The 72089-nt window shown below is 34.0% G+C and overlaps 2 protein-coding genes across 2 annotated transcripts; one reads left to right on the top strand and one right to left on the bottom strand.

Annotated features, from left to right (window-relative positions):
- Positions 1 to 26531: 26531 nt before the first annotated feature.
- LOC137397081 (caldesmon-like) lies at positions 26532 to 36424 on the bottom strand. The gene is made up of 3 exons (XM_068083367.1): positions 36268 to 36424; positions 35303 to 36081; positions 26532 to 26714 (listed from the first exon to the last, which is right to left on the bottom strand). The coding sequence occupies exons 1-3, from the start codon at positions 36422 to 36424 to the stop codon at positions 26532 to 26534; spliced, it is 1119 nt and encodes a 372-aa protein (XP_067939468.1).
- Positions 36425 to 43162: 6738 nt separating this feature from the next.
- On the top strand, positions 43163 to 71549 carry LOC137397080 (uncharacterized). Its single transcript, XM_068083365.1, has 9 exons — positions 43163 to 43265; positions 46886 to 47069; positions 48862 to 49021; positions 59238 to 59430; positions 59650 to 59846; positions 60696 to 60866; positions 63745 to 63853; positions 70905 to 71446; positions 71544 to 71549. The coding sequence occupies exons 2-9, from the start codon at positions 46894 to 46896 to the stop codon at positions 71547 to 71549; spliced, it is 1554 nt and encodes a 517-aa protein (XP_067939466.1). The 5' UTR covers positions 43163 to 43265; positions 46886 to 46893.
- Positions 71550 to 72089: the final 540 nt, after the last annotated feature.

Below are 72089 nucleotides of genomic sequence, written 5' to 3'. Positions count from 1 at the left end.
TTTTATATAGACGATGACAAAGGGTGATTATATACATTTTTAAAATGGATTTAGCAATTTTTAATGGTTAAATTAATTTTTAGTAGTTTTGCCAAAGGTATAATACATCAATATGAAAGGTTAGCTACTGGTGTATGAAATTTTGACAAGGAAAAAGTAAATTTTCTAGCACATATGGTAAATTATGAAATACGTGGTTGTAATTGTACTTTTATTGGAAGTTCCTATAAAACAGGCAGTAAATTATATTATTTCTCAGCAGACTTACGTTTTTCTCTCAATTTACTGACTGAAGGTACTTGCACTGATGGCATGACTTCATCAATCAACCGCTGTATGTCATTCTTTGTGTCGCTGTAGCTGGCGACTACCTCACACTGAAATAATAGTATAAAACAGTTGAAGTATTCAAACTGAAAGTCTGTGAAGCAACTAAGCAATGAAAGATATCGATTCGTTAAAATTTTAATTTTTCACATAATTTCTGTGCATTTTATAAGCTGCGATTGAAGTGACACACTTTATCTATTTCTGTTGAGTAGCGTAAGATTTGAACAAATCTAAAAATACTCTGCCTCAACCTTTCTTAAGGATGTTAAAATATTGTGTTTGTTACTATAACTACCAGTATACTGACAACATCCATTACATAAACATTATCTTCAATTGTCTCTGTTTATAAAGTAACGTAGCAAAACTAAACTATACAGGACAGATATTCACTAGGTCTCATTGTATGTTCAAGAATCTTGATAATTAGCATTACACTATCATTAAGAGCTTGTAGTCACATTTCGACATATTTTAACCCACACTGCAGTAATGAAATAAGCTATGCAGTTTTAAATAGCAGTAATTTGAATTATGATGCAAATCTATCGCATGGCATTATTAATTACCTACACACATGCTGAGTTTGGATGATCCATCAAAGTAACAATAATTTTTGGGTGATTCAACAAGGAAAGTCACTAACGCTATATTAAATACTATTTAGGCTAAAAAACAGTTCTTTGACCAGCAATCAACTAAGGATCTTTGCTATCACTACAAGGAAAGACAATTCTTAAGAACCACCATGCTTTCTGTAGTTGAATGACCAAGTACCGTGGCACTGTATCAATGAACCGATGTACCAAGGGTCTAAATGTACACCATCTGTATAGTTGCGCATTGGAAGATCAGAGGGCTATGATAATATTTTAATGCTGGAAGGGAGAGTTGAACTGAAATACGTTCTAATAAATTCCAAGTATATAAGTATAAGTGAATGAACAGAATAATTTTCTAGAAATGGATAGAAAGCTTTGATGCAAACTTGAAACTTAAGTGGAAGGTCTGTGTAAGTTTGTTGGAAAAACTGGGAAGCCTATTGTAGTCTTTAAAGTTCAAGGCCAACAGTTTTAGGAAAAATACATGTTGACAATATGTCGAGATATGAAAGATCTCAACTTTGCTTCCTATGCAAATTGAACTTTACTTCATAAGCTAGACCGCCTTAAATCAGGTTCACAAAGAGAAAAACATTGTCAACTTGCGCCATTCTTTAACATGACAATTCCCATTGTACTGCCAAATTCACTATAGAAAAATTCATCTAGTATTAACTGGCAGACTTTCAGACATTAGGTTTATAGTTTGGCTCATCTTCATATGTTGGGTTCAATATAAGATGCTTTGCATAAAATTTATTTGACTACAGTAAATGATGATGAAATACTCGCACAAAACTGGCAGCACAGTGAATAGGAAACATTTCATTCTAGTAACACAGTTAACTCTTCGACTTCCGCAATAAAATCTTACCGAATGAATATTCTGCCCAAATTAATTATCACGAGCTATTTGAAAAACCGATACACCGCTAGTATTTAGGCAATATCTCGAGAATACAAGTAGATATCACTTTTCTTTAAATTTAATCTCATTCAAAACCAAAGTTCCTACAAGATAAATTTAAAGTGAACACCATTCTTGAACAATCTCTAACGCTTGACATGCATTGAACAAATGCTCTGTTTTTCCTTGCCATGACGAAAACGACCTGGTTTTTCCGTTTTGCAAAATATTTAAAAATGGAATCAATGAACCAAAATCTTTTGTTTTAAGTGCACGAGATTGGCAACAAGGTCGTTTCACTTGAGAGAAAAATTTGATTGGTCTAGCTGGTGTGAGGGTTTCATAATGAAAAAAAGTGAAACCCTATCGATAAGCTGATATATCGTTTCACTGTTGGTATTTTATCACCGCCAATTGTTGAGATTTTCAGCCAAAAATGTTTCTATTAATAGCGCGTGACCGGCAAAAAAGTCGTTTCACTAGAGACAAAATGTTATAAGTCTAGCTTATGTGTGGGCTTGGGGATGAAAACAAAAGTGAAGCTATTTTGATAAGCCGATATATTGGCTTACGGCCTGTACTTCTGTAACCGCGAAAGTCAATACATCAGCTTACGATAGCAAAAGATTTCATGAACCACCCTTGTACCTGATGAGCATGCTTGGCTCTAGACTCTGTTTTGCGCATTATATTTCTTATTTGGCTCCATTTCTTGAGTATCTCATCTTCAAGAAAGTCTGTGATGAGAGTTTTGGTTTTTAGTCTATCCTCTGCATATTCATCCTCTAGCTGTTTGTACTTAGACTCTAAAGCCTTGATCTTAAACAAGTGAGATGTCTGATGACAATGTTAAAGTTGAAAACACTAGTATTGTCATATGCAGCAATGCTCTGCTAACTGTGACAAAGTTTTTTGTAGTTTACAATCTCTGGTAATCACTACTATTAGTTTGTATAACTTGTATGCAAAAAAGTCAATTGACCAATATATCAGATTAAACTCGTAACTCCACAATTGATAGTTTAAAAAAAAAAAAGCTTTTTGTGAAGGTTACACAGTTATAGGTTTTAATAACTGAATAAAATTATTACAAATCTATAGTCTTTTAGATCTCGTATTATTATCTGAGTTGATAACCAATCATTTTTGTTTGTTTGTTTCGCATTATTGCATAACGTTATAGTGATTACTATGACAAGTTATTCAGTTTTGTTTACAACTTTTAACATTTTAACAAAGTTTCTCTTGTTACACTAACAATAACGTCCTGAGAAAAAAGATGCTTTGTTAAGCAGTTGTCAATGACATTCCAACCTGTTCATCTCTTTTATGCTGAATCTTTTGCACTGTCTCAAATGTTTCTTTGTCATACTCAGCAAGTGTTTGAGAGGTGAACTTGAAGATTTGTTCCAAACTCTCTTCCTTCTCGATCATTCCTTTCTTTAGCTTGTTGATCTTATCATTAAGTTGCTCTACAAGCTGATTTAAAGTCATCATCTGATGAGTCTCTCCTAAAACATACCAAATGTTTTAATAGTCTAACTTAACCTGTTGACAGATTTGTTGAAATATTGAACTCGACATGACGAAAATTGAAAAAAAAATGTCTAAGAAATATAAAGAAAAACTGACATTTTACTTTTTGCAACAATTTTGACAGAGGTCAATTTACAAATTTGTTTTTTTTTACACTATGGACAATGCTGTTTTCACTGTTACCAATTACCGTTATCACAAAATCTGGCTGAGCAGACACATTCATTGCAGATCATCTTCAAACATTTATCACATCCAAAACTGACTGGCTTGTCAGTATGATCAGCACAGACTCTGCTCTGCTGACTTTTCAGTAGTTCATACTCTTCCATGTTTATGGTTGGATGAACTTTACCAAACTCTTCATTATATTCCTGATGGATCTATAACATGATTTTTTTAAACAAACTTAACCAAAATGCGATGAAAACTAACATGATGACATGCTATTTATATTGTCACAAAGTTAATATAAGGGTGAGAAGTAGAATTACTAGAGTGGCGTAACTGCAATTTCCCAAGTTCTTTTTGGTAAACCAATGAAAATTGAGCAACTAAAGTTATTTATGAAAGAAGGTACACCATTTATCGCTGCTTCCACTTAAAAAATGGTGAGTGTATTTTAAATTAATTTTGGCTAATTGATAGTCATTAATATTCATTGATAAAATTAGGAGAACCACAAACAAGATAAAATAATTGTTTTTCATGATTTATTACAGATGTTATGAAAATGATTAAGGTCATACAAATCAGAAAACTACTTTACCCCCTAATATTATGTGTCATTACTCAAAATAAAATCTGTGAATTGATCCGAATTTTGGCCCAAATAATTTTTAACAGTCTGTTATGACGATGAACAATTTTTTTGAGATAAAATGTCAATAGTTTATTCAATGCTAAAAATATTATGTAAAACCCTGCAAAACTTAACAATGTAATTTCAGCAACATCTTTATAAAACCAAGCAATTTATGTTGGTCATGAAGTTAATAAGTGTTGTAAATGGTTTATTATAATAGGTTAAACTATTAATATTGCATGAGCTATTTATCCAAACACTTTGAAGCACCAAAGTATGTGAAAGGCCCATTTGAACTTTTTATTAAAACCTAAAGTAAAATTTGTGTCAATAAATATATGAAACTTTGCATACCTCGTGGTGCTTCAAACAATAAATTGTATCACAAAGTGTGCAATAGAAAAGTGCTTGCTGGTCATTCTTTCCTTTTTTTGCACAAACATCACAGAGTCTTGGTTTGTCCCTTGAAATGTCGTACGCTGGCAGCTTGTTGAGTGGCATCTCACAAACTTGACTACAACAAAATAATCGTCAAGTATTCGTGTTCATGTGTCAAAGGCAAAATTTTTGTGAAATACATTATTTATACCTGAAATTAATGTTTAGAACAATCATAAGTTTAACAATTCTTACTATAACTTTTTTAATAATTCATAATGCTAAATAATTACTGTATGTACCATTATTCAAAACAAATTTTATAAAAAGTCTTATTGTTTTGCATATTATCAAAGGCTTCAGTTGAGAACCAAAATGTTCCAATGTTTGGCTCTACATGATGGGGTTCAAAAATTTATTTCCAATATATATGCAAAATGGTTATTGTCTTGCCACCTGATGTTTTCATGTAAATTTAAAGGCTAATCAAAGGCTCAATATAAAACCTCTTGTAGCACTAGTTTATGAAAAAAGACTTCGGGTTTTACCAAAGACTCTGTATCAAATATAGAAGCTCTCTACTTTACAGTTTTGTTTCGGGTTGATCTAATCATCCAGTCATAATCTGATCATGTGACCCATGCTTCCTGCCAAACAGTGCAAATAATTTTGGCAGCAATTTTCGAGTATCACAGGTAATCACAGGCTCGTCAAATTTGTCAGACAATGATATGTACTCCTTCGAGCTAAGGTTAGAAAAATAAATGACCAGAACACCTGGAGGTCCCATTCTCAGTCATTTGTATGCACACCACTTTTCACTGCATTATATATTTATTATATAATAAAGAGTGTTAAAGGTTGACTTACAACAAAGTTCACATTACAGTTATTTGGTATCAAAAGATTCGCCATGTCTTGCTCTGTGGTGTTGTAGGTGCAAAAAGTATGGAAACGTCATTAAAAGCTCCTAAAAGCTCAAAACGAACATTTAATCGCAGTAATCGCAAAATTGCCGTAGATTGGAATTCATTTCAAAGACGGCTCAAACAGGATGTAGTTGAACATGTTGCTTCTGTTTAACTTTTTATGCAACCCCAGTCGTCAGAACATGTTTACAAATATACTTCATGCATTCCATAAAGCCATGCCTATTGTCCTTACGCGCCAATTTCATCATCGTTGTAATGCTGTCAATTTGAGCCCTCACATCTCAAAACCTACTTCAAAATAGGTTTTAATTTGTTAACCTTAGCTAGAAAGAGTGCATATCATCATTTGTTAAAGATGGCAACTCTGTTGGTCATCTTTGATAGTCCAAAAATGCTGCAGAAATTGACAGCGCTATTTGGCAGGAAGTATGAGTTACCTAATCCGATTACGACTAGATGGTTAGACCAAGCTAAAACAAAATTGTATAGTAGTGTGCATCTATATTTAATACAGGCTTTCCGGTAGAACCCGAAGTGTTTGTCATTAACTAGTGCTACAAGACGTTTTACTCTGAGCCATTTATTGGCCTTTAACTTCAAGCGATAACATCGCATGTCAAAACAATTACTACATTGTTTGAGTTGTCATCGAAATAAAGAAATTCTAAACTATGGCTTCTTTGGTGATGGCTGCGATTAACTGTTCGTTATTGAGATTTTAAGAGGTTGTAATCACATTGTCCCATATATTCCAGCAAAAACACATCATAGTAAAACATGGTGAATCTTTTGATACCAAACAACTGTTATTTGAACTTGCTTGCCAGTCAATCTTTAAGAATTTTTGTAAAGCCAGGAGTCCTAATTACTACACAAGGCTTTTAGCAGGGTGTTTACTGTGTATACTGCTTCTTCAAAAGGGAAAATATTTGTATTTAGCATTTAGTATTTGTAATTATGGCTGGTTTTAAACCTTTTACGAACATTCAGCAGATATAGCAAAATGATTCCTTTGAAGTACAATAGATAATTTATTGCTGTTTGCTAATTTTCTCACAAAACATTGTATTTAAGCCGAATAAGTTGCTATTTTTTGTTTGAAGGAAATAATATGCTTATTGTTTAACCAAAAGTATCAACTTAATTACAGCTTAAATTATCAGCTTCAAAGGTGTTTTCTGTCCAATTAAATTATGTTCCTTATTTTCCTATTTTTGTGTTGCCTAAAATAAAACTTGCACTTAGTTTTAAGATTTCTTACCCCAAATTTTTGGTATTTTTTATAATTTGCTCTGTTTTTGAAGTTTGAAGTAATCTGACAGTCAGAATGTTTTAATATTAAAATTAACGAATCTTGAATGAAGACAACAAATTCAAACAAACATATGAGTGAAATTACATCACTAGTTGATGCCGTTGCAATAGTTGATATTGCTATTGAGTTTAAGTTGCAAGTTTAGAAAGAAATCTACTAAGATATTGCGCAAGCTCACATTTGGGAATAGAAATCGAGAACACATTTATTTATTAACACTTGAGGGAAATATGTGAAACAAAAATGTTGATGAGTTGCTTTCTTACTAGTTTGTCTTCAACTAATTATGTTTTGAAAACATGATAGATCACATAATCTGACAATCATTGACCAACTATCATTTTTGCCCTCTAGATGGTTCTTTAAATTGATTTCAACAAACTAACTCATTGTAATACTCTTCTGAAATTACTAGTATGGTGGTACACAAACTCATATGTACAACGGCAAAACTTGAAGTGATCTATTTAAGATAATAATCTTAAGGTCATTTAGGTCATGTCCTTGTATTTGCATTTTTACACTATCAAGCATCAGGTCTGTTTCTATAACCAGACACCTTGATCAATGAACAGATAAGTGTAAGGCAGAAAGCTCATACATCCTATTACTCCAACCACTGTTTTGATGTCATCATCAACAATCAGGTATACACTCTATGAGTGATTTACTGTTGGCAATTGCTAACATACCAACTATAGTAAATTTGAAGCAGCATTCCCGCTACGGTGGGTGCTTTGGTTTTTTTTTATTGATTTTGATTTTGGGTGATTTTGAAATTACGTGTGAATGTAGTCGATTGCCGTTCCTTTCAAATGATATCCACATCGATCGTAATAACTGTTGAAATTGGATCCAATGCCACCCACAAACAGCCAATCAAGATGCTGATAGTAGTGATCATTTGTGTCAAAGTTCAACATGGTAAAAGTCCATCGCAGCATCGCTAGCAACAATTACACTGGCCGTTCATTGATTATTCAATTTATTATTCTGTTCAAAGTCGTAAAGTAAACAAATTAAATATTTTTATTTGTTTTTCATGGACTAGATACTGGTTGTAGCGAAAGTTATGCCGGTTTCACAACAAGAAACATTTTCTATCATCTCGCTAGTGTGAGTCAGTTTTTACACCCTACCAGACCCATTTTAACAATGAGTTTACACATCATTTTTAACTTGTCAGGATACTCAAGTGCTTGTAAGCCTTTGAAAAACACAGACTTGGTTTCTTCTGCTTCAATCGTACCTGTAATTATACCCCTATTTTTAAAACTTTCTCTACACCACTGATGGCTTGTACACTATCGCTCAAATCAAGGTTTAGCTCTACGATGGAGTACCACAATTAGCTATTTTAATGCCATCACCAACGATAAGGTGTACACACTATGAACGATTAACTGTAGGTGATCAACAACCATGTAGAAATTACGAAACCAAAATCGCATTGTTGATATCATGGTCCTTTTGTTATCATTTAGTTATCTGATTATGCAATTCATCAGCTGAGCATAGTTCTTCGCCATGCTTGCAAATATGAATTGACACCAATCATCATAACTGTTGAAATGGGATCCGATGCGATCAACAAACAGCAAATCAATATGTTAACAGTTTTGATCATCTGTATCAAAATTCAACATGTTAAAAGTCCATAACATCTTCGCTAGCAGCGATTACGTGGGCCGCTCATCGCATAATGACATCATAGCAGTCTACTATTGGGTCAATTGCACAGCTAGTCATTGATTTGAGTGATAGTGTGTACGGCCTTTAGACAATGTTGCTGTGTTTGACTGTATACATGAGCTGGGATGAAGCCTGCTGCGTCAGCCAGATGTCCTGAACAAAAACCGGACCGCAAAAACTTGTGCAACGGTTCTTTGCACTTTTTTTACACACATTTCACTTTTTACTTGTCACTGCAAACCTTGAAATTTTAGTGCTTGTTAATTTCTGAAACATTGACAATTGGCTTCTTTACCTCAGTGAAACTTGTGATTATACCCCTATTATTTGTGCATTGTCTAAGTGGGTAAGGCTGTGTCACTGTATTTAATTGTTTACACTACCAGGCAATAGGCCTGCTTCTAATAATAGCGAGGAGTCCTAATCATTGAACTGAAAAGTTTGTACAAGGACCCGAGCAGTGTGTTTACTTTATAGCTTGCGGCTCCCAGTAAATATTTGAAGTCGTTCTATTTAGCCTGTCGGCTAGCTCCTAGCCAATCAAATTTGGGCAGATTAATATTCTGAAACTATAGTTCAAGAGAATACCCATATTCTGAGTTATTGTTAAACACCTAATGTAGGCAAACTTGGCATGCCTTACAACCTGAAACAAATATTAAAAAGCTGTCACTTAGCAACCTACCTGCAGTCTTCCCATGGACAAATCAGAATGTTATTCTCATCATAGAAGCCAGTCAGACATTCAAGGCAGTGCACATGGTTGCAGGTAAGTTGACAAGGATTGGGTAGAGCTACTCCTTGTCTCAAACAAAACCCACATTCTATGGCAGGTGGCACAATCTCTTCCATGTTAGCCATAGCAAGAACTACAAATACTACCAATACAAAATGACATGATGTTTAAGTCACAGACTCTATCTATCACAGACCACGTCACCATTTGTTATATGAACAATATGTTAAACTGAATAATAGCTAATGAGCCTTATGATGTCAAACTTCAACAACAAATTGTCTAGACCTTAGAAAAGTTCTAAAACTGTTTAGTACCGACATAATCAATGATTGGCTCTACCAAAATAGTGTAAATAAACGTAACCAGCAACAAATAGCGATCTAATGATGTTTATTCTGATACATGTAGACATGTCTATCTTGTGCAGGACAAAGCAAACAAGCCTTTAGTATGGATTACAATGTGTGCACAACTCTAACGGTTCACTATTACTGACTGTTTTGTCGCTCAAAAACTCATAGCATCATGTTGCTAAGAAAATTTATGAGATAGATTGCAGAAAATGCAGCTCATTTTGTTTAACCATTAGGAACCAAGCAGCAAGTAACAAGGCTAGGTATATCATATATAGTAATAATTTACTATATTCAAAAGAGCCAAGTAATAAATTTCACAAAAAATTAAATGACTAACAGATAATATAAAACAACTTGTATTTTTTTGTTTTCTATCAACATGCTGATGGATTAACTAATGAGTATTCAAACTAATAATTTATATGATGTACAATTGTAATAAAAATTTGGTTCGAATTTAAAAGTCTCTCTATTTTGAGATTTTTAAAGAATTCATAAATTTAAAAAGTTTAAAAAGAGCAAAGACAGTATTTTAAATAGAAAAATTTGCAAAAAACAACATACTAAACAAAACAGAGCTTGTTTTCTCTCTCCCTCCACAATTTCTGAAACATGCATTTCAGATATTAAAATGGTCTTCCAATAGATTTACAAAAAAGTTCAGCCACTAATAGCTTTGAAGAAAACATTAAAAGCCACTTGTTATTTCTAAATTGGTCAAGACATACTAATCTAAGTTCGATTAAATATACCAAAAATCTTAACTTATAAGTCAAAATATTGAAGCTTCGGTCGCCCAGCACCTCAACTAGATGCAGTGCTTCTACAGGTGTGAACCAGTTCATACCTTAATCTTCAGGGATTATATTTCAAAGGAGAAGTTTCAAAGTATGGTGTAAATGTCATAATCACCAAAATCTCAAGTGTATGTTTGAGCTAATATGAGTGTACATTGCGCATGAGAACCTTTATATGACATCCATACAAGTGATATTAAACATGCTACATTACAGCAATATTAGTAGTGAATACAAACTACTTCTAGCCAGCTCTAACACTCTCAAAGTCATGCAGTCATTTACCTATGTTACTTCAATAAAGTACTAGCCCTGAAAAGGTTCGCACAGCTTATCATTGTTAATTGTTACCAAACACTAAGTTAGTTTAGTGAGCTTTAAGTTCTTCCTCATATTTACTAATAATTATTTTCAGACTTAAGGTATGTTATATGATACTTGTAGAAGTAAGAAATATCCTCACCCACCAGTCAAAGTATACTAGTATTAGCTTCCTCCTTGGGCACGACGGAACATACGTATGAAATGAAACTGCTCACACAATGCATTCCTAGCCTACAATGCTTAGCCTAAGAAACCTGAGATGATAAGCATAATCAATTATGTTACCGGATGTGATGCAAATTGTGCATACCGTCCCGTATGGAATTGCGCTAGGCAGTAAAATAATAAAGCTTTGTGTGGTGGTCTGTGTCTACCATTAGTTCATCAAACTCTCTTTGTTTTAGTAAAGTTGTTAGGCTTGAATGACCTAGTAATACAGTCAATGTAGTTACTATCAGGTCTATACTAATATAATTACTGAAACTCACAAGTGAATAGATTACTAGTTGTTATACTGACTACCACAAAGACCATGAGCTAGCAATGGATAATTCACTAAGCCTTTCATTGAGATGGGAAGGAGTAAAAGGTCAAGCAGGATACTACAGCAACTTCTTTATATTTTAAATTCACAATTTATGTCTTTTATTCTTATAATAAAGGTAGATTGTATCTGTATGATATCCTAACTATTATTATCTATGAAACTACTTTACAGGAAGTGGGTGGTAACTTTGTCATAACTCGTGTCTGTGTATCTAGTTATTACAAAATATCATAAAATTAAAAGATTTAAAATGACATTTGTATCATTTTGCCTCATATTGATTCATATCAAATTGGCAATCATAATAAACTTTTGATAAAGTTCATGGTATTTTTATGTAATCATGCTCACCATGCTTTATGTTAATAAATGTAACCAATAACAAATACCATTCTAATGATGTTTATTATTATAGTCACGCCTAAATTGTGCAGGGCAAAGTAAACAAGCCTTTAGTATGGATTACAATGTGTGCACAACTCTAACGGTTCACTATTAGTGACTGTTTTGTCACTCGAAAGCTCATAGCCTCATGTTGCTAAGAAAATTTGTGAGGTAGATTGCGTAAACCGCAGCTCAAGTTGTTTAACAATTAGGAACCAAGCAGCAAGTAGCAAGGCTAGGCATATCAAATATACTAATAATTTACTACTTTTAGAAATGCCAAATAGTAATTTTCACCCAAAAAAATTAAATGACCTTAAAAGATAATATAAAACAACTTGTATTTTCCTTACTTCTATCAACACGCTGATGGATTAACTAATAAGTAATCAAACTAATAAGTCATACGATGTGCAATAATAATATAGATTTGGTTCGAATTTGAAAGTCTTTCTATTTTGAGACTTTTAAAGAATTCCAAACCTTAACAAGTTTAATAAAGAGCAAAGACAGTATTTTAAATAGAAAGCATTGCAAAAAATTAATTACTAAACAAAACCGAGCTTGTTTTCTCTCTCCCTCCACAATTTCTGAAACATCCATTTCAGATATTAAAATGGTCTTCCAATAGATTTACAAAAAAGTTCAGCAACTAATAGCTTTGAAGAAAACATAAAAAGCCACTTGTTATTTCTAAATTGGTCAAAACCTACTAATCTAAGTTCGATTAAATATACCAAATATCGTGACTTATAAGTCAAAATATTGAAGAATCGGTCGCCCAGCACCTCAACTAGATGCAGTGCTACTACAGGTGTGAACCATTTCATACCTTAATCCTGAGGGATTAATTTTCAAAGGAGAAGTTTCAAAGTATGGTGTAAATGTCATAATCACCAAAATCCCAAATGTATGTTTGAGCTAATATGAGTGTACATTGCGCATGAGAATCTTTATATGACATTCATACAAGTGATCTTAAACATGCTACATTGCAGCAATATTGATGGTGGATACAAACTACTACTAGCCAGCTCTAACACTCTCAAAGTCATGCAGTCATTTACTTAAGTCACTTCAATACAGTACTAGCACTGAAGATGTTCGCACAACTTATCATTGTTAATTGTTACCAAACAATAAATTAGTTGAATGAGCTTTAAGTGCTTCCTCATATTTAATAATTATTATTTTCAGACTTAAGGTATGGGATATGATATGTGTAGAAGTAATAAATATTCTCACCCACCAGTCAAAGTGTACTAGTGTTAGCTTCCTCCTTGGGCGCGACGGAACATACGTATGAAATGGAACTGCTCACATAATGCATTCCTAGCCTACAACGCTTAGCCTAAGAGACCTGAGATTATTATCATAATCAATAATGTTAGCGGACACAAAGCAAACTGTGCATACCTTTCGTCTCAGTCTGGCATTGCGCTAGGCAGTAAAATAATAAACCTTTGTGTGTAAAGTGGCCTGCGTCTACCATTAGTTCATTAAACTTTATTTGTTTTAGTCCGGTTGTTAGGCTATTACTAGGCTTGAATGGCCTAGTAATACAGTCGATGTAGTTACTATCAGGTCTATACTAATATAGTTACTGAAACTCACTAGTGAATAGATTACTAGTTGTTATACTGACTACCACAAAGACCATGAGCTAGCAATGGATAATTCACTAAGCCTTTCATTGAGATGAGAGGGAGTGAAAGGTCAAGCAGGGTGCTACATCAACTTCTTTATATTTTTAAATTCACAAATTATGTATTTTATTCCTATAATAGAGGTAGATCGTATCTGTATGATACCCTAACTATTATTATCTATGAAACTATTTTACTGGAAGTGGCTGGTAACTTTGTCATAACTCGTGTCTGTGTATCTAGTTATTGCAAAATAACATAAAATTAAAAGATTTAAAATGATATTTGTATCATTTTGCCTCATATTGTTCCATATCAAATTGGCAATCATTATAAACTTTTGATAAAGTTCATTGCATTCTTATGTAATCATGCTCTCATATGACAATGCTATTTTTTACAACTTGAGCAAACATTTTAATTTATAGTTATTCTCTAGAATAATGATATGACTTTTACCTTAATATATATTAAAATTAGGCCTAATAAGTAAGTAAGTATTATATCACATTAATATTAAAATAATAATGAGCTGCAGTAGAAAATAAGTCCCAGTTATTGCTCAGCCTCCTCACTGATTAGACTTGACAATTACAAACTAAGGAAGATAACAACCCTTAATCAATTTAGAATATTTACAAACTGATAAGTACTTAACATCAGTGATTTAATATTTTGAATCTTCTGGTCTTGAAAATACAGATTGGATTTGCTCCATTCAAGTAGCCTATGAGACCATGCCCCTATTATTTGTATGTTGTTTATCAGTTGCCTAGTTACTAGTAGACTGCAGTTCTTAATAAACATGTTATGTGCTTGTATTTAGTTGTAGCAGGTGACAGTTTTTACTCAAGTTGTAGAAAGTATTGTATAAAATGACAATATTTACTTGCTAGTCTCATGGAAATGTTGACAACAATAATATTATTTCTCACAAAATAAGATATTTTATATTCAGTTTCAAGGCAACATTCATATACACAATTTACAAACCGAAAATTCTCAGAGTTTTCAATTAATTCTAAGTTTTTCTTGATTTAGTAGTCTTAAGGAAATTCAAAACAGATGTATTTCAAAAAATCATGGCAACCAAAGCAAAGATAAACGGCAGATTAGATAAATTGATTGTGCTGATATAATCCAGGAGTGTTTAACAGCATTCCTTCTAAAGAGCAGTAAGCTTAAATCTTGACACATTAGCGAGATTTACTTTTAATAGCCAAGAATTAGCTGGGGCTCAGTGGTTAGTACACTGACTTATGTGTAATGTGTGATGACAAACATGTGTAACTAATTATAGTCAGGACATTATAAGGAGCTAAAAGAAGGAATTTTTTGTTGGCAGAACTTGGTTCAGGTAAAAATACTTGTGTAATATGGTCATATAAGGTCATATATGATAACAAGTAGGTGAAGGTGCTAAACAGCATAATTTAATTCTTCAGTAATCTTGGTCAAGTCTATATAAGGTGGCTAATGGGTCTACTGCTTTATTGTTAACTTTCAACCTTGGCCTATCATTAATAATAGACATCAAATACAGAAGTAGTTAACCTTTTGAGTGCTTTTTCGCACTTCTACACACAAACTTACTTGACCCAAAGGCCATTTTCACGTTTCTTCAAACCCACGATGGCTCAAGACCTACGAAACAGAACAACTGTCAAATGAGTCTGTTATTTTTACAAAAGATTTACAAACCGGACATATTCACAGTAAAACGTGTTTAAATTGCCTATGAAGATGTTTTTAACAGTTACAATGACTATTTAATTCCTAGCTATAATAAAAATAGATTGCTGTGAAATATTATGGATGATTGTGATTTTTCAAACCATGTTTAAATATTTATAAAAGCTTTCAAAACTTCGTGATAACTACTTTAATCTAAAATTCAGCACACTAAAAACCTCTGCAAAACGATTAAAATGTAAAACAAAATTTTATATTTCTTGATGTTTACTTATCTAAGCAATGTAACCAACAAAGTCTTGTGAGTGTCAATAAACCAATTATTTTTTTCGTAAAAAATTCTAGCATTTTTGTACAATGTTGATTTGTCTACAGTGCATGGTCATAATGTCTGCTTGTTGCATTTCAAAACCTGTTTAGTTGAAGCACTCAGTCATTTTTGGAAGCTTCCACCATTGATTTGTTCTGTGATATTTTTGATGTTACAAATTAATTTGTTAGTTGATCTCGTTTGTTATTATTATCGTTGATTGATTTTCAGAAAACAAGTTTTGGTTTTTAAATTCATATTGTATTATTTAACTCTGCATGGATTTATTTCAGTTATTTTTAACCGATTTTATGTTACTTTAAAACTTTTAAAGACAAAATAGAAGAGCTAGTATTATGCTATATAAAAATAAGCTATAGGTTAAAGGTCACATGTGTGTTAAGTACCCTTGATTCTATTTTTTGTTGTTGGAAGTGATTAAAAAATGTGTGGTGAGTTTGCGCTAGCTATAACCACTGATAACAAAGCAAGAGCTAACACAAAAAACAACATATTTGAGTCAGGAAATGCTTTGCTGAGATACTTAACACAACAAGTAATTCAGCAGGCAAAAAGCTAATATATTATGTTACAATGACCGATTTTCAAAAAAAGTGATAACTAATTTTTTTTAAATGTCACCTGAAACCTAACAAAATCGAATTGATAAAACCAAAGAGACCGGAGCAACTCAAATGTTTGCATTTTCATGCACACCGATTATAAAGGTAAGGTAGACAACTCCTATTAACATACTTTCCAAAAACAGGATAGTACAGAATGACCTCCTAAAATAGCTGTTGAAATATATCGCGTGATTGTGTAGCTGTTTTTTCTGAGTACTCTGGAAATATATAGGTCAAAGTAGCAGAGAAGCTAATGATCTTTTTAATTATTATTTATTTCAGCAATTTTAGTTTAAGAAAATACAATCATGTATGGGAATATGTCTATAATACATATGCATGTATATATATACATTTATATGTATATTTATATATTCACATTTTATTTATTTTAAAATGATAATTATATACACTAAGTGAATACCACGCGTTGGTCAGGAAACCAAATATTTTGCACAGAACGTTAGTCTCATGTAACGCATACAAAATTTAGTATTAGTAACTTTTAGACGAACCTGTTTATTTATAAATTTGAATACTTGTCGACTTAAACCATTTCTGCACTTCCCAACAGGTAGACAAATGAGGCATTACTCTTCTTTTAAAAGAGCGGGTTCCCCAGTAGGCCTTTAACCCTTTAGCGACGGTCGGCTTACGGCTTGGAAAGTACCAGCGGACGGGGGCAATTACTAGGGCGATTTGACCCTTCGACATGACTGCATAAAAACTGCAGTAACTTACATCACAACTGCGGTAGTGGCATAAATCAACATGCATGAGAAAGCTGTGAAATTATTCTACAAGCTCATTGATTTTGCATGCAAATAGCTTGCAAATGCTTTCCAGCAAACGTGTCAATTTGTTGAAGAGATGATTTTTTTATTTTCATGTGCCAACTTCCATTGCGTTTTCCAAATTGATACGAATAATCGAGAATGTTGTACAAATACTACTTGCAAGGATTCATAGGTTCACAACAGTTTGCACTAAAAATTGGTCGTCTAAGGGCTTTGAAAGTAAAGTTATGAGCTCCGATACATTACGGGAGCGCCCCTCGAAATTCTCAGTGCGCGACCTATAAGACAAGCAAAAATTGAAGGCCTGACATGGCCGCCTAAAAATCGCAATAACTTGCATGCAAATTGACATGGAGCTATAAATTAATATGCATTGGACAGCTTAGAAATTTCTCAACAGGCAGCCAATAATTTCCTGGAAATAGTCTGGGATTATCTTTGACAAATTATTAATTTGTCCATGTTTTCACTTCTTTTTCCATAAAATATCGATAACAAATACATTTTTAAAAGCAATAACTCTGTGAAAATGATTTATAATAAGCATCTGCACAGTGTCATATGTTTGCAAGAGTTTGCAAAAAAAAAATTGTTTAAGTGCATTAAAAGTAGAATTAGGAGCTTCGGTGCATTGCGGGTGAAGACCTTCAAAATGCTCATGACGCCATGTCGATAACCCTGCAACAGTCGCCCGACAAGGCAGCTCAAACCTTGCTATAACTCTTGTGCAATTTGGCATAAAGCTGCAAATGAATATGCATCTGAAAGCTGAGATATTTTTCTACAGACTGAGATTGTTTTCTCCAGACAGCTCGTGAAAACTTAGCATCTTGAGATCTATATGTTTGCAGTTATGATTTTTTGCATTCAAATTATTATTATGTATTTCTTGAAGCTACATATGTATCAATTTTGTATATCAACTCATTGCACAGACTCATATGCGCTGCAGCAAAGATTAACTGTTTGTGTACAAGAAGAATGGAGTGGTGGGCATGTATTCACACATTTGGTGAAACAGCAACAGACAAGAAGCAACATTTATTATGAACAGACACAGCAAATCATGGAGAAATCAATCTGCTACATTGCAGAATATGTGAACTGAACTCTTTTGATTAGTTGGCTGCCCTGAAAGGGGAAATGGACAACAAATACAACATATCAATGCAATGCAGAACAAATACAACATATCAATGCAATGCAGAACAAATACAATAGACTAGATGACATTTCAGCAAATGTATGTACAAAAGCTAAAAATACAAAGCAATGAAACAGTTGCCAAAACTAAATAAATTACAATTTGTAAATAAATTTATCTAGCATGGTAAGGAATAAAACATGACTCGCACAAAGATACTCCACATGCTAGGCATCTAAATTTAGTTTCGCTTCATTTACGGGTGCCGTCATCATTTCGCCTTGAGCAGCACTTACAAACTCTATATTTTGGTTTTCTATTTTTTCCTGGACTATTTAGCACTAGTCGATGAGGGGAAGAAGTTGAAGCGCAGGAACTAGTGTATTTGCGGCAAGATCCAGTGTATTCAAATATCTGTTCAATTAATTTATTTCGAAACTCTAAGTCAGTTATTTTACAGCCGCTATGTACTCTATAAACTATGACTGCATTATACACACAAATATCTAATAAGTGAAAAAATAATTTTTTGTACCATTTCATGGTTTTACGCGCAGCGTTATAATAATGCAAGTTTTGATCTGATTTGTCAACTCCCCCCATGTATTTGTTGTAATCCAAAATAGCAGCTGGTTTGCAAATTTTACCCCCTTTATGGTTTACTTTGCCTGTATCTACGACTTCCAAGTTTTTATGCATAGTTGAAATTACACAAATACATTTTTTATCTCTCCAACAGCCAACCATACTATCACCATTAGAAAAACTCGTTGTTTCACCTTTTTAATAGTTTTTCCATTACACAATTTTAAATCTTTAGGAACACCTTTTCTGCTTGGACGCAAAGTTCCGCAAACATGAGTGTTATTTTTTATAAGTTCAGCAGCTAACTCTGGCGAATTATAATAATTGTCCATATATAAGCAACAACCTGTATTCAGCAAACCATTCATTAATTTCATTACTATATTGTGGGTGACTCCTCTGCCGGTACCTTCAGCTTGCTCTCGCTCATCACCTATGTACACAGACAGCTTGTGCACGTAGCCAGAGACAGCATCGCAGAGAGCAAATATCTTAATTCCAAATCTGGATCTTTAGATGGAATATACTGTTTGAAGCTAAGCCGTCCTTTCCAAGCCAGCAAGCTTTCATCTAAAGATATAAATTTACCTGGCAGTAAAACAGAAGATAACCGCTCACATATCATGGATAACACATTGCCCAGCTTGAACAATTTATTGCCAGCAGGGTTTTCTGAGTTGTCAGTGAAATGTAAACAGTTTAAAATCGTTAAAAACCTGTCTCTTGAAATTATTTTCACAAATATTGACGTAGATAAATGGGGACGGGTAGACCAGTAAGATTTTAGAGTAGGCTTTTGGACAATACCCATGAGCACAACTAAACCAAAAACTCGCCAAATATCTTTGTCATCGACATGCTCCCAGGCATCGCGATGTTTTTGAAGGCCATATCTATTTGTTTCGTTCACTATTACATTCATGATGGCCGATGTGATAAAAAGTTTTAAATAATCAAGAATACTTATCTGTCCAGGAATTCGACTTTTTACTCCTGCCAAGCTTTCATCAAAATGCAAATCTTTGGGTTTTAAGTCGGCTCCTCTTTGAAAGCCGTAAATACTCCCTGTTTCATTGCCGTCCGTTTCACTCTCATTTTCGCTATCAGATTCACTCTGTTGATCTTCTATTTCACATTCATCGTCTTCCCCACTTTCTTCTGACCTGATATCCTCTTCCTCACTTTCGAACCAGTTGATGTCTTCATCTAAACGTACTTTTTTGGCTGAGCTGGAGCAATCACGTCCGTCCATGTTGACTAGCTTTTCAAAAAGGAAGAGCAATTTTTTGCAACGTGTTCTTCTTGCACATGCGTATTAGGGATTACTTTTCAGTCTCAAAACATTACTACAAAACCTACTGAAATTGATGAAATAATTAATTTTATTTTTAAACGCTATTTTCTTAAAAAATAAAATATTTTAAAAAAGGTCTATCGTAGACTGATTTCTAACGCGCTTTCACGTGATTCGGCCTCTGAGACATTGCCCGTTTGACGGGCTTTCACATGATTCGTCCCCAAAGAGTTAAACCACCAAAATTCATGAAACATTAATATCTCAAGACTTTGATTGCTGTACATAAAGTTTATTACATGACAATGAAAATGAAAATCATCTAAAGCATTTCGAGAGAAGAGCAGTTTGCATAGATCGAAAGATTTTACTGAAAATATAAAACACAAGGAAAAATGTTTAAAAGTGAAATAGTTACTAAGCAACAGTTAAATAAAGTCGGTTATCCTGCAGTGATTGCAAAAATATCCTGATTACATAGAAATATGTTATACAAAGCGGAATAAAACCAAAATATCATGAAAATATCAAATGAATAATAACAATGACAGGTTATTGTTGCTGTAGAAAACATATTTGAAAATTTGCCGGGCTTGGTGCTATTATATCCCTTAAGCACACAAGGTTAAGCGATGTTATTTACCGAATGGCGCGATAATTTATAAGCAACTTTAATGCTCTTTTGAGATTGTGCAACATACAACTGTCCATGCAAAAAATATACATGTGTAGGTGTTATGAGTTGAATTATGATAGTTTTTAATGTTTGATCTTAGGAATGATTGATTGTCAAAGCAAAAGAAAGTCAAACTATGAATTGAATTCGTTTAAATTAAAACAGCACATTTGTGGGAATGAGTGGTATTCTAAGAACAAGAAAATATTCACTTATTGCAACTCCGACAAGCACTGTAACACAAATAACATTTAGTGATAGATTATTGTGATCAATCTTGTTCCATACAAAGTTTAGGTAAATTCAATTTTTGAAGAAGTATGACTTTGGCCCCATCGCATAGTTGAAGATTAAAGAGGAGCACACTGGCCCTCTGTAAAGAAGTCAAGAATTCTCTCTGAAAATTGACAGAATCATTCTCTTCAACAACACGGTCTATGATAAATAATGAAGTCGTAGTTCTATAAATATTTACAATAAGTAATTTATTTATGAGGTCAACGGTATCATTTTTAGGTGCCAGAATTACCTTTTGTTCAGCCATTGGTGCTAAAGATAGTTATCCTGAATATTGGGGTACACTTTTTGTAGTAAATCATGTTCTGTGTCTCAAAGAAATCTACAATTTTCAGGGAGAGAGATTAGCCCATTGTAAACCGGCAGCTTTGTATTACCAAAGTTTAAAAGCTGTGCAGAAAACACCCCTAAAGCGTCATCCCCTTGCAGATGCCCTCTCATACTTGTTGTTAGTTTACGCACTTATACATGATGCCATATATAAGAATCATTTAAGCAAGCTTTGAGTTCATCTGCTGGAGTTACTCTAGGTATGACCGGTAGGGTTTGACAAAAATTTCCAGCAAGCATTACACATATACTACCCACAAGTTTGTCACTGTTATAGAAGATTTTACTTGTGTGATATATAGCTTCCAATGTAGCTTTATGTGCTATTGTGCATTCATCCCATACAATTAGTTACCCAGGCTGTGGTATTTGCGCCAATCTCTTACCAATATGATTGTTGCAAACAAAAGCTTTCAGGCAACCTATTTACAATTTTAGCTTAAACGTGTGATAAGGCATTCCTCCACCTTTCTGCGATGTAGCGGCTATGCCTGAATATGCAACTGCCAGTGCAATTTGTCAGTCAGATCTGATTTTACCAGGCAAAATATTGAGCAGGAAAGTTGTACCAGTTTTACTGGGAGCATCCAAGAGAAAGTTTACTTCACGCTCACCTTTTACAGCTTCTAAAACAATTTCATAGACTAAAGTCTGAACAAATGTAAAGTTTGGTTCTGCGCTGCTAACAAATCTATCAGTATTTGCTGTTTCATAGTTGGTTTCTCCTAGCAATTCTGTCTGTAGAAGCAGGTCTTAATATTTGGATGGCGAGGTGAATCTGTGTCGCTCTAGTTTCTTACCGGAGGTGTTAATGACTTAGTCTTCGAACAAAACCAGAGCTTTGTTGAAAATTTGGACTGTAAACACTAAACAGCTATGCTGTTGAAGTTGATTGTATTTTTTGATGAATATCTTGACTCATGCTGTCTCTATAATCTAGCCATAACTGTTTAGGATCAGGCAGATTGCAGATTAATAGGAATAGTATCAAAAAAATTAAGCAACCGAGAAGGTGAATCTGAAACTGAAACCTCTGCCATTTTTCTAATCACCACTCTCTTTCATCTTCTAGTAAGCCTTGTTTAAGACATGTCTTCTTAAATGTTGAGCAAACGATTCCATCAAGAGTTCAAAACTGATGAAATTAAGTAGTTCCATAGATTGTTGTATTAAAATGCACAAGTGAAAACATTCAACGTTTGTTGGATGAATGGTATATGCTCCTCACAGTGCATCTGATGCACATACGTGAAGCCAGTTTTCAACAACTTTCCCTTGTTTTCTAGATTGCCACTTTTTCTGTGCTGTCCACAAATAGTAAATAGGCATTTGATGATGTAGTAGAGTTTGAGCAACCTCATCGTTTTTGATTTCTGTAAAAAATTCTGGTAAAGTAGTCATTGGTTGTTCCTGTGCATGTTGTTCAATGTTGCCTGATTGAAGTATACTCTATTTTCCAGCGGTACACTAAGGTGTTACTGCTAGATGTCTCCGATGAATTGGCAAACAAGTCTCTAAACAACCTCATTGCTTGAAATATATCTATCAGTTTAGAAGGTAGTCACATCATCCTTGTCCTTTTCTATTGCTATTAAAGCCGCTTGATCACTACCTTTGTGGATGTATTTTCAAAGGTACTTTACTGATTTAACCAAAGGACAATTATATTCCACACTCAGATGGGTGTTGAAAATTATTGATTGAAGAGGGCAAAATGGCACAATACATCTCTTTTCAATATCTGCTTCTGTGCTACAGAGTGGAATTCTTGCCAAATTTCCTTCCATCCCTGGCATTCATCTTATATAATGGAAAAGTCCATAATCAGCAGTCAGAGTGTCATAGATAAGTTTTCACGGGTAGTTTGGTGAATTTTCGCTCTTTCAAACCGGGAGAATCAACAACACAATCTATACTAAGAAATGAAGTCGTCGTTCTATGCATTTTTTAAACAAGTAGTGGATTTATGTGGCCAACAGTGTCATGTTTAGGTGACGGAACTACATGTACCAATTTTACAGCTATTGGTGCTGAAAATAGTTTTCGTGATTATTTGGGTACACTTTTTGTAGTAAATTGTCTTCTGTGTCTACAATAATTCCGCAATTGTCAGGTAGAGAGATTAGCCCATTGTTAACGGGTAGCTTTCCCTCACCGATATCTAAAGTTGTGCAGAAAACTCCCTGAAAGCGTCATCCCTTCCCATATGCACTTTCATATTTGTCGTTAGTTTACAAACTTGTACACAGTGCCATATATAAGAATCCTTTAGGCAAGCCTTGAGTTCATCAGCTGGAGTTCCTCTAGGTATGACCGATAGAATTTGATGAAAATCGCCAGCAAGAAGTACACATACACCACCCATAAGTTTGTCACTGTTGTGAAGGTCTTTAAGCGTGCAATCCAGAGCTTCCAATGTTGCTTTATGTGCCATTGTGCTTTCATCCCAAACAATTAATTTTGTGGTCTGTAACAATTGAGCCAATCCAGTACCTTTACGGATGTTGCAAACAGGAGTCTTCAGGCGTCCTATATCTAATGGTAGTTTAAACATGGAATGAGACGTTCTTCCACCTTCCAGCAACGTAGCGGCTATACCTGAAGATGTGACTGCCAGTGTGACTTGTCGGTTAGATCTGATTTTAGCAAGCAAAATATTACGCAAGAAAGTTTTACCAGTTCCACCAGGAGCGTTAAAAAAAAGATCGCTTCACGGTCATGATCCACAGCTTTTAAAATATTTCCATAAACTAAGTTCTGATCAAATGTGAGGTTTGGCTCGGTGCTGCTAACAATTCTATCTAACTTTGCCATGTCATAGTTGGTTTCTCATAGCAATTCTGTCTGTGGAAGCAGGTCAAAATCTCTGCATGGCGATGTGAATCCGAGTTGCTCTAGTCTCTTACCAAAAATATTAATGACTTTGTCTTCTAATAAAATCAAAGCTTTGTTGAAAATTACAGCTGTGAAATCTAAAGAGATTTGCGGTTGAAGTTGATTCAATTGTCTGCGTACATCATCACTCATGCTTTCTCTATGATCTAGCCATGATTGTTTAGGATCAAAAGGATTGCAGCTAATAAGAATAACAGCAAACAGATTACACAACTGAGAAGGTGAATCTGAAACTGAAGCTTCCTGAAGAGTGTTGTGCCACTGTCTGTCATATTCAAGTAATCCTCGTTTGAGACATGCCTCCTTAAATGTTGAGCAAACGATTCCGTCAACTGTTTGAAGCTGTTGAAACGAAGTAGGTCCTGTAACTTTGTTTAGTAAAATGTGCAAGTGAAAACATTCTACATTTGTTGGATGAACGGTATATACTGTTCCCAGCGCATCTGATGCACGTATGTGAGGCCAGTTTTCAACAACTTTTCCTTGTTTTCTAGATTGCCACTTTTTTATGCTATCCATGTGTCATAAGTAGGCATTTGATGATATAGTAGAGTTTGAGCAAACTCATCGTTTTGGCATGCTTTAAGAAATTGTGTTAAAGTAGTCCTTGTTGGTTCCTGTGCACGTTGTTCGATGTTCTCCTCATTGAAGTATACTCGCTGCCCATTTTCCAGATGTACACTAAGGGGTGTTACTGCAGGATGTCTCTGATGAACTGGCAAGCCTAAAATCCTCCAAACAGCCTCATTGCTGGAAATATGTCTACCAGTTTAAAAAGTAGTAACTTCATCCCTTTTTTTGCTATAACAAAAGCTACTTGATCACTACCTTTGTGAATGTAATTGCAAATGTATGTTACGAATTTAACTGAATGACAATATTCCACATTGAGATGGGTGTTGAAAATCTTTGTTAGAAGAGGGCAGTATGGCACAGTCCATCTGTTGTCAATTTCTATTTTTGTACCACCACATTGAATTATTGCAAAATGTCCTCCTATCTCTGGCATTTGTCTTCCATACTGTGGATACCCATCATCAGCAGTCAGAGTGTCATGAATTAGTGCTCACGGGTATTGTTTGGTGCATTTTCCATCTTTCATACAGGGAGAAAGGCGATTAAGGTTGCCACATGGTCCATGTATCATTTGCTTGGTAACGATGCTGTAAAGAGTTGGGTCCTCCTCGTTATTTGGAATTTCTGCAGCAAATATTGAGTCGACCTGAAATGAGCGTACTTTTTCTACCTGCCATAGAAGAAGATGACAATAAGACAGACCTCGTTTTTGCCATACAATTGATTAAATGCATATATCCTATGATGGCGCATCATATGATATATGCGTTTCAGAAACTCTTGTAAGTCCTGATTGTCGTTTGTGCAACAAGATATCTCTCTTATCAAAGTCCTGTCCTACAATAACAATCACTGGTTCGTCTAATTCAGGTGCATTATATCTTTGTTCATGTTCTCCAGCTGGCCGCCTATCTGCACGAATTACCATTTTCAAACTGTCATCTGTTAGATTTTCCATGGATTTTTTAAATTCCTGAACGTAGTTGTTGTAGCGGTGAAAAAAGTCTTGCAAATCATGGACGATGCTACGCCTGACACTTGAGACATTTTCACATCTTTGATTTACTTCGTCATCAGAATGGCCCATGAAGAAAATTTGCAAAAACTTGTTGTTTTCGTTTTCAGTTGGCAAAAGCGATCCGTACAAATGATAAATCTGGCCTTGCAATTTGAAAGTGGGCATTAAACCTTGCTCGTGAATTTCTCTTGAAGCTCCAAAATATGTCATCTGAAAACAATTGTTATATTTGCAAATGTTAGATAGAAAGTGGCGAGAATATGCATTATCTCCAATCATTAAACTTTGCAATGGTTCAGGGGGTGCAGTAATGACTGGTATTTTGACTTTTTTCATTAGCGCAACACATGCCTGGAGCTTCATCCTTCCACTTTAGTGCTTGACAATGGTGACAAATTTTATTCATATTTCATATTAAACAAAAAGAATCACTCTCATAATTAGAAGAGCAGTCGTACAAAAATGTTGCATTAAACTTTTCTCTCCAAGATGTGCATCTTCTTGCAGCAATCCTCTCTCGATCACACGCTTGTCTTTGAGCCTGTTGTTCGTCAGTCTCTAAGGATCTTACAGTTTCAATCCGCCCTCGATTACACACTTTGGCTTTGTGCACGTTGTTTGTCAGTCTCCAAAGATCTTACAGCTGCAATTCTCTCTCGATCACATGCTTGTGTTTGTGCACGTTGTTTTTCAGTCTCCAAAGATCTTACAGTTTCAATCCTCCCTTGATTACACGCTTGTCTTTGTGCACATTGTTTGTCAGTCTCCAATGATCTTACATTTGAAATCCCTTCTCGATCACACGCTTGTCTTTTTGCATGTTGTTCGTTGATCTCCAAAGATCTTACAGTTGCAATCCTATCTCGATCACACGCTTGTCTTTTTGCATGTTGTTCGTCAGTCTCCAACGATCTTACAGTTTCAATCTTCTCTCGATCACACGCTTGTTTTTTTGCATGTTGTTCGTCGGTCTCCAAAGATCTTACAGTTGCAATTCGGTCTCAATCATACGCTTGTATTATTGCGCGTTGTTCTTCAGCTTGTGATGCTCTCTTTTCTCTAGCCTTTGCTAAGCGTTCATTTATTTGCTGCTCAGTTTCCAAGGCTTTAGCAGCCGCTTTCCTCAGTCTGTCTTTTCTAAGTCTTTTTTCTCCTTCCTGGGATGACTCGCTGCAGGTTCTTTTCTTTGGAGGCATTAGACAATTTGTAACTTTTGAGAAAACATGTAATGAACAGATTATTAAAAAAACGTAAAAAATGTAATAGGAGAATGTGAATCTAGATATAAATTTCTCAAAATATATATCTAGATATACAAACGCGTGTGTAAATATAAAATAGTGAGGAATAACTGATACTTATAATGTTACTTGATAAATTTTACAGTAAATCTTAGAGATAATCTAACAGATAATCTTACAGTAATCTTACGAGTGTTTGTTGTAAAAATTATTACGAATTACTAATGTTAATAATAAAGATTTGAAACTGACTAAGTAATAATAGCAATGTTTGAAAATGAATAATGTTAAAACTTCAAACACGATACTCAATATAAGTTTAAAAAAATGCAAGGTGAAATAATAACAATATTGAAACAAACTTTAAAAACTATTATTATTAACTTCAAAAGTTGTAAGAAGTTTAAGAATGTAATAGGCGAATGTAAATCTATAAATATATTCTTCAAAATATGTGAATGATAAATCTTACAGATAATCTAACAGATAATCTAACATATAATCTTACAAATGTTTCTTGTAAAATGTAAAATTAATTACGAATCACTAATATTAATAATAAAGATTGGAAACTGGCTAAGTGATAACAGCGGTATTTGAAAATGAATAATGTTAAAACTTGAAACACGATACTCAATATAAACGTTTAAAAATGCAAGGTGAAATAATAACAATAATGAAACAATCTTTAAAAACTAATATTATAAACTTCAAAAGTTATAAGAAATTTAAGAATGTAACAGGAGAAGGTAAATCTAGATATATATTCCTCAACAAATGTGAATGATAAACCTTAAAGATAATCTAACAGATAATCTAACAGATAATCTAACAGATAATCATACAAATGTTTCTTGTAAAATGTAAAATTAATTACGAATTACTAATATTAATAATAAATATTGGAAACTGACTAAGTAACAATAGCGGTGTCTGAAAATGAATAATGTTAAAACTTCAAACACTTTACTCAATATATACGTTTAAAAAAATACAAAGTGAAATAATAACAATAATGAAACAAACTTTAAGAAATAATATTAGAAACTTCAAAAGTTATAAGAAGTTTAAGAATGTAATAGGGGAATGTAAATCTAGATATATATTCCTCAAAACATGTAAAGGATACATCTTACAGATAATCTAACAGATAATCTAACAGATAATCTTACAAATGTTTCTTGTAAAATGTAAAATTAATTACGAATCACTAATATTAAAAATAAAGATTGGAAACTGACTAAGTAATAATAGCAGTGTTTGAAAATGAATAATGTTAAAACTTCAAACACGATACTTAATGTATATGTTTAAAAAATACAAGGTGTAATAATAACAATAATGAAACAAACTTTAAAAACTAATATTATAAACTTCAAAAGTTATAAGAAATTTAAGAATGTAACAGGAGAAGGTAAATCTAGATATATATTCCTCAACAAATGTGAATGATAAACCTTAAAGATAATCTAACAGATAATCTAACAGATAATCTAACAGATAATCATACAAATGTTTCTTGTAAAATGTAAAATTAATTACGAATTACTAATATTAATAATAAATATTGGAAACTGACTAAGTAACAATAGCGGTGTCTGAAAATGAATAATGTTAAAACTTCAAACACTTTACTCAATATATACGTTTAAAAAATACAAAGTGAAATAATAACAATAATGAAACAAACTTTAAGAAATAATATTAGAAACTTCAAAAGTTATAAGAAGTTTAAGAATGTAATAGGGGAATGTAAATCTAGATATATATTCCTCAAAACATGTAAAGGATACATCTTACAGATAATCTAACAGATAATCTAACAGATAATCTTACAAATGTTTCTTGTAAAATGTAAAATTATTTATGAATTACTAATATTAATAATAAAGATTGGAAACTGACTAAGTAATAATAGCACTGTTTGAAACTGAATAATGTTAAAACTTCAAACACGATACTCAATATATAGGCCTACGTTTAAAAAAATGCAAGGTGAAATAATAACAATAATGAAACAAACTTTAAAAAACTAATATTAGAAACTTCAAAAGTTATAAGAGGTTTAAGAATGTAATGGGAGAATGTAAATCTAGATATATATTCCTCAAAATATGTAAAGGATACATCTTACAGATAATCTAACAGATAATCTAACAAATAATATTACAAATGTTTGTTGTAAAATGTAAAATTATTTATGAATTACTAATATTAATAATAAATATTGGAAACTGACTAAGTAATAATAGCGGTGTTTGAAAATGAATAATGTTAAAACTTCAAACACGATACTCAATATATAGGCCTACGTTTAAAAAAATGCAAGGTGAAATAATAACAATAATGAAACAAACTTTAAAAAATAATATTAGAAACTTCAAAAGTTATAAGAAGTTTAAGAATGTAATAGGGGAATGTAAATCTAGATATATATTCCTCAAAACATGTAAAGGATACATCTTACAGATAATCTAACAGATAATCTAACAGATAATCTTACAAATGTTTCTTGTAAAATGTAAAATTAATTACGAATCACTAGTATTAAGAATAAAGATTGGAAACTGACTAAGTAATAATAGCGGTGTTTGAAAATGAATAATGTTAAAACTTCAAACACGATACTCAATATATATGTTTAAAAAATACAAGGTTTAAATAATAACAATAATGAAACAAACTTTAAAAAACTAATATTAGAAATTTCAAAAGTTATAAGAGGTTTAAGAATGTAATAGGAGAATGTAAATCTAGATATATATTTCTCAAAGGATGTAAATGTGTGTAAATATAAGATAGCGAGGAATAACTAATACTTGTAACGTTACACGATAAATCTTACAGATAATCTAATAAATAACCTTACAAACGTTTGTTGTAAAATGTAAAATAAATTACGAATTACTAAATGGTTAGGTTTAGAAGAAAACATGTGTAAGTTAGTACACAAAGCGAGCACTGATAGGAACTTTTGTGATTTTTGTGTGCGTTTGCGAACTTCGTATTATCCGTCTGTTGAGAAAAGAAAATTGCGCTTGGTAATTTACTATATCGCTATTAAAATAAAGGTTTAATCACAAACTGGAAAATATTCATCCAAACAAAGATGTTTTAATTTAAACTAAAAGAAATAAAATAAAATATTTTTTAAACAAACAATAATTTATTTCGTATTTAATGATTGTAGAACGCAAGGTACCAAATGAGAAGTCAAAAAACATAAGTCTCCTAAGCAGCGGAAATAAATTACTAACTAAATGTAGATGTAAAATAAATAGCAGGTATGTAAGGTACGAAATGTCGACGAAACGTATATACCCAGTTTGGTAACATATATTATCTGTACAAAAATCATCAAAATTATAGTTCGAGATAATTTACCAAAAAGACTTTTAAAAAAAGACGAAGAAGCATCGTGTTGCATATACTTAGATCCCAGAATATTTCTGAATAGTAGCATCCTAATTCGTGGACGCAAGGCTAAAATAAATAGCTTGTGTGTATCCGTTAAATTTGTCGTGAGTTAAAATGCAGTTTTAATGGCAATGTTTAAATAGCTTTTTTAGAATGGCTAATTTATAGTTTGCACGCGCATAGCGTATCTGTTATATGAGAATGTATATAAAAACACACAGGTTTACTAAGGCGTTATATAGCTCAGTGGTAAAGCATACGGAAATGGTATACCGAATAGCCTGAAAAAACCGTTGTGAGTTCGAATCCATCAGATGGCATAAAATCAAGATTTTAAGATCTATAGCCGGATTTCTGATGAACGAACACACGACACACGGACTTTGAGAAATATATATATATAAATATATATATATAAATAACAACCATTCATGCTAACGGCAAACGGTAAGAACGCCGACTAACCAGGTGAATAAATAGGACCGCTAGGGTGTTGGTATGACAACAATATAAGTTACGATAAGTGATAGTGTTATGACAGGATATCAGATATAACAATAGCATTACAAGCGAAACAACAATATAATAAGAGGACAGCACATACAGAAAAATTAGACAATAATGATTAAAACAATGATATGATAAAAAGGACAACACATGCAATAAGTAAGAAATGCAGTTTTAGGGCCCGGCGTACATCACAGTACTCCCTCCATTTGATTAAATATTTTTTCAGTACAAACCAATACAGGTTACTTATACAAGCCTTAAACATACTTATATAAACTTTCAATATACTTATATAGGCCTTAAAAATAAATTATAATACAAAATATAGCACTTACGCAACTTACGAATGAATTCACTTTACGAACGATCGTTCGAAACGTAACTCGTTCGTAAGTTGGGAGCGTTAGTAATAACTACATTAAAGGTTGACTTGCTACAAAATTCACATTACCAGTTTTCGATATGAAAAGCTTATCTATGTCTTACTCTTGTGTTGTAGCTGCAAAATATGTGGAAAGGTGATTAAAAGCTCTTAAAAGCTCAAAAATGAACAGAAACTCGCAGCCACACGAGAACTCCGTAGTTTGGATTCCCTTTCCAAAAGGACTCAAAGGTGATGTAGTTGTGAGAGATGGTTTCTGTTTACAATTTTATGCAACATTATTCATCGAAATATTTTCACAAATATACTTCACTCATTCAATAAAATTATGTCTCTTGTTCTCACGCGTCTGTTTTATCGTCATTCTGATGCTGTCACTTTTAGCACTGATATTTTATAACTTACCGCGAAAAACCGTTAAACTTTTTAACCTTAGCTCGAAGGAGTACATAAAATTGTCTGATAATCATAACGAGCCTGTTGGTCACCTGTGATAATCGAAAAGAGCTGCAAAAAATATTTGTGAGGTATTGGGTCACATCATCAGAGAACGACTTGACGATTGAAAAATGCCGAAGCAAAACTGTAAAGTAGTGAGCATCTGTATTTAATACGGGGTCTTCAGCGAAACCCGAGCTGTTTGTCATAAACTAGTAATACGATAAGTTTTATATTGAGCTTTGTATTGGCCTTTCAATTCACGTGAGAACATACGTGACAAGACGATGACCAAATATCGTGGCTTTGTCATCGAAATAAAGAGATTCTAATCTACGACCGCTTTTCATTTTGAGCTTTTAAGAGCTTGTAATCACATTTCCACATATTTGGCACATACAACCCAACAGAGTAAGACATGGTGAATCTTTTGATACCAAATAACTGTAATGTGAATTTTGTTGCAAGTAAACCCTTAAGTATTTTGTAGATGGAACTACTATCTTTAAAATACAAGCAACTTGAGGATGATTTCACACGTCGCAGAACTACTGAGCAACAGAGACAGCGGCATAAAGAGCAGAAGTTGAAGAGGGAATCGGTAAGGTTTACTTTCTTTCGCAGTGGCTCAGATTCATACTCTTGAAAAGGTTGAGTAACGAATTGACGCACTGCTGAAGTAAGTCAACAGTTAGATAGGCAGATGAAGATAGGATTGGTAAGGTTGACTTTTTTTTGCAGTTGGTTGTAAACATTCTCTAGAAAGAGTTGAGAAACTTCGCTTGCATGCCTGAAATCAGTACCTTTTTTGATATTCTGTAAATCATCTGTCGCAGTTATGTCATATCGATCTGTATAAATTTTTTTGCTCAAAAAATAGTTTTGTAATCGATATCAAAATTCTGTTTTGATGACTTTTAGAAACACATTCTGAGCTTCAATTTGAGCCCAGGAACAAGCATTTTGGTGTACATGTAGCAGCTGTTTAGCAGTTTTAGATTGGATGACCGACTTGCAAAGTCGTTTTTCTCAGAATGGCTTTTTCTGGGATTCCAGGTGCTACACAAGAATATTAAAAGAAGAATTGATATATTGTCATGAAATTTTGCTTGTATATTCAGAATTTTGTGTAGAAAAAATTCGTAGAAACAGATTTTGGCTAAAACCATTACCCTTCATTGAGAGTGAGAAGGAGTATAGAGAGGCTCTGTTGCACTTGGCTGCTGTAAAGCAAAAGAGGGCTCAGAGGAGGGGTGCAAGGAGCGCGAGTTCCGTAACGACTACTAGTACAGTGCACCCTCGAGATACGATTACCCTGATATACGATTTTTTTACCTTACGAAGTCAAACATTGTGATATCTTCACCTCGCTATACGAATTTTATTTCACCATACGAATTTGAGAAAAGTTTCGCCCGAGTTAAAATTTGGCCGTCGGTGTGCTCATAACACACGTCGAAATAAAAAGACACCGAAATATAGTTTGCCGAAAACATTCTTAGAACGTTTAGAAGAGACACGTTGATCGACTTCTCTCATATCCGCGTGGAAATTTTCGTGTAAAATGCACAAGCGAGAGCAAATATTCATTTGTAGCGTTATTATAGCTTTTACTATAAACTTTTATGTCAGCATACGTATATAACTACAAGTATCTACATTTAATTCGTTATCTATGGAATCTGAGACCGATAGAAACATTACAAAACGAAGGAAAATTGATTTCTATGGCAACAAAGTTGGATGTCGTAAATAAGAAAGGACTCGTATTATCAACATTGTCAAGGAATATGATCGCAACCAATCAGCATTTGCAATTATTATTAAAACAAGAACTCCATTAAAGCAAGCACAAGAAAGAGCTTCCGACTGAAGATTTGAATGAGCTAGGTCATGCACGCGATCAGCATTCAAAAGGAGCAACCATTTAGTAAAGGCGAGGATGTAGAAGTTACAAAATACCCCATATTCGCAGAAATATTTCAAGTGTTTAATTTACTGATGTGGACTGGTACATTAAAACAATGCATGTATAGTATATATTATTTATCTCTTGTGTGGCTTGTTTTTCATATTTTATTCATTTTATTTGTTTCCTTTTGATTTTATGTTTTATTCTCTTGTTTAACTATGTCTTTGCATATGGGCTTGTTATCTTCTACGTGAATACAATTCATCGTATGTATGTATGTAACTCATATAACTAGCTACTCAGGATAGTTGACGCATCCACATTACTTTCTGAAACTTGCTAAAGCGCTGTCCCCCCCTAGGGTATAAATACGTACAAACTTTGTATGTATGGTTACATTGATTCTTGTGCACATTTCATACAAGACAAACTACTGTACCACATTCTCTGGAACCCTTTACAAGCGCTAGCTAGCAATTTTCTGCATTGCACCATCAATTTTTTCGTAGAAAAGGTAAAAGAATTGGACAGGAATGGACAACTTTTTTAGCCTGGTAAAAAATTCCAATTCATTACGTTTTAAATTTATTTTCAAGTGTACAGCAGCATAATTAGCATTAATACGCTTTTGCCTCATCTCTGCTTTACCCGCTACATGTACCAGCTAAAGCCACGTTACTCCAAAGGTATGTACGTCCTGTATAGAAAATAAAATTTTATTTTTCTTTTCGGTAGCCATTAAATGGTCAAGTGTACGAGGGGCCGCTTTCTATAACTGCATCGCTCGGCCTTATTGATGGTCTTATTGATTTAGGTTGCAAAAGGTTTTAAACAGATAGGCTAAAGTTTATAGTGAAAGTGAAGATAGGAACTGCTGAATGATAAAATTTCGTGATAAAAAGTTGATACATACTAAAACTTAGTTTTAAGTGTAGGTTTAGCAAGCTAAACTTGCTTGAAGTGAATTCAAAGTTTATGTTATGCGTACCTTTTGAAGGCAAGAACTCCTTACCGTACGTACTGCATTTGGTACACACATTATAATTTTGCGTTTTATTGCAGATCATAACCATTAAATTACACTAAATACAATACAGTTACTGTAGGTAACTATAATTACTAAAGTTAACATACTATTTTGTTGCTAATTGTCAATATGTACACATTTTTATAAAAAAAATTGACGATTTTCACCAGGGGGTGTTTGCATTGTTCAATTACAATGGTCTCTATACCCCGATATACGAATTTTTCACCATACGATGCCAACCCTGGAACGAATTAACATCGTATCTCGAGGGTGCACTGTATATTGTTATATTGCTGGGGGAGCAATAAAGCACTCACCGTGAACTCCTGATCACAAGAGGCCGTCAGCTTGGTCTCCAGTCACTATATAGCGATGGGGGGTCACGTGTCTCCTAGACGTCTAAGCCGTAGCCTAATAGCCGTCTAAGCCGTAGCTTCCAGTAGCTATAACTTCTAGTAGTCTATTTAGCCTGTGGTTCTTTATTCCTGAACGTGTTACAATATGAATATATAACATGCCCTTTTTTTTCAAGACTACACCGCTTAATCTAAAATCCAAATACGAACTCTAATTCCAATATACTCAAATTTGCCCAAGTGCAACCACTGTTAGCAGAACACAATCTCTCAAGAGGAGCGTTAAATTCAATGAAGCAGGGTTATCAAGCCAAGCAGGTTAGATAATCACAAAAGCTTCAAATCATAGTTACCGTTTCGAAGATGAGATAAATATCTCTCTACTCACCCAATATTCTATTTACTTACTCGTCTTTCTTCAGTCATCAGTTATCAGTTATCGCAAATTTAACAGTTTTAATCGCACCCAAATCCATCTCAATCTACCTCATCTCCATTTAGCAAATCACCTTCCTCCATACTGGCAGTATCCCCATACCAATCGGCCTTCTCATGTTCCTCCTCCATTGCCTCCAGGTTATCTGAAACTTTTGGCTCAGAACCAGCAAGCTGGTCGTCATTGCCACTCTGAACTTTTGGCTCAGAACCAGCAAGCTGGTCGTCGTTGCCACTATGAACTTTTGGCTCAGAACCAGCAAGCTGGTCGTCATTGCCACTCTTTTCGGAACTTTCAGGTTGGACCTCCTCTTTGGGTTCCTCAACCTTACTCTCCTCACAACTAGCATCTCTGCTAGGGACTACTCTCACAACGGAGGTTTCAGGTTGGATCTCCTCTTTGGATTCCTCAACCTTACTCTCCTTACTAGTAGTCGTTACGGAACTCGCGCTCCTTGCACCCCTCCTCTGAGCCCTCTTTTGCTTTACAGCAGCCAAGTGCAACAGAGCCTCTCTATACTCCTTCTCACTCTCAATCTCCTCCTCCAACTCTCTCTCGTCCTTTTCTGTAGCAGACAATGCGCGCTTGTACTGCTCCTCTACTTGTCTCCTCCTATGCAAGAGCATAGCTTTCCTCTGCTCGATGGCAGCCTCGGTCGAAATAGACTCCGACTCCATCTCTTCTACAAAACTATCCATCTTAGCAACAAAGGGTAAACTTGAACTAGGCTTCTTCAACTTAGAATCCGGTCCCCTATTGTTACTCTCCTCTACCCTACGCTTAATACCCGCTGCAATATCTCTATAGGAAGACCCACCAAGAGTACATCCTTCAAGTCCATGGTCTAACTACCCACAAAATCTACACAATGTCTTCTTGCAATCTACCGCAAAATGTCCTTGACCTTTACAATTATAACAAATAAATCCAGGACACTGAGCAGCATAATGGTCTCTAAAGCTTTTGCAGACAACACACTTAATGTTACCTGGCTTACCGTACACTTCTTTCTTACCTTCGCTCTCGTTCTTACCAGACTCACTCCCCTTCTGCTTACTAAACACTGTGTTACCTTCTGAATCCCTCGTCACCTTCACACCTCCACCCCTGTTTCTACCTGCACCGCCGCTCTCGGCACCACCACCTCCCGGCGAATCGCCAGCACTCTTCATAAGTGATAGAGAAGTAAGATTGGTCTGATATCAATCTGAAACTATAAACAAGGTCATTTATAATATTCCATACCATATTTCTTAGGTGGTTTACTAACTCGACCTGAGCTAGTGACAACAGGTTCTCTACTAAGAGGCACAAATTTACTTCTAGAATTTCTTCTAGGCAAATCATTACTATTTCCTGGAACGAGTCTATTCTCAACAACAGAGGTTTCCTCCTCGTGTTCACTGATGCCAGGAGTTTCCTCCACGTGCTCAGCCACACCAGGAGTTTCCGCCCCTTGTTCAAGGATCTCTAAATCAGGGATCATGTTCTCCTGACTTTCAGATAAACCGTTGGCATTTTTTACTATTTCAGAGTTGCCCTCTTTTGAGGAGTAGCTATCCAAGGAAAGACAATTTTCCTCAGAAGAGTCAGACGATGTGTTCTCGTCATCAGAATTCAACAAAAACAAATGTTTTCTATTTCTGCGTATTTCACTCATGCCTACATTGACCCAGTAACTTTCAGGGAATTTATCCTTTCTCAAAACTATACCTCTTGAAACTACATCAGTAGGAGCTTTTACATAAACCATTTGGCCAGGTTTTAACTCGTCTAACTTTGAAACTCTATACTTTTTATCCCACCGTTTCTTAATTTTCTTTTTACGTCTAATTTCATTTTCTTCAAATAGTTTATAGTCTACATCACTTTCATAAGGGAAGCCCAAGTTTGATCTAATAGCTCGACCAAAAATCAGATCACTTGGCGTATATCCTGAAGCCAAAGGTGTAGTCCTATACGCAGACAAAGCCACATCTTTATCTCGGCTTTTCTCCCATAATCCTTTAACAATTTTTACGGCGCTTTCTGCTAAACCATTAGAACAAGGATACCGGGGGCTACTAGTAGTTAGAATAAAGCCCATTTTCTCTCCAAAGTTTCTAAATTCTTTACTAGCATAACAAGTTCCATTATCAGACCTGATAACGTTGGGTATACCAAATCGAGAAAACAGATACTTGAGTACTCGAATTATCTCTCTTGCAGTTTGAGATTCTATATGCAGACATTCTATCCACTTCGAATAATAGTCTATAGCTATCAGATAATATTCGTTATCAAACACAAGTATATCCGAACCTATCACCTCCCATGGTTTAGAAGGCATTTCTGCTTCATACATGGGCTGGTGTTTAACTTGACCATGCATAATGCAAACATTACATCTACTTATATAATCTGCAATCTCCTTACTATAACCAGGCCACCAAAAATGACGCTGAGCTCGTCTGCGACATTTCGTTATGCCTTGATGACCTTCATGACAAATTTCCAAATACTGCAGTCTTAATGACTTGGGAATATACAGCCTAGAGTCATGTAACAATATATTATTATAAATACTTAATCTCTCTCTAGATCCATATAAACCTATCAGTTCTTTACTAGAACCATCCATTTCAGATGGCCAACCAGAATATAAATACTCTATACACTTGAGAGCATCTGAATCTTTACTAACCTCTTCTCTTAGTTTCTCTTCTTTAACATCCCCATATGCAGAAGAGGAAACTATCGAGTTAACATAAGCTTCTACCTTATTACAAACAGCTTTACTTACCTCATCACAAACAGCACCACTGTTCGGACGGCTAAGCAAATCAGCAATGAACATATCTTTCCCAGGAGTGTGGAAAATATCATAATCATATCTCATTAGTCTTAACTTAAAACGTTGTACTCTTACAGGTAGTTTAGACAAATCCTTTTCACCTAAAATCGCAATTAAAGGCTTATGGTCCGTCTCTATTTCAAATTTTCTGCCAACTAAATAGTAATCAAACTTCTCACATGCCCATGTCGTAGCTAAAGCTTCCTTTTCGACCATGGCATATCTACCTTCAGTTTCAGTCATTTTTCTAGAAGCGTATTCTACAGGTTGCCACGCACCTTCCTCGTTATACTGCAGCAAAACTGCGCCTAGTGCATTTTTACTAGCATCAGCAGAAACTCTATGTTTAGCATTTATCTCGAAAGTACATAATACTGGACTATTAGAAATTTCTTTCTTAACAGTTTCAAAAGCTTCTTGTTGGTTAGGACCCCAATACCATTCCGATTTACTACCCGTTACTCCATAAATCGCAGTACATAAACCAGCTAACCTTTTATTAAACTTCATCAAATAATTAACCATTCCGGTAAATCTCCTGGCCTCCTTTTTGCTCCTCGGAGGCTTCATTTCAACTATAGCTTTTATCTTACCTGGGTCTGGTTTAATACCAGCACTGCTAACCAAATGTCCTAAAAACTTCACCTCGGTACATCCAAATTCACATTTTTCTTTCCTCAAAGTCATCCCAGACTTCTCAATTCTATTTAAAACTTTATGTAAACGTTGCCAATGTTCGGTTACAGTTTTACCGTAAACTAAAATGTCGTCCATCAAACATTCAATTCCGTCTAAGCCTTTCAATATCTTTTCCATTTCCCTCTGAAAAAATTCAGGGGCTGAAGATATCCCAAAAGGCATTCTCTTAAAGCAAAATCTACCCCATGGGGTTACAAAAGTTGTCAATTCTTTGCATTTCTTATCAAGTCTAACTTGCCAAAATCCAGAGTTAGCATCAAGTTTGGAAAACATAACTCCTTTTGCCAGTTTACTCAACATGTCTGATATCCTAGGTAAAGGATATACTTCCCTTCTAACACATTTATTCAAATTGGTCAAATCTACACACATTCTAATCTTACCACCTTGTTTTGGAGAAATGGTAAGACCAGAACACCAATCAGTTGCTTTTTCTATAGGTTATATAACCTTACTTTCCAACATTTTATCAATTTCTTTTTTAGCTTTTTCACGCAAGCCTGCTGCAATAGGCCTAGGCGCGTACAATCTAACGGGTTCAGCATTCCTATTTATGTCAATACTAAAAATACCAGGCATTGTTCCTAGTCCCTCGAATGTCTTAGGAAATTCCTTCAAAGGGTCAAATTCATTAGCACACAAAGCATTAATAACTGCTAACAAATTCAACTTCTTAATCTCGGGCATACCTAAAAGATTTCTTCTAGAACCTTTAAGTATGTAAACAGAAGTATCAATAGCTCTGTAAGTACTTTTAATAGCTACATCAGCTACTCCTAAAACATTCAATCTATTTCCATCAGCTCCATTCAAAATTTGCTCGGGTTCTTTTAAATTCAAACCAAGCTTTCTACTAGCTTTTTCAGTCATAGTGGACACATCAGCTCCTGTGTCAAAAGTAAATTCCATATCCTTACCATTTACAGATAAATTTCTGACAAATTTCTCGTCTAGTCAGCTGCTATTACTAGACTCAGAAAACCTTACTCTGGGAGTAGGACTTCTTCTACCTTCACTACTTCCACTACTTTTGTACCTATCTCTCCTTTGACTCCTACGTACCTTGCAGTCCTTAATTGTGTGCCCTTTGGCAGCACAAAAAAAGCATCTTACCTCTGGACAAAATCTGATTTCATGTCCTCTCACCCCACAACCATAGCATTTATCTGCCCCTGGGGATGGATACCGTCTAGAATTTTTGCTAGATCTATCATCATATCTCCTCGGGGAATACCTGTCTCTACTTCTCCTACGCCATTCAAGTGGTCTCTCTCTAACATAATCCCTAGATGAACTACTATAGTCTCTAGAGCTTCTAACTTTGCTATAGTCTTTATCGTATTTACTTGACTTCCTATCCTTACCATACCCTCTAGATTTATATTTGTCTCTAGAAGATACTCTATTCATTTCTTTCTCATTATCTGAATCAGAGTCAAATTTAAACTGACTATCTTTGTCCTCTGATTTGTTTTCTACTGCATCTACTTCCAATTTCACATTAAAATTGCCTGCTTTGACGGTTTCCATAGTTCTTTCTGAATCTCTAGCTATTTTTTTAGCTCTCAAGATACCTGAAAACTTAGTCCAATTCAAGTCATTTTGTTGCATCAGCTGGGATCGAAGAGAAGATTCTCTCAACCCATTAACTGCAATAGCTAAAGCAAATTCTTGTCTCAAAGCATCATGTTCAGTTCCAAAAGTCATTTTTCTACTTAAATCTTCAATTCGTAATAAATAGTCATTTTCATTTTCTCCTATAGCCTGACTAGCAGTTACAAATTTCATTGTTTTAACATAAACAGTTTCTTCAGATTCATAAACAGTTTTCAAAAGTTCCATGGCTCCCTCGTATGTAGAAGTTGCACTTTTTTGATCAAAACCTAAAGATGTCAAAGCTGCTCTACCTGCCTTACCCACGGCATTCAACAAAGATACTAATTTCATTCTACCTCTAAATACATCAACAGTTTCTTCCTCGCCATCTATTGTAACTTTTTCTTCCCCTAATCTCAGTGTGATCATTTCAACGCTTAGATCAAACTCATTTAACCAATTTTTCCATGATCCACCAACATCGTCGCTATTAATTACTAGTTTCGGAAAGTCATTAAAATTCAAATTTCTAGCCATATTCAAAAATAGCTTAAACTTACCTCCGAACACCCTTCGAAACCTCTATAACAATGTAATCACCACTCACCTTGTATAGTGTCTCCCACTTATCACAGAAAATACACCATGGAAAATCACTAACCACTGTATCACCACTATCGATGGCCGATATCACCAGTTATTCACCACTACACCACAATATAATAACGTATCACCGATCACAATTCTCCCCGAACAATCCTGCCTACGACGCCATGTTATATTGCTGGGGGAGCAATAAAGCACTCACCGTGAACTCCTGATCACAAGAGGCCGTCAGCTTGGTCTCCAGTCACTATATAGCGATGGGGGGTCACGTGTCTCCTAGACGTCTAAGCCGTAGCCTAATAGCCGTCTAAGCCGTAGCTTCCAGTAGCTATAACTTCTAGTAGTCTATTTAGCCTGTGGTTCTTTATTCCTGAACGTGTTACAATATGAATATATAACAGTGTTATTCTGTAATTCATCGGTCACAGCTCACCGTTGGTCATCGGTTCGTTGTCATATTGATCGGTATCATTTTCTTTGCTCAAAAATTAGTTTTGTAATCGATATCAAAAGTCTGTTTTGATGACTTTTAGAGGCACATTCTGAGCTTCAATTTGACACCAAGAACAAGCATTTTGGTGTAGCAGCTGATTCACAAAATCTAAATGGGTGGAGCTATAAAGTTTTTTATTGATGGCCATATCTCAAAAAATGCTGCAACAAACACTATGATTCTTTGTGTGATTACTGAGTACCTATATTCTAAACAATGTGCGAAGTTTCAGCTCTCTATGTCCATTTTTAGCAAAAAAGGGTCTTAAGGTAGCCAAATGCCATGACATGCCAGGACAAATGCTCATGACATTTACCAGAGGAAAGCAGTTTAATTTCACTGTTAAATTAGTCATACTAGCTATCAAAAGCTGATTTCTTGTTAGTTGTCATTTTTTTCTCTGATGACACAATCTATTGTAAAAGAATAGGCTGTTTAGGCAAAATAACCAAAAAAATACATATTTTAGTACCGAACAATACATAGTTTAGTACTGTAGCATGACATTTATTTTATAAGCCTACCAAAGTTTTCTTCCAGCAGCTTATTTGCGTAATCTTTGTGCAAATAGCCGTGAAGACTAAACCTCTACGGCTATTATTATTCTAAGCAAACAGAGTCCGAAGTGTTATGGTATCTAAGGCTAAAGCGATGAATGATTGCAACGCTTGACTGGAGCAGTTTCATTTCTTACCTGCGTTCCGGTACTACTAGGAGGAAGCTGCCGAGCTAGACTTTGTTGGTGGGTAAATATACTTTTGCATCAGTTTCTATAGATGTATATCATGAATCTCAATTTGAGTGTGACTAATGGAAATCTAAACTATCAATGTTAATATACATGTAGACTGAACGTAATTGAGTGGCTGGACATTGGTCAGTATATCTTCCAGCTCAGCTATTCACTTTGTCCTTGAGCCATGAGCTGATTAGGCTACACAGTATTAAAGGCTATCAGGCTGCTCTAATTTGATATGCTAAACCTAAGTTCTCAACCCTAAGGCTAAGGGTATTATTAGTTATACAGTCTTACTTGTACTCTTGTAGTATCATTTCATCGATGTCTCTTTTTTATTACTAGACAATATCTAACAAAGCTACTACTATTGTTAGACTGATGAGTTAAGTAGATGATCATAACATAGTTATGTTGTACTGCTGTGAAATATTTCTATGTAACCAATAGTTAAACATAGTAAACATCTTTTGAGCAATTCAAGAAAACAAACAATAATGAGCTACTCTTTAGTTTGTCAAAGGCTGCATATTGTATAAGAAACTCCCCCGAAAAAGCCTTTTGGCTTTGGCAGTATATATTGACGAGTACCATCATACTTCAACATACGAGTGCTCCAACATGCGAGAAACGCGATATAGGCGCCAACTTTTGAGCAATTTATTTAATTATTGCAAATCTTAACAGCTAAATGAGTAATTGTTACTTTGGGCGCATGTACAGAATTTCAGCATCTTAAATCACACTTTTACACAAAAATCATATTGTTTCGGTGTTTTTTTTTTAACATGGTATCAGGTTATTTTTGATTAGAGATTTTACACAGGAAATAGTGCCCTGAGATGCCATCAAATTGATGTACATGCTCATTTCCAGAATGCATTAAGCTCGTATGTCAAGATATGATTGTCATAAGCAGAATTGCTTGTTACTTTACATTAGAGAAACACAAACAGAAGAGCAGACACAGCAGCTCACGACCATTGTGATAGAGTGACAGATAGATGCACTCTGAGTAACGTATTGTAATCTACCCTCGTATTAGTTCAGGTAGGTGTAATTTTTGTGTTTGTTTTCCGTGCTGCTGAACCAGTTTGGCCTTCTTTGCAGCACAACTTTGTAGTTGCCATTCTGTGGTAAATAACTTGCATAGCAGGCAGGAACCCATCACCTCTATTATAGCCAAACACTCATCAATTCTTAATCAGTTTTGGGTATAGTAGGCCTTCATGTTATATTAGACATTGAGGGATTTTTATTTTTCACTGCACAGTCTAGGATTGCCTATAAAATAAACATCATTAACACTGCATAGGTTCATTGTTTAGCTTTCTCCTATGAGATTAGCCGAAACGCTCCTAGATTCTGTCAGCAATAAGTCAATTAATATTTGCTGGGATCTAACCAAACTTTGGGTACTACCCTTTATCTCAGAACTACCGATTACATTATGTTCTTGAAAACAGTCATCACATTGGGATACAAAGTTTGTGGTCCTCGAGTCAGATTTTACTTGGTTAGTTTGATTTCACTTGCAGTTTTTGCATCATCCAATGTGGAATATCTACTTGAGGATCACTTCTATGAGCTGAAATTGCTCACTGATATTAAAATCTCAAATTACATGGTAACCTTATTTAAAATCTGGCAACAACTTGTATAAAACAAGCTACAACTCAGAAACCATTTGTGGTAGTATTGTGGAATTTATTTTTCAGTAATCCTAATCCTAAGATCCAATTTTTAATTAAATAATTAAAACAAAAGTATTTGTATTACATGCCATCATTTTCACAGCGATTTTATGAAGCTTTTCTCGTAAAGTAAAATTATGATATGTTTTCCTATTGCTATATAGTATGTATCTCGAATAAAATGATGTTATAAGCTATATAAATAATTTCATAATATAACATACTGTAAATAATTGTCTCATTGATAGCTGATTGGTTATTTGCAGTATATTGACTACCGCAATGCTTCAACAAACTGAAAATCTGGCTGGCTCTTGTAATGTTGGTGACAGCTCTTTGCTTGGCGGGTCACTTTTTAAAGTCCTTTTTACTGAATATTCATTTGTCACTGCTGTATGAGGTTATTCTCTTTCATATGAAGTTGTGATGATGAATAATAATCATGATTTAGTTTAAATTTTATACAGTTTTTCATAAAAAACATTTTCTTCATAGTGTTTAGACAACTCCAAAATTTACTGATATCCCATTTATTCACATAGTATCATTTATGCCAGCTGCACAACTTTCATGCTTGATTCTATCAGCATTTCAATCACCCTGGATTTTTATGTTTAGTTTTTGATGTATTGCTGTGTTTCTGCAATCTTTATTCACTGTTGTTATATTTACGATGCAACAATTTATTATTTATCACGACTTTTGTTGTTATAAACCATGAAAAAGCAGATGTAAGTTCGAGCAATAGACATCAGCTTCACGGCTGTCTATATCATTTTGGGTAATTATTGGCACTTATTGTTCTACTGAGCGTATTAATGCCACAAATTTTAGTCTATTTTAATCTTGAAACATCTTAGTGGGCAGACCACCCAAAATAACATGATTTGTGGCAAATGATAGAATAATACTGATACTTTTTGATAAAATAACCTAACATTTTGTGCAAGTACATTTTTAGGCATTATTCAGCCTTTTCTAGGAATAACTAATCTTATGATTATGATGTCCTACCAGAAGAAAACTGTTTAATTTGGTGTATAAACAAGTTATACAAGCGCTCAAGAGCTGATATTTTACTAGTTATTATGGTTGTTTGTTTCTGATGATATAGTATGCCGGAGAAACTGCTGCTTGGGCATGATTAAAAAAAACTATACAATTTAAAGTACTGTAGCAGGAAATTTATTACAAGCTTTACAAAGTTTTCTTCTAACGGGTTGTTAACAAAGGTTATCTTTGTGGAATGTGCAGTGGAGACTAGACGCTTACATCTATTATTATTGTAATAAAACCGAGTCCGAAAGGTTATGGGTACTAAGGCTAAACCAAAGCATAATCACAACGCCTGACTGCAGCAGTTTCATTTGATATGTCAGGTCCGTTCGGTAGTACTAGGGAGTAGTTAACCTAGCAAAACTTTGCTGGAGAGTAAATAGATTTTTGCATCATTTTCTGTAAATATATATCTTAAGTTTCCATCAGAATGTGACAGCTCGAAATACAAGATCCCTGTGGCTAGTTGATGATTTTCTGGTCACACACAGATAATATAATTAGTCAAAGCACTTTATTCACAGCAAGAGATTACATGTACACAGCAGCCCTGCACTAATTCAACTGACTCATCTCATAACGCGCAACTGCTCAATCAAGCCTACTGTAATGTTTACATAAACATTCCTGTGGCATCTACTCGCTGCGAGCACTGTCAATGGGCAACTATAGTTGAAGCTGACAAAAGTAGGTGGCTGTAAGCATTACCCACGCTGATGATACAGTACAATATTAGCAAGCATTACTTATACAGCAAAGAATTACATAAAACACAAACAATATTAAATGAATACTACTTCAAAACATGTTCAGACAACTCCTATTTACATGAATAATACTTCTACATGTTCAGACAATTCCCATTTACACCTTCTCCTGATTTCTAAATCACATCAGTCAATTACATAAAAATCCGCGAACCATTGTGGCGGGTGGCGTTCTCTGTGACTGACACGAGCCTCATTATGGTCTACTATTTCTTGATTAGCATTGTTTTCGTTTCCAATGTCTATGTCTTTGTCGTCGTCGGGTGGTTATTGGTATGGTAGTCTATAGAAACTGCTGCATCACTGGCTGGATTACTTGGTGAGATTCGGTGACAAAGCTGTAGATCTGTTATGTGTCGTGGTATTTCATCTAATTTAGCAGCAGTGTTTGATAAGAGTGCTGTGATTCTGCCAGTCGGCAAATTGTAGTATACTTTTACTTGACCGGCTTCAAATAGACTATATATCCGGGCTTAAATGGATTCAAGTGTGTCTTGGCATGTCTCAGTGAGTTGGTTGCAGTGTCAGGCAGCGATCTTAACTGATAGTTGAACAGTGATTCAGCGGGTACTACTTTAGGAAAATTTGGACTGTGGTTGCACCAATACATCATCTGCTGAACACTTCCGCCAGTCCAGGCTCACACGATTTATTTAGCTGCATAGATAGGCAGTTGATAGGCCTAATGTGAGGCAACACGTGGTTTTAGCAATAAAATAAACAGACACATTGTGCATATTTATTATGTATTTGCCGTTATTTGTAATCTATGATTGCCTTTAAATTAACCATCATCAACACTGCATTGATTCATAGTTACGCTTTCTCCTATGAGGCTAGTCGGAACGCTTCTCGATTCTGTCAGCAAATATAAATTTTATTTGGTCTGGGATTTAACAAAACTTTGGGTACTACCCTCTAGGGTAAACTGCTGATTTCATTATGTTGTTAAAGACAGTCATCACATTGAGATACAAAGTTGATATATAAGAGTCCTCTAGTTGAAACAGTATTTGCTTGCTGCTTAAACGGGCTTAATGGGTGCAACATGCGATTTGAGCAAAAAAATAAACCCACACAGTTTTGAGTATTTATTAGGTGTTTGTGAATGTAACCTTAGTCTTGAACTTAAAACATGAATTTATATTTGTAGTTCTAAGTATGGCTAACATGGATGAAATTGTGCCACCTGCCATTGAATGTGGTTTTTGTTTGAGACAAGGAGTAGCTCTGCCTAATCCTCGTCAACTTCCCTGCAATCATGTACATTGCTTTGAATGTCTGACTGGCTTCTATGATGAGAATAACATCCTGATATGTCCATGGGAAGACTGCAGGTATGTTGCTAGGTGACAAAGTTTAGCTGTACAATCATGTTGAAAAGCCGGCAAATTTTGTGTATTACAATTAGTTAACAACTGTGTATGTCAGTATACTCTTAAAATAGAGTCTCAAGATATATTATTCCATAATTTGCTTTGCTAGACGCTAGCAAAGGCTCCATGCCTGATATTTTAATCAATATAATATAATGAAGTGACTTTATTCCATAAACAGTGTTATAATGATAGGGATAAACTGGTAAAAGATAAAAGTAAAAGTGACCAAATTTCAATCTTTAAAAAGTAAGAACAATAAGGTGTTCCCTCGTGCAGTATTCTGTAAAAAGTCCCATGTATGCAATCAGAAATGGATGATGATTACTAGAAAATTTTGACGTACTAGCTCATTAAATATATTCTGTATGTCAAGTCAAATCATGAAAGGAGTTTACAGTCCGCAGCAAAGAAATGCATGAACTTTGGACATTGACTGACAACCGCAAGATGTAAAGTAAACACACTGCTAAGAACGCTTGTGTAAACCTATCAGTTCAATGATTATGACTTCCGGCTAGACGAGCAGGGTTCATGCTGGCTAATGTAAACAATCAGATACAGTGACATGACCCTAGTCACGTAGACCATGTCCTATTATTAGGGATATAGTCACTAGTTGCTCTGGATGAAAAACCGATACTCAATTTGTTAGAGAATAAAAAACACTAAATTTCCAATATAATGATCACAAGTTGAAATTGATGGTCTGTAATCAAAGCTGTCTGTCGTGTTTTTTTCAAATTTCATAAATTATGCAGTAACTTATTTTCCATTTGTAAATGAATGAGATAACGTTAGGAGACAAGGGAATATAGACTTCAAACATTTATCCGAACTGACAGTATATTCAAAGAAAAAGTTGAAGCTATCATAAGATTGATATTCCTTGTTGAAAAGCGGAAGTGGCTTACGACTATTATCACATATCACTTAAATTTGGTAAACTTGGAGTTTCAGACGGCAAGTAGACAAAGGAAAGAATTAGAAGTCATACATTTTTTTTCGTCGTTCATATTATTTTATAAACAATGAAGTATTGTAAATATTTTCAATAAAATAGTGCCGGCATGTTGCTAGGAGACAGCATATAAACATTGTTTTCATGTTTTTAACCCTTTGAACCCGGACTGTTTTTGTCAATATAACTTTCAATTGTAACCAGCTTTTAAACATTTTTATCTACTTATTTGGTTATAATAACAAACTTTATTAGCGCGGTATCGCGAACAAGTTTATGCGACTGATTTTTTGGTAAGTGACAAATGATTGTGATGCAAATAGAGATATTTATGTTACTAATTATAATTTCCTACTACATAATGAGTACCGAAACAATGACGAACATGTGATCAATGGATAAGATTCTAATGTATATGTTTTTGCAAGTTTTTAAAATGGCCTTTACAAACTTGTGTAACCTTAATAGTTTCAGTCCGAATAATGATGAAGTAATTTTTTTTCAGTCTGATGACATTTGATGTGAGTTGCCTGACTTTCTTCTCTAGTCCTATATCAAATATCATTGTATTATAAACACATTTATATATAATTTTTAAAAAATTAAATGCTTTGAATCGTTAGACAATTCTTAGGGTTGCCGACACATGTTGCCAAAAATGACCAGGGTTAAAAAACTTCATAAATGCTAGGGATAAAATGTTGCTCTTCTAATAACCTGAGTGATAACTGCTAAAATAATAGGAAGTTATTGTCATTTTGTCTCCTAGCTCTGATAAGCTTGATGTTGTAGAGTGGTCTGTGAGGTGCCACTAGATAAACTACCATCATATGATGTAACAAAAGACAAGCCAAGATCATGTGATCCTTGTGCAAAAAAAGGAAAAGACAATCAACATGCATTTTCATATTGCACACAGTGTGATAAGATTTTCTGTGCCCAGCATCATGAAGTAAGGAATGTTTTACATATTATGTTTGTATAATGTCAAAATCATAACATGTTGAAACCTAAACCATTTGTTAGTTATTTTTGGGTGGTATAAACTGCTTCTGTTTGTGTGTTTTGTTAGTTGACAGTCCATTTAGTATTCACCATCTTGCAGGTTGTTCTGCGGTCATAACACTCAAATTTGTAGTGCCATAATACACTTTACATACGTAATTTTCAACATGTAAATAAATTTGAACAATATGATATTAACCTTGAGTACTTGTCAAATATCAAACTTGAAGTCTTTCCAAGTATTGACAAAGTTGTTGAGGTGTTAAAGACATCATTGTATAACATTTTAGTTGATTTTAAAAGAAAGTATTGATTTTTGTATATCAGTTGATATGCTGTTGGTTGTGTTAAGTCATCTCATTGTCAAGATATTTGAAGGTTAAAATCGACAAAAATTGATTGCGGTAAAATCACTTATGAAAAAAATCCCAGACTTGCCCAAAATGATGTAACTAATGATAAACCTGTCTCCATCTCTCATATTCACATTTGCTATTGGGACAAAAGTCTAGTCCTACGCGACTCTAGTAGCATAAATTTTATTTTGTGTGAGCCCATAGTGGCTAAAATAAAATTGTAAATCCAGCTACAGATACATTATCATAAATGTCTCAAACGCCCATTCAAAACAAATTAAAAGCTGGTCATCTTAGCTTCTTTTACAGGCCGTGTAAACATCTGAGTACCGAATACCAATTCTTTCTGTCTACAGTAATTAGGTGGTCGAGTTAACTTATTTCAATGCAGCCTTTGTAGCAGTGGAGTTTTCAGTTGTTACTCACACCCTAAAGTATTGACTAGATGAAATAAGCCGTATCTTGGAAAGAAGAAAGTTCGAATATATGGCGAAACCATATGCATCCCTAAAATGTTATGAATATATAATGTTATCTAGTCATTATCAGCATCAACTGGTAAAAAAAAAATTACTGTTCACATCAGATTCGAATATTAAGCAAATTGTTTTATGAGTTATTGAAAATAGTGTTACCGTGTTAAAATTAGTTAGTTACCGAAATAGTGAATGTAACACACCAATTTCTATGAAATCAATTACCATTCCAATTCTGGCAAAGGGTTAACAAAGCCATCCTGGCACATGGTCGGTGTTTTGTGGACTCATAACAGTGGGCTCATCACTCATACCTGTTTTGTGGGCTCAAATTATCCCGTTTTGAGCCGTTTATGAAAGCGATTATAATATACAGCAGGTTTGTGATGGAAGCGACTAACTGTTCGTTGTTGAGCTTTTAAAATCCTGTAATCACATTTCCACATATTTTGCACCTACAACACAGCAGAATAAGTCATAGTGAATCTTTTGATAACAAATAAATGTCATGTGAATTTTTTTGCGAGTCATCCTTCAAGTATAAGTCAGTAAGAAAAAATCTTTACAGAATATTTTGTTTGTTGTACAAAAGGCAAGGATATTTAAATAATGGGTAATGATTTAAATCATGAGTACTATTCAAACAGTATCAGCAGTCAACTTGTTTTTATTAGGTCAATTTAAATAACCTCCATCACACAGGTATCCAAAACAATTGGGTCGCGGTCTCAGAAACACGGTTAGTTTGCAAATCACGAATTTGGGTTATCTGACTTTGAAGCTGCACTAACTAAATTTAGAATGTTAGTTAACATTTTTGTAACACGTGCATCCAGACTAATTGAAGAGTGATGTTTCTGAATCTGAAGTCAGTTTAGCCAATAAAAATTTACATTCCTTGGAGAAAAAAACTTTTAAAACCGTTGCTATGCGAAACCGGAAGTACTGAAATATGGTGTCCGATAAAAGTAATCGATTCTTTTTTGCCGATTCTGAGGATAACTCTGACATTTTATACACTTTTGATGAGTACTTTGGTATTCCAACTTATACCAAAAGCAGTGAAAGTAAAGGGAATGACGGCGATATTTTCCTAACAATTTTTATAAGATTTCCATAAAATTTAAATAATAGAATAATTATTCGATTTTATATGATTATTATAAGATTTAATTATAAGAATAACTATTCGACTGAATACAAGATCAGAGTATATAGTGTCTGATCATGTGCAATATGTTACTGTTATTTGGTAAAGGTTTTGTTGGTGACACTAAGACTGAGCCAAAATCGGGGTACTGCCAGCCATTTTTAATATCTGCAGAGTTAAGAATGAGTAATACATTTTCTTATAGTTATAAAGCTATTTCTATGACAGCTAAAATCTGTTTAGATTTTCAAATTTGGCATATTTTTTGTGTTTAAATCCAGAAATCTAGATGGATATCATAAATTCTTGAGATTGGTTGCTATGGCGTTTTGAAATGTAAACAAAATTGTACATAGGTTTTCGTTTCTCAAACCTTAATGCTAGTTTTCTCTGATCTAGGTTTTAACATTAATTGTGAACGTGCATTCAGTTTATTGACCATATTGTTTGGTGTAATTAAGCTAGAATCAAAAGTTTTTTACAAGATAACTAAGAAGTTTATTCTTCTGCTAGTGTAGATAACTCAAATTTTCACACCCCCGACTTATCCATGGTTTCTGATAGTCAGTCAGCCACAGCAGAAAAGTGACTAGAAATAAAATTTCATTTTTACTTCATTTAAACTAAAGTTTGATAGTGGAAAACATTCTCTATATACAATGTAATAAAGAAATTATTTATAAACTTTTGCCCCAATATTTGTATGCACGTTTTCGAGTTATTACCAAAATTTTTATCCGCAAAAGTTTGGCAAATTCGCAATAACTGTCCCTATTGTGCCAAAAATTTTTTTTTCAGAAAGGCTGTTACTATCTTTATAATATACATGCATAAAAATCAAGTTACGTTTAAAATTATATCATGCAAACTTGAATTGTTGATTTACCTTTTTTTGTAGCAAAAGTATAATTGTTTCTTATCTGAAAGTAATACAATACATCTACTTTGAATTATATATTTAGAAAATAATAAATGTTGACTGAAATTTGGTGTAGATTTGACAAAAATTAGAAAAATAGCATAATTACAAATTTACTCAGTCATCAAAATTATCAAATTTCTCCTCAAAGTCACTGGAAACATGCCGTGCATTGTCCAACTCTTGATCACTGTGGCTGCAACTATCACATTTGCATAAGTCATTGCATATTAGTCGGTGTAGAATGGTGTAGGTTTGAGTTAGCAGACGTCATACAATTACTAAGCAGTATAAACATTCATTTTAAATGCTATAAACTTAGCTGGCTAAGCCAGGGTCTTTTGCTTTGTAGTTTTCAAGATCTTTTATTCTGGCCATAATCTCATACGCCTCTAGCACTGCTGCTTTGGCTGGCTGGGCAAGAACCCATCGTTGTACAGCTCCTGGTAATAGACATACATTGTAATTGATAATAACTTCCAGATATACAAACAGACGTAGAGTCAAAATGTAATCAAACAGCGATTTTGCCAACTTCTACAACTAATAATAATTTTGCACACAATTCACCTCTTGTATGTTTAATGCCTCGCACACCACCACTGGTCTTACTTTGTCGATTTACAGTTTGTTCTATTGCATGGTCTGCAGCCAGGGAAGTGAATGCTATCTTTGCTGAGCGTTGCACAGTAAATTATCCAGCATGATTAAGTCTGGCATGAACCCGTGGATGTGTTTCTGGCAGGTCTATCATTTCAAGCCAGTACCCTAGGACCCTTATATTTTGCTTGTATTTAGTTTCGTGAGTAGCACATAGAGTAAAATTTCTCTGCAACTTAATTTCGCAACTCTGATGAGTGCGAAAATATAATGATGTGAAAATAAATGCAGTGGAACAAACATAATTATATTCCTCAGGTTCGGTTCGGCGGTAAAAATTTTTGATTTTGGGACTAGTTTGTAATTGTGAACCACAGGTATAATTGTATGACCAAGATCGATAATGCAATGTGATCGCTTGCTGCCATTCGTTTTATGGACTACTGTAGAATGGAATTTAATTACGCTGAAAATTTTAACATTTTAGTCACAATTTAGCTTGTTTTTATATAAACGTATTTTAATTTTAACGATCAACGGTGTTGTGTATAGGTATTAATTTTAACGTTTTCCCAAACACTCAACTGCCGCTAATAATTGCTGAACATCTTCATTACATTAATTACAAGTTGTATACAAATACATCCATGATACAGCTGCTAGTAATACTACATATACTACCACAGTGTGTAGTTAATATGACTTCCTCTCTTCATTTTTTATTAGTGTTATTTATCAGAACTAACTCTTTCTCTATTGCCTCATCTTCTGAATCATTACAAGTTATTGAAGAGGTGCCAGTGGTGAATCCAAACCTTTCCAGAGCCATGCTGCTTGTGTTGTACTGTGAGTGTCAGTGTGTCTTATTTTCTTTCAACACGCGGTGCTCACTGCATTGATTGATGTCCCCAACAAACGATAACGCTACCAATGCGTGTGCATTGACATCAAATTCATATCATTATAAATCATTCCTAATGGGAAAATAATCATAATTAATTGCAAAATAATAACATAATAAATTTTGACAGTCAAATTATTTTGTTGGTTTATATTTTAACGATGCTATAATAGTGGCCGTTAAAAACGTTAAAATAAATTTTGTTATAAAATTCCATTCTACAGTATCAATCAACAAAGCTTTTTTATTCCACGTTTTTGCTCGTTCTTTAGGATAGTTTAGTTTCGCTCATGAAATTTTCGTGAGAGGATGACCTCGCAGAAACGCGAAAGTTAGATGAGGTGAATACATAAGTGTCCTAGGGTATATTGGAGCATATATTTAATTAAAAAAAAGCAATATGTATAACACAGGTTAGATCCTGGACAGTTACCTACCTGATCACACGTGTATTCCTCTATGAAAAAAACATTAACCTATTTTCTCGTGAAAAATTATATAAATCATACATACTATACCATATAAACACTACATACAAGCTTACATTACTCTCACTCTTATCAATGTAGTTTTTAATTATTTTTTATTTGTGTGTATGTGCTTATGAACATAACTAGATGAGTTTATGAGATCATATGCAAAGAACCAGGGAAGCATAGAACAAAGTGAATCAAGATGAAGAGCCCAGTTAGGGTCCCTAGTAGCTAGAAGAAAGTTTAGAAGAATGCTAAGTCCATGTAAGAATTCGAGAATCTGTAGGTTGAGGATTGCTGACATTCAGGCTCAATGTGTGTGAGAAATTGAGATCACATATCTTCAAGATTAGCAGAGTTTACTTCACCATAATGTTAATATATGAAGTTTTAATAGATTACATTAAAGTGTCAAACTGTTGTGAGCTTATCTCATCAAATGAATCTATAAAGTTAGCTAGTGGTAATCTACCTAATGCTTCAAACAACAACTTTTGTGCCCTAATAGCTCTATTGTACATGTGTCCAGAAGAAACTCATTTCATTGATCCTGGGGCAACCACTCCTGATTCAATCAATATGTTTTCTAGTCCACTAAGCTGGAATATCTTACCAATTACGCCTATAAATTTCATCATGTTATGAAATTCTCCAAGGCGTACTACCAACTGACCTTTTGTAGTCTCATTCTTCTACCTGAATTGTTGGGCCTTGGTATAGATAGTTTGGTCAAAAAACAACACAATAGTGGAAATTTCTAGTTCTTGGCAAATATTTAAAGTTCTCTCAAGAACATGACAAACGGTACTCATTTCAGTTGCTGGCGCATCAATCACCGGCAAGTAATTAATTTGGGACTTGGACAGAACAAGCTTCTGAGATGTGCTATTGAATCTGGTCCATGCTGCAACATCTTCTTTGGAAACATGTTTAAGAGCAATGTAAACAAAGTCCTTAGCAGTAGCTGTCAACACGTAATTTGGCATTCTTTAGAGAGTCTTCAGCATACTTTAATATACCCTCTGGCCTGTGACGCTTCCTAAGATGATATGGTTGTATATCAGTGAGAGCGGGCAAAACGATCTAGATCGTTTAGAGATAGGTTGATCCATGGAGACTTCTATAGAATCGATAGCTATATAATCATTAGCTTCAATTTCTTCATCTGTTTTTGTACTAATATTCCATTTGTGTGGTGAGTTGTTCCATGGCTTGACAATGTTTCCTCTGCCAAATCAATATTGTCAAACACTATAGAAACGCAAATTTATGCTTTGCAAACCTAGGTGGTACAAAGCCATCATGATGTTCGGAAACAGCTTTCATGGCAAATGCTGTCTCCATTCGTACAGATGTGGCATAACTACAGCTATGCCCTAGTCCAGTGAGTGGCTTGCTAATAACGGAAGAGCCAGTCATGTGGCGTAAAGTAAGACCTAAAACCAAAGACTAAGGTGTACGTTTCTTTCCATTAGAGTGCGGGTAAATGAAGTCCTGACATAATGACAATATTTTAAGCTGAATATTCTTAGAGACTTCAGCATGGCTGGCATGGTTAGGCTCATTATTTCCTCCAACAATTGTAGCAATGATATTGAAAAGATCAACAGGAACCATCATTAAACATTGTTCATGAGTAATTTCATCAGGCGTAGGAGGCCATGGGAAAAAATTTTCCTTTGTTGAATCTTCTATGACATTTTTTATGTGTAAACCACTATAATACAGTTTTCTGTTTACATTAGATGCTGAAGACAGAATAGGCTGGCTAAGATTACAGTCTACAGAGTCTTCACTAGTTGTTGATGATCTGGCTAGTTGAAAACTGTCGTCTGCCACAATATCAGACAGTGAAGCGGTTTCAGCATAGACAATTTAAGATCGAGTTCGGTTTGCAGGCTTGTAAAAGACCAATCTGTCAAACTGCTTACGAAGTTCATACTTCAGCTTAGCTGATGTCCTGAAGCATATAACAATAAAATCTAAATTTTGTGCTGCATGAGGCACACAGCACAGAACACTTGCTTTTTGCTACATAAAATTACAATTTTCACACCGAATACATATTCTACCTGAATTGTAAGTCAATATACAATAAAACAGCTAGTAAACACCTGTAGGTAAGTGTTCCAGAATCACATGTAACTAGGACAAGCGTAACTTGGTTTTTAGCTGGTTACAATACCACCTACATGTAGGCTCCTCACATTAAAGGTAAAGGAAGTATTGACATCCCGCCTTATGTAACGAAGCTGGTGGTTAAAAGCGGCTAAAAATTGCTATAAACATGCCGGGCTATTTTGGCTACTCTTAACGAAGCAGGCAGCGGTGAATCTTTTACATGCCTGTTGTAAAATGAAGTGTCACTATCACAGCAAACAGGACATCCAGTATTTTACACCTTGAGCCGAAAGGGTGCAACCATTTGGGGTGCAAAGCTTGTTGAAGGCTTTTAGTAGCGGATATTCAAAGCTAGAATCGAACCCTGGACTCCTGCATGAAAGTCCAAGCTCCTATTCACTAGGCTACTTCCTACATTAAAAGACTTTTAATGTGAATAGTGTATCATAACCTTATACTTCCATGGAAATTTTTCTGTCATCCGTTTGCTTGTTATGTAAAGCCATTAGATCAGTCATGTTGAAACACTCTTTTCTTTCTACTAATCGTTTTATCACAACTGACTCACAAAATGATCCATACAACTTGTCTGCAAAATGTGGACAATCGTTTTACTAAATTCACATATGGACAAACCTAATATGCGAGAAAACAAGTGTTATATTACATCCCAATAGGTGCAACAGCATGGTTAAGAATCTACCGCCAATGTGGGTAAGAATCTACCAGAAGCATTCAAAACCACAAGAAATAGAAAGTGTGAAATCATAGTAGCGTAAATTATATCATTGCTAGCTTATCGGTTTCCTGACTAACTTCCTTAGGTTAGACCACACCACTCAACATACATTTATAAACAATTAGTGTACTTACTAAAATCTTTTGGTTCTGTAAGAAAGTATTTAACATTTAACCATGAAAAATACATACATTTAAGAGTGCTAAAACAGAAGTGACAAAATTTATTTAGGAAAGAGCATGCCAAAAGCACTGGTTTTTTTAATCACATAGATTAATTGTATTAAACATACATTCCACTCTTAGGTTCATAGTGAAGAAAGTTGGTGTATGTTTGATAACAAGACTTATGAAATTGAACCTCAGAGACTACAGGATCCGCGTCTCTTATATACATCAAGATTCTACGATCATTTCTTATTTCAGCTGCTTTCTTTAGCAGTCCTGCAATCCAGTTTAATAGTAAAATATGGAAAAAGATAATTGACAATAATTAATTAAAATGTTGAGACTGTAAAACATTAACTGATGGATATTCGAGTTATTAATTTCAAGGAATTAGTACAAAAAATATGACTACATTAATATAGGCCTACCCGCTGTAAGAGTTTAAGTCTGTGATAATCATTCCGATTTCCTTTTGTGAGTATGCTTAGATTCTATGAACTTTCCCAACCTTTGACATATAATGCAAGTAGGATCATGAACAGAGGTTCGTCGACGTGCCCTCACAGTTGAGCTAGAGCGTAGAAGCTTGACAGTTGATTCACTTTCAGAGTTTTTAGTTTTCTCCTCATCAGAAGATGAGACGCTCTGGTAAACATAAGTATAAGCGTAAAAAGATAAGTGCTTTGTTATGCACAGGCCTAGTAGATGTATTTGTAAAGATAATTAGCAGCAGCAGCCCGTGTAAGTTTTAGTATCTACATGCTAGTTATTCACATGCTGCTACTTACATTAAAAAATTATAATTGTCTAGTCTACAAACTTACTAGATTTTTTATAATAATTTTTTTAATTAAATATATGCCGCATCTACACCATCAAATAATAATAATAATAATAATACAATTTATCTTCTAATAAATAATGTAATAGTTGATGACTTCTTTAGATGCTATTTTTCAGCCTTTTCAATCTTACTGGCACCAGTACACTTGGAATAACAACTATGATGGCACACATGCTTTGTTGACAGAGTAATGTTTGCAATTTGACTGCAAGGGAATGTTCAGGTTGTTCAGAAACAACAGCCCATCTGTTAGAGCATTTTTTTATCTTGTTTATTTTAACTGTGGCCAATTGTGATACAGTTTCAGGCTTTGAGGAGCTACCCTCAAGATGAATGCAAGCAGCGTCAGTATCAATTATAGCAGTCATTTAGATCATCAATTAATCCTAACGAATCAATCACGACGTTTGCAAACTTTCTTCATCAGTTTGCCTATTCCGGAAAATGGTGCTCATTGGTCAATGTTCATAAGAAACTGTATCACATTTCAAAGGGTTATATATAAATATTGTTGCACTGGCTACGCTAATAAAATGTCAATGTCTCGAATCAAATAATTATTTAATGTACAACAGATTTTGGGGCAAATTATAAGAAATGGAATCTACAAAATTTTTTAAATAACTTTATAGTTACAAAACTTAGTTTAAATTAAGTAGAAACAAAACTGAATGATAAACTACCTTGGCTAACTGACTATGAGATCATGACCCAATCGAGTATTCTCTCTCAAGAAAATCCATTTCCTAGCACATTATCTTCTGCATTGTTTTTGTTTAATGGATATGTAAAAGAACAGTTGTATAATATATCTTTTTTATGTTTTATATTATTTTGTGTTTTTGTCTTTTTTTCATTCGAAACTTCAAAATTACATGTTTTCTTAACTAAAACAAATGCATATCTCTCACTTTTTCTCTTTTGTTATCTAATAAAAGCTGCCAATTTTATAGAAAAATTAATTTTTATATTTTAAAAGTTCTGAACAAGCTGAGTCCATGTAAATCGTTAGTTAATAAAAGGTCAACTTTTAACCACTTGAAACTTTCAATGATCAGAAGATATCAAATTTTTATGATGCTTTGCGTGATGATTAAGGTAATTGAATAAAACTAGAATTTTTGTGTCTATCTGGATAAGATCGGTTTGTTCAATTATAAAAACATTTCAATTAGAGCTAAGGCTGCGAAGATTTATTTCTTCAAATGGTTCATATTAATCAGTGGGGTAATTAGTAAATTTACCTTTTGATAACACGTTTAAATGTTGATCTACGCTTGACTTAAATGGTAAAAAGCTCTAGCCATTGAACTATATATTAGCATCGTTCAAGTCAGCTACTCTGTATTTAACTGCTTATTCTTTTTTGAGAACAGCATCCAATGGTGACAACATGGTAAAAAACTTCATATTATAGTCCCATCAAGAGTACCAGGAAGAGTTTGATGTGGCTCATTCAACCATAAACATGGAGCAGTATGAAATACTGAAGAGTCAACAAAGCAGAGTCTGTACTGCACATGACAACAAGCCAGTCAGTTTTGGATGTGAAAAATGTTTGAAGATGATCTGCAATGAATGTGTGTGCTCAGCAAGAATTTGTGATGACGGTAATTGGTAACAAAAAAAAACAGCATTGTCCATAGTGTAAAGAAAAAACAAATTTGTACTTTGACCTCTTTCAAAATTATAGCAACAAAGTAAAATGCCAGGTTTTTTTCTTTATATTTCTCAGTTTTTCATTTTCAATTTTGATCATGTTGAATGCAATATTTAAAAAATATATTAACAGGCGAAGTTAAACTATTAAAACACTTTGTCTGTTTCAGGAGAGACTCATCAGATGATGACTTTAGATCAGCTTTTAAAGCGACTTAATGATAAGATCAACAAGTTAAAAAAAGGAGTGATCGAGAAGGAAGAGAGCTTAGAACAAATCTTCAAGTTCACTTCCCAAACACTTGCTGAGTATGACAAAGAAACATTCGAAACAGTGCAAAAGATTCAGCATAAAAGAGATGAACAGGTTGGAAGGTCATTGAAAATTGCTTAATGAAGCATTGCTTTTCTCTAGACGCTATTGTTAGTGTAACAAGATAAACTTGGTTAAAATGTTAAAAGTTGTAAACAAGACTGAATATCTTGTCATAGTAATCACTACAACGTTACGCAATAATGCTAAACAAAAAACAAAAATGATTGGTTATCAACTCAGATAATAATACAAGATCTAAAAGTCTATGGATTTCTAACCATTTTATTCAGTTATTAAAACCTATAACTGTGTAACCTTCACAAAAAGCTTTTTTTTTAAACTATCAATTGAGGAGTTACGAGTTTAATCTGATATATTGGTCAATTGACTTGTTTGCAGACCAGTTATACAAACTAACAGTAGTGATTACTAGTGATTGTAAACTACTAAAAACTTTGTTAAAGTTAGCGGAGCATTGCTGCATATGATATTACTAGTGTTTTCAATTTTAACATTGTCATCAGACCCTCTCACTTGTTGAAGATCAAGGCTTTAGAGTCTAAGTACCAACAGCTAGAGGATGAATACTGTAATACAGGTAATACTTAAACTTGGTAGGTAGAAACTGGTAGTAAACTGGCAGGTATTAACTTAAAATGTTCCTAGCTGTGAATGAGATTATTTGATATATAATAAACTATCAATTGTGGAGTTACAAGTTTAATCTGATATATTGGTCATTTGACTTGTTTTCAGAAAATTCATCCAAACTTATAGTAGTGATTACCAGTAATTGTAAACTACTAAAACTTTTGTCAAAGTGAGTAGAACATTGCTGCATATGACAATACTAGTGTTTTCAGATTTAACATTGTCATAAGAACCTCTAACTTGTTGAAGATCAAAGCTTTAGAGTCTAAGTACAAACAGCTAGAGGATGAATATACAGAGGATAGACTAAAAACCAAAACTCTCATCACAGACTTTCTTGAAGATGAGATACTCAAGAAATGGAGCCAAATAAGGAATATAATTCGCAAAACAGAGTCTAGATTCCAGCATGCTCATCAGGTACAAGAGTGGTTCAATAACTCTTCCGCTACCATAAGCCGATGTATCGGTTTCGCGGTCAATTAAGTACAGACCGTAAGCTGATGTAATGGCTTATCAATAGGGTTTCACTTTTTTTTTCATTACAAAGTCCACACATTAGCTAGACCAATGAAATGTTTTCTTCAGTGAAGAACATTGTTGCCAATTACATGCACCTAAATGAAGATATTTTGGTTCATTAATTCAGTTTATAATGTTTTTTCAAAACGGGAAAACCAGATCGTTATCGTCAATTCAAGGAAAAAACACAGTGTCCGTTCAACATATGTAAAGCGTTAGAGAGTGTAAAAGACTGGAATCCGTTTTATATTTATCTTGTAGGGACTTATGTTATAAATAAGATGTAATTCACAGTGAAACGATATCTGCTTTTATTCTCGAGCTGTTGCTTAAATACTAGCAGTATAATGGTTTTACAAATAATTCGTGATAGTTAATTCGTGCAGAATATTCATCCGGTGAAATTTTAATGGGGTAGTGAAAGAGTTAAAAAAGGCACTTTTCAACCTAGAAGTTTTTATTGGAATCATCATAACAACTTTATATTCCTTCGTCTCAATAAACTTGATCCAATATGTTACTAGCATTATGATGTCCCTAGAATAAAGGTTTTCAGATTCACTGCTCAGCCTTTTTTTGCGTGAGTATTTTATTATCCTTTACTGTAGTCAAATGAATTTTATAACAAGCAACTTTTATTGAACCCAACATGTGAAGATGAGCCAAACTGTATACTTAATGTCTTTTGTCTGAAAGTCTACTAGTTGATACTAGGTGAACTTTTCTTTAGTGAGTTTGACAGTGTGATGGGAATTGCAATTTTAGAGAATGGCGCAAGTTCACAACGTTCTTCTCTTTGTGAACCTGATTGAAGTCGGTCTAGCTTATGAAGTAAAGTTCACTATGCGTAGGAAGCAAAGTTGAGATCTTTCATATCTTGACATATTATCGACATGTATTCTTCCTTAAACTGTTGGCCTTGAACTTTCAAGCCTACAATAGGTCTCCCAGTTTTTCTAACAAAGTTACATAGACCTTCCACTTTAGAGTCAAGTTTGCATCAAAGCTTTCTATCCATTTTCAGACAACTATTTTGTTCATTAACTTACACTTATACACTTTGAATTGAATTCAATGTATTTTAGTTCAACTCACTCTTTCAGCATTAACATATTATCATAGCCCTTTGCTCTTCCAATGCGCAACCGTACAGAGAGCGTACGATGGTACCTTTGGTACAATGGTACAATGCCACGGTACTTGTTCCTTCAACTACAGAAAGCTTGGTGGCTTTTAAGAATTGTCTTCATTTGTAGTGGTAGCCAAGATCTTTAGTTGGATGTTGGTCAAAGTATTAATTTTTAGCCTAAATAGTATTTTAGTTTAGTGTTAGTGTCTTTCCTTGTTGAATCACCCAAAAATAATTGGTACTCTGATGGATAATCAAAAATCACCATAATATGGTGATTTTTGATATACATATATTATATGTAATTTAGTAATGACTTGAAGTTGACTTGCAACAGAACTCACATTACTGGTATTTGGTATCGAAAGATTCGCCGTGTCTTATTCTGCTATGTTGTAAGTGCAAAACATGTTGAAATGTGGCTACAAGCAGCTAAAAGCTTAAAAACGAACAGTTAGTCGCATCCACCACGAAAACGCTGTAGGTTGAGATCGCTCACAAAACCACTCATATTTGACGTAGTGGAGCACCATGTGCTTCCATTTACACTTTCATGCAATATCATTTGCTGAAATATTTTTACAAATAAAATTCACAAATTCAATAAAACCATGAATACTGTCCTTGCATCTCTATTTCATTGTCTTTGTAATGATGTCACTTAGAGCACTAATATCTACAAACCTAGTATAACAATTAATTTAATTGTTTATCCTTAGCTCGAGGGTGTGCATATCATCATCTGATAAACATGACAAGTTTGTTGGTCACCTTTGATGATTGAAGAATTCCACAGAAGTTGTTGTCATCTAATGGCGAAAAATATAGGTTATATGATCAGATTATGACTAGATGATTAGACCAAGCTGGAACAAAACTGTAAAGTAGCAAGCATCTTTATTTGATAAGAGGTTTCCGGTAGTACACAAAGTGTTTACCATAAACTGAGGCTATGAGAAGTGTCATGTGGAGTATTGTAGTGGTGTTTCATTTCATGTGATAACATGTGGCGTCAAAACAATAACCACGTCAAGTTGAGCGCGTCATCAAAATAAAGGGATTCCAACATACGGCCATTTGCTATACTGTTTATTTTGAGAATTTAAGAGCTTGTAGTCACATTTCCACATACTTTGCACATACAACACAACAGAATAAAAGATGGTGAACATTTTGATACAAAACAACTGTAATGTAAATCTTTTTACAAGTGAACATTTAATAGCCATTGATCTTGTAAAGCATTAATGAGAGTGTAATGCTAATTATCAAGAGTCACGAACATATAATGAGATCTAGTGTATATCTGTCCTGTATAGTTTAGTTTTGCTGCATTTCTTTATAAACAGAGACAATTGAAGATTATGTTTATGTCATGGTCGTTGTCAGTATACTGGTAGTTATAGTAACACACAAAATATTTAAACATCCTTGAGGTAGGTGGAAGAAGAGTATTTATAGATGTGTTCAGATTTTAGGCTACTCAACAGATATAGATAAAATGTGTCACTTCAATTGTAGCCTATAAAATGCGTAGAAACTATGTGAACAATTTTAATTGTAGCGAATCGATAACTTTCATTGCTTATAGCTGCTTCACATGCTCTTCACTTTGAAGACTTCAAATATTTTATACTATTATTACAGTGTGATGTAGTCTCCAGCTACAGTAGCGTAAAGAATGACATACAACGGTTGATTGATGAAGTCATGCCATCAGTTCAAGTACCTTCAGTCAGTAAATTGACAGAAAAACGTAAGTCTGCAGAGAAATAATATAATCTACTGCCTGTTTTATAGGAATTTCCAATTAAAGTACAATTACAATAACATATTTCATAATTTAGCATATCTGCTAAAAAACTTATTATTTACCTATCAAAACGTCATACACCAGCAGCTAACTTTCCATATTGATGTATTATACCTTTAGCGTAACTACTAAACAATAATTTAACAGGTAAAAAATTGCTAAAATCCCTTCTGAAAATATATAATCAACCTTTCTCATCGTCCGGATGAACTTTTTCCAAAATGGCAATCAACAGATTTTCAGAAAAGTTTATATCTATCGCGTAATTTGTTAGTCGAAAAGATATTGTCCAATTACATATTGGGTACCAAAAGGTTGCCCAGGCTCTAACATTTTGTTTGCTAAATTAATAAAACTGATGTAGCTAAAAGGCTAACATTAGCAAACATTAATGCTAAACATAAGGCAAAACATTAGCTTTATTACCACGAGGTGCATATTGCTACTTCAGCAAGCTTTGAACGAATAGTTTCTGGTTAGTGTTCAGCAGCGTATGCCTTCATTACACCATAGTTTACAGCCCATCATGGGTGTACTTTTTATTTTTTGCAAGCATTAGTCACATGTACTATCATTATTTATACTTAGCAATTTTCAGAGCTCTTAGCAATTGTTATTTGCAGTTGGACACATTAAAGATAAGAGTGTTTAGTAATCTTAAAACTATGATATTTGGTCTGATTTTTATTAATAAATAGTGCTACTGAGAGTGATTATTTTATACTGAAGTGTAATAATGTAATAATATTGATACTTTGTCTGACTCAAACATGCTTACAGTCTGTTTGATAATGGCTGCAAAAGTCTCTGAGCTCAGTTTGCAATACAACTATGTTATTTTGTAAAGCATTTGTTGATGCAAATATTTACGTCAATTAACTTATTATTGTTACAGCTTTAGGAATCAGGTGGTTTAACAGTTATGATGGTCTACATGGGTCTTTTTTCAAATATTACGCCTTACTAACTTTGTCATCATACCCAGTAAAATAATTAATTTGGAAACTAAATATTTAACAACTACAAAACAGTTGTATCTCAGTGATATTTCCACAATATAATGTAATAAATACATATTTTCTTTCTTTAATTGTGTTGCATGAACAACTACATTGTATTAATATTCTATGATAAAAACTTTCTAAACAATTTTATAGCAAATAACTATTTGTTAACGCGTTTGCTGTTAAAAAAGACATAAATGAATTGTATCAATTTCATGGGAAAACATCATTTGTGTCAGTTCTGATGATTTTTAATAAGGTCGTCACCTGGTGACACAAAAGGTAGACATCAATGTTTTCAAGACCGCAATATATTTATCAACATAGTTTTCTTTGATGAACAATATGAAAATGTTATATGAAGGTGAACTATGATGTTTATAATGTTGTATTTACAAGTTATTTTGTTGTGGATTTATGATAACGGCTACTATATAGCAAACTCAATAAACATACTATCAGTGCTATAAGCTTTAAAAATTCTTTTACAACCAATAGGGGAACAGTGGCTAAGGAAACTTTATCGCATTAGCACCTAATAGCCTCAATACAACTGTTGCTCAAACAAGGGCTGACAGAATTTTATCACGTTACCCTTTAATGGTGGGTGAAATGTTACTGAAAAAGATGATGATAGCCTTCCAGCAGTCCACAACTTATCCTCTCACTCAGCACACAACTTCATGTAACTCACTGATTCTCCATTCATATTAGGAATCTATTTTATATGCAGTTACTTGGAGTACTCATCAGACAACTTTTAAACAAGTTTAGAGAATATCAGTGGATTTTTATAAGAGTATTCGCTCCAGAGATGATTTAGGCAAATGAAACTTTCTTTAAAAGTAATTACACAGATAATCTGTTCAAAGCGTTATTTCATAGGATTGCAATATATACTGTCCAGCAAAGAAGACATTTATACAAAGCAATACATTTTATTTAGGTTGGAAAAGTGCAACCAAATTTACCGATGCTAGTATATGTTTGTCTTTAGCTTTCAAAAGTACGGAAAACTTAGTTTACTATTGGATTGAACATACAAATTGTTACATACTCTAACAAGAAGCATTATTAGCAAATGTGATATTTCAATTAGACAACTTTATTAGGGACTGAACCACGGTTAACACTAGCCAACCCAACACTGAACAAGGCAACAGCTCACCAGCTGCTAAGTAAGACAAAAAATAGGAGATGACTCTGGGTAGGAGGGACAGGACACTCTGCCATGGTATAAACTGCAAATTGGATTTCAACTAAATTTAAACAACCTAAAAATTTCTCTAGGTGTCTACCTCATGAAAATATATTGGAAAACAAAGTCAAACATGATATTTTTAACAACTAATGGAAGTTATACTTTTTATTGTTATATATTATTGTTTAAAATAATAATAAATCATTAACCTTATTAAGCTAATAAAGCCATCACTTAATGGTACTATTTTTTATTTTACATTATATGTGTTACGTTATTATATACTATATTATGTATATTTTAACTTCAAACATAACAATCTAACAAACCATACTACATGCCATTCGTTGTTCAATTTTGTTAAACAAACAATTTGTTATTGTCAGAACAAATTAAAGATTATCCAGTTGGCTGGCTGAAGCTGATTGAATGATCAATAACTATGCTGGTATATTTAGCTCATGTCTTTAGATAGCTTGGCTTAACGTAGCCTCAGTTTCCTAACACAAACTACCCACACCACAATTATAACAGGGGTGTATTATTTTCTAGGAAAGTTTTCCACTGTTGAACTGCTTGGTCTTTCATTATTATGAACATTAACATATTTGTGATGGTTGGTAGAGTTGCTTGACAGTTGCAGCAAATATCGTTACTCTTTGATATCAGTTTAATTATGAGACAAAAAAATAATATTTACAAATTTAAAAATCATGAATAAAATAATCCCTGTTCGCTGCTGTATTGCTCAGGGTACTGTAGTACGACAAGGCTGTAGTCATCAAATGCTTTAGTAAGCAGATTTGGAAACAAGGTCATGTGGATCAATCACAGGAATCAGCTTTTATTTTATTTTCAATTGAGACCTGCCTATTTTATAGCTAGTAATTCTCTCTCCGGCGTACAATAGTCTGTAGATAATGTGTAGAAGACAGCGCATTGATATAAAATGACTCAAAGTCTAACAAAAAAACAGACCTCAGGGTTACATACTATATTATATAATAAAAGAAATATAATTGTTAATAATTGGTTATATATAAAAGTATTTTTATAATTTATTCGAAATGTTTAACATATTTAACATATCAATTACTTTAAACTAGGGCTGCACAGTGATTATAAAAATAATCACCATTAATAACTGGCCTGAACCAGTTTATCTTCAACTAATCTTAGAATTAATCTAGAGAAAAACCTGCATATTCAAAAACAAATAATACAGTTATATCAATTAATTATACTTGAAACAATTATTGTCAACACGATTACATATTACATACGATGTACATACATGTAAGTTGCAATGTAATAATTATTATAGTATAAAATATGTAAGAAAATAGTCTATGAAAGTCTATAATTAAGCCAGCCAATAGTCTAGGCAGCACAGTTTATTCACATCCGAATGAAGAGATGCCCTCTTCCTACGTACAGTAGTAGTAGTAGTTATTGTCTGCTTATTGTCTGCAATTGAATATCTTAATGATGATGTGCTGCGGTGGTAGGCATATTCTTTCTGGCAAATATTGCACTTCACTTCATGTTTCCAACAATTGGAAAATTCGCTACCTAGTACAGAGGACATTTTTCTACTTTCATGTTCCAATAAAGTGTCAATCTTATATTAGTACCATTCTGAATCTGAAATATGATTGTGATTCATTTGAAAAAGGAAGATACATGTATCATTTACCTTGAACATTCAAGATACAAACAAAAATAGACTGTATAAGGTATTAAATAATACCAAAATCACTGTTTTTACTATTACCTAAAACATGCTCAAACAATTAACAACATGGCCGCTTCAACTTGCTCGTCACGGTGCTTTTGTCGTTGTATAAACAAGTTTTATACGTTGGTGTATTAATAGTTGAGTGCAAAATAATTGTGGTTGTATTTAATTGGTAAAAAGTGTTGCTTGTCTTGTCATGATATTTATTTGTTAGTAAATTAAATGGTAGTAACCTGCTATGGTAATGTTATATTGTAGCAGACGTAGGGCCACACATTTATTTCCTATATTTTATATACATGTACTTGCAAATAATTACTTTTATATATATTTTGCATACTGTGGTTGTCTTTATTGTGTGTCTTATCGCTAATACTTTGTTAGTTTGGCCGTAACTAAACCATCATGTTAGCGAGTCTATCAATAATTTATTCTAATACAGTTTCTTACCCGATTCCATTATACAGTTCGGGGGAAATATATGTATATATGAGGAGTGCTCACACAAAGAGAGCAGAGTACTCCCAGTTCCACGACTATTGGGAATTGCTTCTGAATTAAACGAATAAAAAACCACACTCACTTCCTTTACAATTTATGCAATATTATAGCAATCTAGATCATGCCTGAGAAAAATTCGGCAAGTTCCTTTACAACATTTTAAACAATTCAAAAGAATCACATCATGATCATCACCTCATTTGCATTTTATTTGAAGATTAATTGGCTCAACTCAGTTAATCGTGTATTCGTATTGACCATATTAATCGTTTAATTAACCCGACCATTGGACAGCTATACTTTAAAACCTTGCGGAATTGATAAAAAAGCTTTCCTGATACATAAAATGGTATCATTAGCATATCACACAATCAATAAATTTTATATATAATTATGGTAGCAAAAACTGAACGCTGCGGACAAACAAATCCAATGCATGGGTTTCCAACCAGCAGCTTAAAGATGACCATGCATGGATGATATTCAGTTTTGTTTCTAATGTAAAAGTTATTCATGTATCAGAACAGCTCAGAGAGCCAAAAACAATCTAGCAAACCATACTATATGTGAATCTTTGTTCTATTATGTTCAACCAACAAGTTGTTACTATCAGAACAAATTAAAGATTATCCAGTCGGCTGGCTGAAGCTGATTGAATGATTAATAACTGTGTTGGTATATTTAGATCATGTTGTTAGATAGCTTGGCTTAATATAGCCTCAATTTCCTAACACAAACTAGCCACACCACAATTATAACAGGGATGTATTGTTTCCTAGGAAAATTTTCCAGTAATAAACTGCTTAGTCTTTCATTATTATGAACAATACTATAATGCTGGTGGTTGGTAGAGTTGCTTGACAGTTGCAGCAAATATTGTTACTCTTTGATATCAGTTTAATTATGAGACAAAACAATTTTTTGTACAAATTAAAAAAATTATGAGGAAATTAATCACATTTGGCTGCTGTATTGCTCAAGATGCTGTAGTACAAAAGGCTGTAGTCATCAAATGCTTTAGTAAATAACTATAGAAACAAGGTCTTGTGAATCAATAACAGGAACCAGCTCTTAATTTAGTTGAATGTTAGACCAGCCTATTTTTAGCTAGCATTGCTCTCCAACATACAATAGTCTGTATGCAATGTGTAGAAGATAGTGTATTCACCTACAATGACTCAAGTTCCAAAGACTCATGTAAGGGAAGTGAACCGGACTTCAAGGTTACAAACTATATTATATAATAAAAGAAATACAATTGTTAATAGTGTGTGATATATAAAATTAATGTTAATAGTTTAATAGAAGTGTTTAACATATTTAACATATCAATTATTTTAAACATTTGCAGAAATTATAAAAAGCTTGATAAAGAAGTTTCCATAATACATAAAAAGATACCATTGCCATATCATGCAATTACAGACTCTTATATATAAACCTGCAAGTAAAAACTGAACACGACAGATGAACGATCCTAATGCATAGGTTTCCAAGCAGCAGCTTAAATATGGCTATGCATGGATGCTTTTCAGTCTTGTGCCTAATGTAAAAGTTATTCATATACCAGGGCAGCTCAGAGGGCCAAATATCGTAGTCTGAACAGTTTTTAATATCAATCATCCTAATTGATGATGTAGCTCAATGAAAAGACAACTCCCCATAAGCTTCTTTTGGACAGTAAAAAAAACAAAAGAGGCTTTTGGATTATTGATTTTTGCAAGCAAATACTAAATAATTAACATTCTTGCATTACTCACAATTGCACTGATTGTGTGTAACCCTTTGAGTGATTGTCATTCTTGTCAATATGTGTCAGTATCCCTGGGCCATTTGTTCAAAGATACAAAATGTTGAAACCTGTTAAATATATCTAAATAAGCTCACAATGCAGTGATTTTTAGTAGAAACCTGATTTATAAGTCTAGCATCACTCAGAAAATGTCACTAAATACAAAAATAATAGGGTTGCAGTGGTTTGGGTCCAAAACCATAAGAAATTGTAAAATTGTAAAATTTAAAAATCTTTGCAGTTGCTTCATTCATATACACTTATCATGGACCATTGGTTCATCATTTTTGAATGACTCAAACTAATCTGCAAAATATTAGAATGATATAATTCTTCATTTGTATCACAAGTGTCTTTTACCTACAAACAAATGAGTCGTATCATGTTTTGTGTGACATCATTCCAGTGAAATACTTGTTATCTTGAAGGAAGTAGATAATAATATTTGACAATGGTTAAAATGGACGTAATTAATAAATGTACACAAAATAGTTTGATTAGTTTACGTTGTTACTAAAAACAGCAATTTCAAACAAACCTATATAGGCTGATATACCAGTCAGTATTTAAAATGTTAAAGTTTGAAAATATCACATAATAACTTTTTATGAAATATTTTGTATCAGACAGCATGAGTATTAACTAGACCAGCATCTTTATATCAGATATTAATCTTAATAATCAAGTAATATTTTTATGCAAGTATTATATAATAACATAATAAATATCTTTTTTTTTTCTGCTATATTTATTCGCAGGTGGAAGTTTTGAGATAATGCTAGGAGTTGTCTCCACTGACGGGTTCCTGATTGATAAACAACTCAAGCTTCGACCTTCTAAACCTCTTCCAAAGTCCCTCAAACTCCTTCACACAGTCTTTTTACCATCATATCCTTGTTCAACAAGAGTCTGGAACTCTCAAATATTAACTGGAATGGATAACAGAGCAGTAGCTACTATCGACAACAACTACCAAGTGAAAGGCTCATTCATCACATTCAACAACTCCCCTGGAACAATGGAGGTCTACAAAGACAGACTATATACAACAGTGTATGACAATGTTTGGACCATGTATGTACATGACCAGCAGGGAAAGCAAGTCACTTCCTGGACTCACAATGACTATAATAACAGCTACACCACAGGACTAGCCATCACTTGTGATAAAGTAGTTGCTCCAGACAGAAAGAACAAGCTTCTCATCATCTACTCTCTGACAGGGAATAAACTCAAAGATATTTCTTGTCCTCAGCTTAGCCAATATTGGGTCACACTCTGTGTTTCAGGATCAGACAAGGTTGTTGTGTCTGACTATGGCTCATCTCAAGTCTGCTTGATAGACATCTCCCAAGGTCAGCTGCTTTGGACTTGTGAAGATGTTTCTTATCCACTAGGTATAGCCTGCTATGGTGAGAGATACATCCTGGTGGCAGCAGACAGCAGCAGCACTGTGAGAATCCTGGATAGCTCAACTGGTTAGTTTACTTATAAATAATATACAGAATATGTGTGAGCAGTTGTGCTGGCAAATATGCTGTACAATCTAGTATTTGATAGATATACTAGTAGATACAGTATTGATATAAACCCATGTAATGCTACCCTGACTACTTCTCATAGTAAAATTAAGCACTATACATATTAATAGAGAACTCTGATAGTCTACTCGCTATAGACTTAGTATCAGCTTATGATTTAAAGTAGCTGTATAATTTTCACTATTTCTCATTAATTAGCCAATTATTTTGGATTTGTCTGCACACTCAGTATACTATCACTGATTATCTGAATATCATATAAGTTATTGGTATGATATAGCCTGTGCTATCATCTGGACTCAAAGTTGTACATACAACTATGGGCAGTTCTGCTACTAGATGGGAAATAAAAGGCACTGACATTGTGTTCCAAAGGTGTGGAGGGACATACTTTCTGTGACA

Source organism: Watersipora subatra, chromosome 5 (assembly GCF_963576615.1).
Source record: "Watersipora subatra chromosome 5, tzWatSuba1.1, whole genome shotgun sequence".
NCBI classification, from domain to species: domain Eukaryota; kingdom Metazoa; phylum Bryozoa; class Gymnolaemata; order Cheilostomatida; family Watersiporidae; genus Watersipora; species Watersipora subatra.
Note: the sequence above shows the minus strand (reverse complement) of the source record. Positions and strands in the feature narration are given on the sequence as shown.

Coding starts and splice junctions, on each gene's coding strand:
- LOC137397081 (XM_068083367.1), bottom strand. CDS start 36,424: ATGAAGAGTGCTGGCGATTCGCCGGGAGGTGGTGGTGCCGAGAGCGGC. Junction 36,082..36,267: donor TGGTAAGAACGAGAGCGAAG/GTAAGAAAGAAG, acceptor ATGGACTTGAAG/GATGTACTCTTGGTGGGTCT. Junction 26,715..35,302: donor ATTTGCTAAATGGAGATGAG/GTAGATTGAGAT, acceptor ATGCCTCCAAAG/AAAAGAACCTGCAGCGAGTC.
- LOC137397080 (XM_068083365.1), top strand. CDS start 46,894: ATGGCTAACATGGATGAAATTGTGCCACCTGCCATTGAATGTGGTTTT. Junction 59,847..60,695: donor AGCATAAAAGAGATGAACAG/GTTGGAAGGTCA, acceptor AACTTGTTGAAG/ATCAAAGCTTTAGAGTCTAA. Junction 63,854..70,904: donor CAGTAAATTGACAGAAAAAC/GTAAGTCTGCAG, acceptor ATTTATTCGCAG/GTGGAAGTTTTGAGATAATG.